This window comes from Chrysoperla carnea, chromosome 3 (assembly GCF_905475395.1).
Source record: "Chrysoperla carnea chromosome 3, inChrCarn1.1, whole genome shotgun sequence".
Classification (NCBI taxonomy): Eukaryota; Metazoa; Arthropoda; class Insecta; order Neuroptera; family Chrysopidae; genus Chrysoperla; species Chrysoperla carnea.
The window spans coordinates 21,844,032-21,916,120 of record NC_058339.1 but is presented as its reverse complement, the minus strand read 5'-3'; the positions used below and the strand labels follow the sequence as shown (position 1 = coordinate 21,916,120).

Sequence of the window (72,089 nt, the reverse complement as noted above, 5' to 3'; positions counted from 1 at the left end):
AGCTATAAATTGTTTTCAATCAAGACGGTTTGACCGTTCAAGGGCTACGATGTGACTGAGAAACTCACGGACGCACAGATAAACACTTTAAACTTATAACACTCCTTCTTGAATCAATATCAAAGTGATGGTCAAGGACATCAGATGAGATAAAAAGCATACTTAGAGAGCTATCATTTTTTGGGACAAATTTTTGGAAATATTTTTTAGCCCCGAACTAAAAAAAGGGGTGTTATAAGTTTGACCGCTATGTGTGTGTGTATGTGTGTTTGAATCCGGAAAAACTAAAAAATTGGCGATGATTTTCAAAATTGATTTAGTTTGGAATGGGCATGACATATAATTTTAACATATAAATAATTCCTATGGAAATTAATGACTCTAAAACATAAAGATATAATTTCGATTTGAATTTTCGGACCTTTAAAAAGTTTATATTTGTCTAATTCTTATATTGAGTTAGTTATTATTATCAATTTACTCTTTATCAGTGCAATAAATAAATAAAATAATCGTAACTTTAATAATATCACGAATTCATGTACCTTTTTACTATAAATGTTGACTTACGTCATCTCGCTTCACTTATTATTCTCGTATCGTACATAAATTTAACGTAAAATCATGGCAACCAATAGGCTTGTAAACAGTATTAGAGCATACACATAATAATTTCTAGCATACAACATGCATAAAAGTACACCACACATATAGCATTAAAACATGCATCCTCTATAATAATAACAACACAAAACATAAAACTATAAGTCACCAATATTAATTTTATAGCATCATTACAATTAGTACAGTTAACGATTTTACAAATAAAGGAAAATGAAAGAAATCGCTTGCATTTTGGTAAAACCACATGGAATGTGTTTCTTTGGTGTCAAATATCATTAGTAACGCATGAACTGGTGGCGCAAATGTTAAAGTTGACTTACAAAATGAATAAAATAGGCAACTTGAATTACGTATACGTTATACATGTATAATAGACATTTAACATTTACGTCATACATGTTGCCTAATTACTAAGTTTTGAAATGAAATTTAATATTGATCGTTTCATTGAATTAAATTTTATTATATATTAACAAATAGAAACATTTGCACCACTAACTAATGCGTTACTTATGATATTTTGACACCTAAGAAACACTACACATGAGGTTTTACTAAAATGCTGGCGGTTTCTTTCATTTTCCTATATAAGCCGATTTTTGGAACTTCTTTTACTTTACTAAATGTCAATATTTCATTTAGTAGACCTTAATATTACATACAAATTTAATAATGCATGTATATTTTTTTATTCTTACAGTTTGAATATTACTTTGTGGATAATATCATTGACGTAAGAAGCTTCTCATTTTAAACAAAAGTATATTACTAGAAAAGTTCAATACGATACAGAAATTTTTTCGTGAACTCTAAATTTACCTTTCCAGGACAATTAAATAAGACCTCAGAAACAGAAAAATTTATCGGGGGTCCTTAAAACATGAAATATTGAGAAAATCTCAGAAATTAATTTTACATTATTACTATATACTTAGTAAGTGGTAAAGTAAAAATATTTGTAAAAAATTTCAAAATCTTTGGTGAAATTAAGATTAGAACTCCGCATTTTCTATTCAGTATTTTGTAAACTGTTTGACGAAAGCTCTTTTATTTGGTTTTGATTTAGATTGAGAAGTTAAAGACTCGTTGCAGTCTTACTTTTAAATAAATCACTTACTACCATTTGGAGGTTTGACAATAATATATTATAACTTGTTATAAGTTATTGATATAATATGTTATTTACGAAATCAGATTATTGAATAGCTTAACATAGATTAAAATTGAATACGTTATAATGCACGATCTGTATATTTATAAATTTAATGTAGCCACGTTTTATTTTAATATATTTATTTTTAATATTTGCGATATTATTATTATTTTATTGTGGATAAAAATGTAAAAAATTATTATTATCGAAAAAAGTTGTATCATCCATGTTGAGTAAATATTATAAATGATTAATTAGAATCAGGAACTTGGATTATTATTATCATTATTTTAAAATAAATATTTTGATATTTATTGATTTAATTTTATTAAATTTTATTTATTCCAGATTTACCTAATTGAACTATTTGTAAATTTCGCCTTGTTGTAGATGTGGCTTTTATATTTGTAAGCTTCCTGTCATTTTTCATGTATTGTATGCATAACGTCTCATTTTTTAACAAATACAGCAGAAAAAACAATGATCGAAAAACACGAAAATCGTAAAAATAGATTTTCATTGACATTTTCCAACCCAATTCAACACTAGAGCCACGAGAAAGCCAATAGAAAGAAAGGAAAATAACACTTGGGGACGTTATAACCTGCAATTGCCATAGAGACTACATATCAGAAGTAGTTTTGCAAGAATAAGATAGAAAATGTTATTTAATGGCTTATATCTTTTATGTTAATCAATCAATTTTAATTTGAATTTCAGATCTTGTTGTCTATTCTCGCATATTTTAAAATTTTAACGAAAGGTGCATTGAAATTGACATGAGGATAAAAGCCTAAAAATCGATCAAAATAATCAAAATATTTTTTCTTTTCAATATTAAATTTATGATAATTTTTTTATACGTCATTAGCTCACTCAAATATCTTTAACTAACTCAACAAAATTTAGTTAGATTTTGTAATTAAAATAAAAAGTTCTCAAAACAACATAAACAAAATAAGTTATTATTTCATCATTTAAATTGAAAACAAAAATCAATGTCTATCTTATTGTTAAGTTTTACAAGTGTAACTTCTAAAAGCGACACTAAATTTATTTTTTACTGTATATTGCATAGAAAAAATTGTATAAGTATAGTGGAATGGTAGCTTATGTTTACAAAATAAAAGTTTTTAAAACTTTTTCGAAGCTTTTTCTTATAACCAAAAACTTTCTATACGACTAACATCACATATACACATGTAATTTTTTCAAGTTAACTTTATACTGCTATATATACAATTTAATATAATGGATCTATGTGTATAATGAAAATGTGGAGACTATATACATGTTTGTATCACATGCATTGTATTTCATAAGCCATATAAATATGTTTAACGAATTGATTTTCGTTTATGATATGAGATGGCGTTGGGTGTTCGTATTTAAATAAATTATACAGAAAAAAACTTAATAAAATAATATTATAATAGCATTTACAGTGAGTGTTTAAAATTTTTGTTCTAAAGGCTTATGTTCAGTTTAAAATTGTACATGTTCACATATTTAAAAAATCGAATCTCGTGTTTTTACCATTCATGAAAAACTGAAAATAAAAAAAAGTTTCGGATATTTAAACCAAGAAACATTCAAAAACATTAATAATCTTTCAATTTATTTAAAAACAATTCAAATTCACCTCAATGGCCACCTTTTGAATATATATTTACTTTTATAAAATGTCACATTTCGGCGAGAACGATAACAAACAATTGGGTGGGTTTATGGTCAACAAATCTAAAAGGAGAAATACTCTTTCTTGTTGAAACGATTTTCTTTACGTCCAATCATTAATTTAACCTGATTTTTATTCTTCTTGGATCCACTGAGTTTCATCAAATTCCAAAATAAAATTTTTGATTTTCTCGATTTTTTCAAAGGAATAAAAATTGCAAAAAAACCAAAATTTTTCAAAACCCGAAATCTCCAATTTCGAGAAAACTAAGGTAATTTTGACCCAAAAATCGGGTGCATTTGAGATAAAGATTATATTGATAGAATGAAAATATTATGAAAACTTTAAACTGTAATCATACAAAACATCACAAATATCGAATCATTTTAAAATTATCATCACCGTATACGGAATGAAAATATCCAATAATATATTTGAAAATAATAAACATTAATTACTATAATAAATTGTGGCTATACATATATTCGATGGATTTTCAGTAGTTATTATAGTTTTTTTCCATAATTTTTTATTAATAATATAATATTTATTGATATATAAATCAATAATAATATGATGTGGGATGATAGTTTTTCGTATACACGATTTTTCCGCGCAACATTCATAATTTATTAGTATTGTCATATTGTTTCCGGTTGCATCTGGATATTTTATTAAAATTCATATTCAGAATCCCTATGTTATACATACTTTATTTATGTTCTTCATTATGGGCCATTGAATCCGATATAATGTGATTTTTGTTATTATTAATATTATTTAAAAAAATGTTTTTAATAAATTCAAAACTTGCTTAAAAAATTAATATCTCCTAATGAATAAAACAAATCATTTAATATTTATCATATTTTTATAAAAATATTTTACATCCATTGATCTCAACTCAAGGCAATTTTATTCCCCCTTTCAAAAAATGTCTCAATATAATGTTATTGAAAATTAAACATGATACCTACAAATGTTAATAAAACTTCATTTGATCGCGGCGCTAACGCAACTAATCCGTAGAGGTGTACATCAATTAATATCTTGTACTTTTTAAATACTTTAGACATTACTGACTCTTTCTTGCCAGCAGAAAGTTAAGGGCGTGCAAACGAATTTTCAGATAATATTGTGAAATGCACAAAAAATTATTCCTTTTTCGTTTCAAGTAAAAATATCTGAAATCAAATAATTTTTAGTTGAAATATGGTTAAATATTCCCTTATAAAATTTCATGATTTACCTCTCCTTTTAATGCTAATTGTGCCCGCTAATGTACTAATTACTAATTAAAATCAGAAGAAGCCCCGAATTCAGTAGTTACAATTTTGACTTCTAGAAGGCAATATTTGTAGTTACCATCTTTTAAGGCCAATATAAATATCAAATTCAAATCAAATAAATCCCTCCAGCAGGCGATAAAAATTTGTACTTTTAAACAGAAAATGATTAAAATTTTCGCAAAACTCACAAATGATTGAATGTTTTCAATATTTTTACGATCCATGTCAAATGTTAAAAGTTTATTATGATATTTAAATGGGATAGTTAAAATAAAAAAGATTTATTGATTGATTATTTACGCATAGTAATTTAGTATTATAAAACAGCTAAAGAAGATATTTAAATCATATTACCCTCAAAAACAAAAATAAATAAAATAATAATAAATTAAATGAAATAATAATATTACTACTATTAAACATCCCAAAGCTATAGGTTTTATTATTAACCGACTTTCAAAGTAAGGAAGGGCATGTGTTACATATTAGGTATATAAATACTTTGCAACTTGCCCTTTTTAGTTTATAGGACTGGTAAATTTGCACTTGCTCCACCTGCTTAAAATTGATGAATATTTACTACTTAGCTTATTTTCGCTAGAAGACAATCGACACTCCAACACTTTACACTTTGATCCAATGCTCAATAAAACTAAAAAAATGTCGTTTAATAAAAGAGAAGAAAATTTCAAATTTGAAAGTGTCAGGCTACGAATACTCAATTTTAGTTGACGAGGCAAATATAAATTTTCCATGCCAATAACCTAAAAAAAACAGCGTTCTCAAGACCGTCCATGCCCAGTGTTGTAAAAAAGTTCGAAAAATGTATCTTAGCTTTATACCCATATCATGTTTGTAGGTCCGGAATTTTTTTAGAAACTGCCTGATAGATTTTCGGTTGTGTATTTTCCTGATAGAAAATACACAACCGACTGTATGGATTCCATGATTTTATAGTTCTTCTTTGAATAATTAAGTGATTTCATCTATGAACAGGTTCGCTTCTTTATAACATCGTTACTAATTGAAGTATAATGAGTTGCTAATTGGAATGATGAGTTTATCATATATAAATCTTGTCCTTATAAAATACAAAAAGAAAAAATGCTTTCAGAAAAATGTAAAATGTCTACTTCAAAAAATTGCACAAAATATATTTCAATAATTATTTTATTTTGGTATAAAATTTTCTTGCGAATAATTTAAAATCGAAGCAAAATAATTGATTTTTGTATTATCAGCTCTTTATTTGCTCTTCTTTGGAAGTTGGTTCAATTTTTTTTTTTTCAAAAAAATTGTATATAGTCGATGGATGGAATGATGTCATTTTGTAGAGAGAATATTACGTTAGTTCGTTTGTTATATGTTTTATTATCTAAAACAGTCGTAAATTATAAAACTTTTCCGATAATAATTTTATAATAAATTTCTATTTATTGGCGCAGTCAGTCGCCAGTGTATAATTAGTTTTGAACACAATGTCATGATACTGAATGATGTATGGCCGCACCCCGCACCAAATACATAACCCGCATTTGGGGTATATGTATATAAATGCTATGTATATTATAGAATATGACAAAATACAACCCATACAAAATATTATGATTATGTGAGTGTGTGTGTGTGAGTGTTCAACCCTTCTGGGGGCCATTGTTCTTCTTTTGAGATTGCGAATTGTCTCTGTCATTTTAAAATTTCATTTATGCGTATATATAAATTGTTATTATTATTACTAGTATTATAATTTAGTTTAATTTATGTTTGTTATGATTATGACGAATTTTAAATAAAAGTACATTATTTTATTTTTAATTTATTTTTTTTAATATCAGTTTATTTATTTCTTTTTTTTAAATTTATTACTCTTTGTACATGCAATAAAAATTATTTTATTTATTTCAGCAATGAACACAATTTAAAAAGAGCGAAATTTAAGGTAGTAATTGTTTTCCTTAATATTGGCAATATGACGTAAGAAATATTTTAATAGCGGAGTTTTTTCACCTAGAATTATTGTCAACTATCCATTCAACTGTTAAAAAAAATTAAAATTAAAAATGTCCACGAACTTAGACACATACCTCAATTTAAAACTGGTGTTAAAACATTGCACTGGCTTGAATTTAGATTATCGGAACCATAACGAAAACTGCCCTGTACTGTGGGTACTATAAAAGAAAGGAAAAGGTTACCTGTTAAAACAGAAATTAGTGGATGCCGTACACGTTTAAATATTCGTTTCTATATCAAATAAAGCAGAGTGAATGAAATCACCGTGTTTGCATCTTGTTGATGAAGTCATTTTAAAAGTGATAGATAGGCATATATGTCGAGGTTTATTTGCCAAAGAAATTTGGTTAATGAGTATAACAATCCGTAACCTATGCTTGTCATTTCACAATGTAGGTAGGTGCTTGAGGAGTAAAGTAATCACTTTTGAAGAATAAAAAATATTATAGCGATACTTAAATATCAAGACTTAGGATAGCACCCAGCGGTGTAGTTACAAAGCGACAAACATCTTCACTTCGTAAACGACAGAGTGCTGTTTTTTAAAAACGTAAACTATTTTTTTATATTTCGAACGTAAAATTTTAACACAAATCAAATTTAAAAATATCTTAACATATAATTCCGTTTATCTCTTTTTTTTGTACGCTCCATTGTTCGCTTTTAATACGGTGGTCATGAAACATTTTTCCGAGAAGTGGAACCTACTCAAATATATGTTTTGGTGTCTATAAGCCATATATCTCAGCAATAAAGAACGAAAATAAAGAAAAAGTTAATCAAAATGACGGTTTACTTACTGAACTACTCAACATTTTAAAGTCGAGTAAAAACTTTACAGCTATAGCCAACATTGTTTTGTAACCTTTTTTCGATCCACACTGTAAAGACAGAAGCCGGTTTACAGAATGAGGAGGTTGTCGCCTTTTTGCGCATCAGTAAACACATAACTCGTTCATCTTATTAAACTAAACCGAATGCTACAATCAACTATACCAATGTACACTATTTGAATTTATTTCTAATTGCTTTATTACTTGGAATGCTTTATATAACTATTTATCAGCGACTTAGAAATAATTATTACAATAATATTATACTTTGTTGCTTATAAATATCTTAATCATTTATTATTATTATACATACTTGTAATCGATAACTTTTAAGGAAGTAGAGCGCCAAGTTTTTCTATACCGTCCTCTTTCAAGGGCTTACTTTAATGACCATATTAACAAGTACCATTTCTTCCACGCAAAACATAATAAGATTGGCACGAAAAGTGAACTTTTAAAGATACAAAAATAAATCTTTTTGAGCCAGGCTTATACCTACCACTCTCAAGTTTTAGAGATGTGCTATCAATTATTATTTTAACAAAAAATTTTAATTCAAATGTTTAATTTTTAACAGTAGAGAAAGATCTAAGATCATTAAACAGCCTCATTTGTTTCTTTCTAATTTAATCTGTTTTGTTTCTCAAAAGTTATTAGTTTTCTTTAAATACAAAACCATCTCTTAAACAATACTTATAACTATACTTATATTCAAGTGCAAATAAATTCCACCAGTGTTAAGCTTTGACTTATCGTTGACCAAGGTAAGTAAATAAATCCTTGATTTTTCAGTTGTTACCATATATAGGACAGAATCATAATGTACCATGTAGCATATCCTAATGTATCTAGAATCATCCCCACCGATTGCTTTGAATACTCCATTGTAACATGTAATCTCTAGCGCAATATCCAAGTCAACGTGTAAAATCTAAAACACAGAAGTAAAAACACTTGTAAACAAATGAAAACAAACAATTGACTGAGTTAATTGTTGAAATACAATGCAAAGTCAGTATTGATTGGCGCCCTCACGGGTAAACAGTGATGTTTTGGAAAAAATGTTTCAAACAAAAGTTTGATAAGGAACATTTTTTACACTTAAACTTTTGTTCTATCTCTAACGGTTTACAAGATGGGTCCTACGGACGCAAGACCCAATTGACCTATGATGCTCATTTACGAACTTGACCTCACTTTTTACGTCCTGAGTACGCTGTAAAAATTTCAGCTCGATATCTTTTTTCGTTTTTGAGTTATCGTGTCCACAGACGGACGGACGGACAACCGGAAATGGTCTAGTTAGGTGATTTTATGAACACCTATCACAAAATTTTTTTCCTAGCATCATTATTTTTAAGCGTTACAAACTTCGGACTAAACTTAATATACTATGTATATTTCATATATATATGGTATAAAAATGTACAATATATTAGTCAATTTCTCAGGTGCTTGCCTTCTAGTAACTTAAATTTATCTTGGAGTAGTTGCTATATGAAAGGTAGCGATATATGTCGAAAAATATAGAGTGATTCAAGGTAAAATATATCCGTGGCACAACACCTAACCCTATTAAAACAGATTGAACAATAAACAATTTCATTTTGAATGATGCTACTATTTTGTAGAAAATCTGATGTGAATCGATACATTTATTTATTTTTATTTTCAATATTATGATAATATTATATAAAAATATATTTTGTATTTCAGTCAATTAACAGTTGGTTTACATCAATTCTTCATATTATAGCTGTATTGGTTGTAATTGCTTCCTCTTTAAGTTTGTTGAGATCAGCATTAGTCATTTGTTAATAGCTCTGAAGAAATGCATAAATATTAGTGTGTTCATAAAAATTATCGGTATGTATAAAACTATGGTAATTGAAAATGTATTTTTGTTTCCATCCTAAAATAGCACAAAACAACAAATGGATTAAGAGCCTCGCCAAAGAAAGTTCGTTGAATTTAGCTGATCATTTGAGGGTTGGTTATAGTAGTTGTGTACATACTCATACTGCGGTCAGTCAAGCGAACGATAGAACTGGGGTCAGATTTATGCTATCGAAACGGTTATGTTTTCCTGTTCTAATATGTAACTGATAGACTGTCATAGCTGCTATCAATTTGCAATACAGTCTGTATAACAATTTTCAGCTTTAATAAATTCATTGAAATACTACGGCAATCATACCTGAATCTTAGTTATTTATTGTACATTCATAAGGGCTGACTGACCAGCCCTGTTCTAACACCTAAATGACTGACAGTCATAACTGTTATTTATATGCAATATAGAATCTGCCTTACAGTTTTCACGCTGTTTTAATAAATACCCTCAATTGCCTGAAATTTTGTGAAGTGGATACGTCTTAATCTTTGAAGACCTATAGTTTCTCTCCAGATTGAACAGAAAATAGGAGAATTTCTTCAAGAGATATGGAAAAGAAAGTAAATTTATGTAAATATAAATCATTTTAAAATTTTTTAATTCTAAAACAATTCTCAGTCGAGGAAAATGAAAAAGAATAGCGTATTTGTTTCAAGAATATTTGACCATCAACGGCTAATTCATAGCAAGGCATGTAAAGGGATTTTAAGAACTGTTTAGTTTAGTATTAAAGTTAAAGAGCCCTCCATACCAATTAAGAATCAAAACGGGGTTAGAAATAATTATAGCAGCGTATAATTTTTTTAAAGTAGCAATTTAAACGATAATCTTTTTAATATTTCGAAATCTGAATATATAATTTACTCAACTATAAATAACACCAAAAGTGTTAAATGATTGATATAATAGATATATTTTATTCAATATTTTTTCTATCAAATATTGTTTACCACATATTTTACTCTACAAATGCCACATAAACTGTTGAATGTTGAATCAGATGTTTTGACGTATACGTCATATGTTGATGTTTTTACGACACTGATGAGTGACGAAACATTTACTGTGCGGCTGGTTGGATGATGTTGGTTTTGTGATGTATACTATCATATTCAATAAAATGTAACCGATTTAATTTCTTGATAAAACAATCGCTCTATCCCTCTATATTACAAAAAGCAAGATCACCGCGTTTTAGCCTCCACCTGTTTTGCTCTTACTTATCCCCCATCCATAACACTCGAAATTGGGGTATAGAATCCTTGAACACAGGTAAAATATATGTCATTTATATAGTCTTAATTCATTGAGTATTGCAAAAAAGGTGGCCATGAATTGTATCTAGAAATAAATTCGATGAATTTTTTTACAAAAATCTTTAATTATTGATTCAAAATAATGCTCAAAGATGGCGTAGTAAAATGTCATAGACTAAATTTTTATATAGTTTATTTTTTAATAGATCTTGATAGTTTTTAGCTCATGTGTTATTCTGATGTACGAGCTATATTATTTTTAATTTCATTCAAATCCAACACCAAAAATTGTAAACGAAAAGATTGCTACAAAGTTGTGAACGCAGCTAGATAGGATTGATGAATTCGATATTTCTTGACAACGTTATCTCAGTCATTTTGCAAAATTACAATACGATAAACATCAAGTGTATGGTTATTTTATTACGTTTTTTTTGTTTTTATTGCCTACGTTTGGCAGTTTGACATCAATTATTCGAATAAAAATTTGTTTTAAAGATTACTTTGTCATTGATTATTATTTCTTCGTGTCAGGAATATTGGATCGTCCAATTTTTCGAATGGATTCAAATATTTTGAACTAGAGTTGACTTTTATGAGTTCTGATTTCATTTGATGGCCTATGATGATGCATCATCATTGTAATAATCACCTACACACATAGATAGGCCAACCATTTATAAATTAATGTATCAAAATAATATTGTTTTTAATCTGAAATACAGATCTGTTTATGAAAATTTATTATAACGTGCAATGCATATACATACATGAAACCAAACGTTAGATTTCGTTAACACATAATTTATATATACAGCACATAAATATAGTATAATGCACATATTTCAATCAAAATTGAATTGTTTGTTTTTCAATTCACGATTTTTTTATTATAAATTTTGATTTCTGTTTCATCAGTGCCTGTACTGAATTTCATTAAAATTTATTGGTGTTTAAGCTGTTTAACAGCTTTATTTCAAGAAATTGTATATTTTTTTGATTATTCATTTACAAAAATAAAAGAGTATCATTGATACATAATGTACAAGTTGTTTTAAAATTAAGTTGCTATTTATAAACAATTCATAACATTCTTGCGTTTCTTTGACCTTTATTGAATAAAGAATTTTTTAACTGTGCGATCTTATGGATAAGCAACCTTAATTGATAAACTTTCCTAATTTTCAAACTATAATTCACTCATTAAATATTTTCAAAATGAAAAAAACTTATTATAAACAGCAAACTGAGATTTATATCGAGCAAACAGCTAGACATTTTATAACCAGAAGACTTAAAATTAAAATCGCTCAGATTAAAAAAAAATCTCTCCTTTTGTTAATTCTGTTAGAGACAGACATAAAGGAACAATAAGGATCAGAAAGAAAAATCGCTGAAAGCTCACGAAGATTCACAAACGTAAAAAAAGTTCTAATTTCTTGTTAACTTATAAGACAAAAACATCAGTCTCTATTCATTCGTACTACTTATTCATTTATTTTTATTCTAAGATACTTTAGTTTAATACCCTTCTAAGTTTATTTAATCTGACTTTCCATATAGTTTTCATTTTGAACTTTTACCCTCGATATAAAACAACGTTTCGTTCTATCTATATAAAATTTTATCTATATAAAAATTTTTATTTCGCAAAATGTGAAGATCATCATGTAATTTAAAGATTAGACTTGAGCAAAACCTCTGTATGAATATCTTTAATTATAGAGAAAACGTTGAGCTGCTAATAGTTTTAGAAAACCCATGTGATTTTCAATAAACTACATGATTTTATATGTACAAATTGGTAATCACAATAGTCAGAAAGAAGTTTGATTCCAATGAAAATAGTTAAATAACTATTACAGTGCTCTCTCTTTACTAGTCTGTCCACTATAATATTTTACTTACTAATACCATTCATCTTGTGTATGCTGTTTGAAAATTGTTGACAGTTTCTCTAGGTGTGTTCACGAAACTTTACCAATTTGATTCAACTATCGAGTGATTGCACATTGAAATAAACAAATGTCTAAAGCAGATGCTTAAGTTTCACATGCAATTACCAAATCTAGTCGTCAACAAGCCATTTAGTCAGCCACCCACTAACAACCTTCTAAATGTTTTAGTCTGTATTATATACATTTACTTTTGACTAGTTAAGACGAAATACAAGATATACCTGCGATATATGTGGTATTACACTAATACTTTTGTCCAACAATCACCAATCTGATGACTTTTTTCTTAAAAGACAGGGTTATTAGAAAGGTTTCATTAGTTGAAAAAGTAGAATACCTAACCGTTTTTACAAATTAGTTTTTTTAATCAATATCGGTTGTATATTTGACAGACAACTGTTTTGAATAAAAAACTGTTAGCAAAAAACCGACTTAAAAAAAAACTATTCAAAATCAAATTAATATGCACTAAAAAAAAAATAACGATAATATAAATTAGTTATTACAATTTTTTTTTTTTTTTTTTTTGGAGTCGGTGTCAGCCGAGTTAATGTAGCAAACTGTTCTATTACAGTTGTTTCCTTGGCTGACACCGACTCCAAAAATAGCAATAAATGTAACTATACATTATATTATCGCTATTTTTTTAATATTTAGTGCATATTAATTTGTTTTCGAATAGTTTTTTTTTTTTGTTAAAATTTTTTTTATTTTGTGATTTTTTAGTGAATCTGAAGAACAGTAACTAATTTGTCACAAAAAAAATCATCGGAATCGGTTGGCGTAATATAGACTTATATGGTTTTCTCAAGGATATCATGGTCAGAACTGGACCAAATAAAAATAGGATCCCACGGGAAGCACCAGCTTCCAAACAGAAAAAGAATCATCAGATTCATCGACATTCAATCCCAACCACTTGTCAACAAGTAAAAAAATGTAAATTTTTTCCTAGTTTCTTAACGGTAATACTAATTACTCTGTACAATTTTGTACAGTGAAATACCTTGTCGACAGCATTATACAACAGCTTTTTATTTTCATACTTCCGGTAATTTTATTTTATTTGTGGCCATTGCACAGTTAACGTAGTTCCAGCATGGTATTTGCAGTTTCTATGTTAAAGCAATGGTACAATTTTTTTTTCGACAGAATTTAACGAAAAATTAAATTTAAGAATTTAATAATGCTTACTATTAATTCCCAAAGTTTCAGAAATTTTGACCGTTTAAAATGGGAAATAATTATGCCAACGTCCCAATTTCGATCAATTTACGTCAAAATTAATATCTCGAAAGTGAAAATTAATTTCTAATTTTTTTTTTTAGAATTTTATTGTATAAACATTTTTTTCTACTTTTTCTTCAATATATAATAATATCATAAAAAATAGTTGGAGAGACCGGACATTTTACATGCTTTAAATGGGACATGACCCTCAAAATCGCGAACTTTGTCTTTAAATATCTCGCGATCTAAACGGCCAGAAATTATGAAATTTTAGGAATTCATAAATAAAGCTATTATAAACCCGAGAAAAAAAATTCGGCCAAATCTGTCGAAAAGTGATTTCATGCTGGTACTACCTTAATGTACAGATAAAGTACTAAATAATTGCATAAAATGATGAAGGTATCAACAATATTAATATAATAGACTAGTCATTTTGTGTCAAATGTTCACATACGAACATTTGACAATCGGTCTCAATAAAATAGGTAAAGGGCCTTTATCGGTTTTATTAACTCGATTAGTAAAGAAAAATTTAATTCCATGCACAACTCATTTAGTTCTTGGGTTTTTAAATGATTTCACTTATATGGAATCTACGTACGTCATGGGGTTATGTGATATTATTATTGATTTGATTGTATACGATAAGTTTTCAATTCTTGATTACTCTAAACCAGGGCTTCTTAAACTTTTGTAATTCACGACCCCATTTATGATTGCGAGTTTCTTGACGACCCCATACAAATATAAAAGAAAAATAAATTAATATTTTTTGATGATTTATTTATTAGGTAACAATATGCATATACATATGAAAATATATAAGTTTAGAATTCGTTTTGAAACATACAAAAATCTAAAATTAAAAATTGCACAAAAAATTCTAAAATTGTATTTATTATAGTTTCAAAAATAAAAGTGGATTCTGACCGTCTTAATTCTCTCGAATATATTCAAGTAGTTGCGTGGTAAGTATTAAATTAAAGTATAAGTTAAAAATTTAATGAGATGGATGTGCCTGTTTTTTATTGCATAACAAATCAAATCTTGGTGGAATGTTTGAAACTGCTGGATGTAAGACCTCTTCAACATTTTTTATCGCTGAACGATATTGGGATTTAATATGTGTTAAAGCTGTTTCTTCAGCATTAATACCTAGAAATTTTGTTGATAATTATTTCGGCTTTTAGAGATTGACAAAAATTAATTTATATTTTTTATTAATTCCAATAACATTTCATAATTCATAGTAAATGTTATTCAAGTTATTATAATACTCTTAATAGAAATGCAGGTACAAACAATCTTTCCGAACTAGAAGATTTTATGATATATTTATCTACGATAATTATTGTTATTTTATCTTTATAATAATAATTTTACAAGTTAAAAAACATTTTCTGTTAAATTGTATTTTTACCTCTCGCGACCCCAGAATTTTGCTACGCGACCCCAAATGGGGTCGCGACCCATAGTTTAAGAAGCCCTGCTCTAAACAATAAATTTCTATTATATTATTTTCCATATCATGGTAACAAAACAAACTCGTTTACTATCACAATATTTAAATATATGTATGCATGTTGTGTACGCGTTTATTTTAGTATTTTTGCATATATTTGTACAGGGAAACGTTGGAAAGTTTACAAGAAACTCAATATAACAAATATCAAAATTCTTTACATTATGAAAAACTACGCCAAACTGCATAATTCTAGTCAAATTTCTGAAGCAGAATGAGCTACACATTTTGGTTATTGTTCTTTAACATCCCTTAAACTGAGAAAGGTAGCTTAAGTTAGAGAGATAACGGTTGGTAGCCGAGCTTAAGTTATGTAATGTAGAAAATACTAGATGACAGATGTTACGAGCTCATTTGGATCACCGTTGAATAGATTATGGACCAGCTGCTCAGCAGATAACGACAAGACGACTAAGAGTAATGTTTTCCGTACACTGCTGGTAAGTGACGTTTATTCAATACCTGGAAAAGTACGAAAAGTACGTTAGGAGATATGCAAAGATTGAATAATACTAGAGACTTCGATAAAATTTTATGTATACATTTTTTGATTAACAAGTTTCCAAAATTCCTAGGCCATCGGGCTTTTTATTATTATTTTATCGTACAAAGTTGGCTGAAAAAATGATGACCCATGTAGGTTAGCCTTTTCAATTGGATATTTCTATATCACATAATCTATAGAGTGTGATAAAAAACTATGTTTTAGTTTATAATAATACCATAAAAATATAAGATTGTCGATGATATAAAAAGAAAATTTTAATTTAATTATGAGTTCATCGAAGATCCATCATTTGATGAACAGAAACGATTATAGTTAGAGTATTGATGATTGAAGAGAGATATTTATATTATCAAATTTATAAGCAGAAATAAAAATGCATGTAAATACACGGTTTATACCCATATGTAGGGATTACCTAGAGAATAAATTAATCGAATTTCAGGAGTTTTATTATCTAACACATCAATCTAGGATATCGAATCAAATTTACCAAATCATGCAGGTGTATATAGGTTTTATTACTGTTTATTATTTTACTCTGTCATCGATATTTTACAAATTTTGTGTAAATATAAATACACACACATGTATAACATACCAATATAATATACATTTTGTTTCAGTTATAGTAATAATAATAATATTATTAATATTGATATATCACATAATCATCAGAATATTATATTATTATGAATATTATGAATCTATTGCAAATTGGGTGGGTTTTTGAGTCAATAGTTCATATCACATATTATAATATCTGGGTACATTATTATTGATTGGAGTCGAAAACATACCTATTATAGGTACATACTATGAGTATGAGTAAAACAATTTTAAACTCTGTAAATATGTAATGTAGTGTGTAGGTAGGTAGGAAGGTAGGTAGGTATATATACCAACCAATAGTATATAATATGTAAACCATTCATTATTGTTAGTTAACTAATTATATTTGAAAATTATGTTTTACTTTATTATATTAATTATTATTTTAAAATCAACAATAATTAATAATATAATGGGTCTCGGTTATATTTATAATTATTAATAATTATACTTTTATTATTAATTTTGATACAACATATACATATACATGTACTACATTCGTCATAGCAAATGGGCTGATGGACAAAATTATCATTTTGCGCCAAATTGGGATTTTTTTTGTGTCTGTAATAAAAAAAAAAGCTATTTTTAATCCCCGAACTAAAAAAAAGGGGTATTATAAGTTTTACCCCTATGTGTGTGTGTGTCTGTTTGTCCATAGCATAATAGCGCCTAAACGGATGAACAAATTTTGATTTTTTTAGTTTTGTTTGAAAGGTAATTTACTGGAAAGTGTTCTTAGGTATGTTTTAAGTGCGAATTTATTCCAAATCAGATCAGTTTGGATTAAGCTTCAAAGCAAAAGGCAATTTAATGGAGAGTGTTCTTAGATATGTTTCGGAAAACAACCCATCTGTTTTTGAAATGGCAGTACAAATCGAAACAGTTTAAATTTTAAAAAAAATCTGACTTTTAAACATTAAGTTTCTCTTCCACTTTTTTATTCCCCTAAATATTGTGAGTGGACATACGAACTAGTTCTACATATTTCAGCTATCTTTAACCAAATTTTCAGCTGGCTGATAATTTTATCGAGGTTAGAATGTTAATAAATGCGGGCGACTGTACATTAGTACAGTATGTTATATGTATTAACACATAACATACATCGACAATATTATAATTTTATGTTATACTAGCAGATACCCGCACGCTTTTCTGGAAAATTTCTCCTTTTTTAAACAAAGACTATCACGTTATAGTTCTCACTTATCCTCCTTTTTGTTCACAATTTTATGGATTCTAATTTTTCGGTGGGATACTCTTTTGAAAATGAAGTTTTGCCCATGATACTCGCTGACATTGTAACTTTCTGTAAGTCCAAACATTAAATTAACCTGATTTTTATACTTTTTGGATCAAAATTACGCCATCCACCATGTTTCATCAAAATCCAAAATAAAATTTTTTTGCGTTTTTCTCGATTTTTTCAATGGTGTTCCAATTTCGATAAAACTTAGTATATAAGGTAATTTTGACCCGAAAAGTACAAAAATCGTGTACATTTGTTGAGTGGTCGAATAATTTTTGAAATACGGATTAAAATCGATCCAAATATTGTGATATCTCAGAAACTTTGCATCCAATCGTTAAATTTACCAGATTTTTAAACTTTTTGGATCAAAATTATCCTACAATTAATTATCTTTAAAAATTTTGCTCATACTTGTTTTCTTTTTTTAGAATTACCATTTATGAGATAAAGCGATTCTAAAACTTGAAGTCTTATTAAGAATAATATGTTCATGACCTCCCATCAGGTAGAGGAAGTAGTCCAAAATGCTGGAGCTGTAAACATAATAATGTAATGGCTTTTCGAAGAATTGTTAGTCAAATATTTGAGAAAGTTTTATTTCTAATTAAATGAATTGATTATGAACAATCTTACAGCTCGAGGTTTTGATGAATATGTTTTTATCTTGTGACGATTGTGAAGAAAGATTAACAGACACACTGCTACAGTAGTATATAATATTAAACAACGCACTCATAGACAGACTTATAGGAGAGCATTAAAACTATATAATATTCACGCAGATTTAAGATATGGCGCAATTTCAGTCATGGTCCCTAAAATATCAACGTCAGTTACCAATTATAAAATGAATACGCAAAATAAAGTAGTAATAAATTTAAATTCTACTGTATCTTTAAACCTTTTTTATATGTAAATGCAAATTACAATATACAGTCATCATTTAGTTCAGAGTTGTTTTTTTTTTTTTTTTCTTTTTTTGAAGAACAAATTGAGCATTAAATATAAATTATGTTTCACATAACTGTTATTATAAGATTGGCTTCATAGGCAGTTTTCTAACTCATTTCTATTTCAGCCAGTACCTATTTTCTTGATTTACGAATGTTGAAATTTCGTTAAATAAATAAATATTTCAAACATACATGGTGACTGCAATTTAAATTGTAAATTACAATTTACTTATTTTGTAATTTTATTAACTTCTTTTTTATGTATTTTAAATTGACAAAAAATAATTAGCAAAAATCATCATTTTTCGTTTTACAGCGTTTCAAAACCACACACTTCTCTGTCAAAGATACACTAAATTTTTCTCCTCGATACACAGACTACAGTATCAACTCTTACTGAATTGATCTCAATTCTAAGTAAATTTGTCTTTCCTAATCGTTATGAGAAATAGCTTTCGGAATTTGTAGAAAATTTTATTTTCTTCTTGTTTAAGCATCTGCTTTAAGTTGACGAAATTGTATTGAAAGCTATGACGCACGAAATTTAAGTAAAAGTACAATCTTGGTCATTGAAAATGGTTCTCTTTAAATTGTTACATCACATAAAAAATTTTCGCATTCAATTTTGAAGCATTTCATTACATGCACTTTACCATAGAGAAGACTAGTAAGATAGACTCTAAGCTCATAAAAAGTTATTGCATTTTATACAAAAAAAAAATTAAATTTAAGTATGCTAGCACTTTGTTCAAGTTATATAAAATGCAAACACAAAAAAACACAACATTTATTTGGTAAAATGTATGTTTTATTTAAACGTCTTTTCATTGAAATTCTGAAGAGAATATGATTTTCATCAACTTAAAGAACAGTAATGATATTTGTTTTCTTTTTACAATACTGTTGAATACACTTTTAAATCTACCTGTGCATATGTATACTTGTAAAATAGTGTTGTACCTTCGATCAAAATTACCATTTTTATGTTTTTATGCCAATTTTAAAGAAATAACAATGATTATTCGTTGTGTGCGTAGCCATGGCAGGGACAATAAAATCGATGCCAACGCTTCCAGTGAAAAAGTTTGGCGATAAAGGAGGCTGTTATGACATTTTCAATTCTTTACATGTTAATGTTATAGAAAAATTCAAATTAAAATTGTTGAAAAACACTAATTAATTAAACTTAACGCATTAAAAATTGTGAAAATAAGAAATCAAATTGCACAAATATTATTTTTCAAATGCAAATTATCATAATTATTTATTTAAATTTGTGAGACAATAATATTAAGTTTTCAATGTAAGTCATAAATGCAATCCATACAATTATATATGTATCCTTGCAATTCTATAATTAAAGTAGTGTAGCGTTAACATGAAAACGCTTCAAATAAAACTCACGCACGGTGCGAATACTCTATATGTTTATACCACCATTATGTCTACGCAGATGTATTGTTTTGAATATTTAAATGATAAATAGCTATCGATAAATATAGCTTTATTTCTATTTTTTGAGTAAGATCACATCACAATACACCTAAGATTACATGCAAGCCCATTGCACATGAATGCATTATCTTCAGCATCTGATTTTTACAGTTCACTCTAGTGAATAGCATCTGAAAGCGTATGTGATTGATCTATTGAAAACTCTGCAAGCATCTTCTTCTGTGGGTCTCCAGTAAAACCATCTAACGCATATCTCGATAGCCATTCTCTAAATTGATTGCCTTCAAAAAGAATTTTATGCAGTCTGTCTCATAAATATCAATTATTTAATAAATGAAGAATTTTTCAGGGCACAGCGATTCCATGGTACAACACTTTTCTCAATATAGTTTAGATATATACAGTATATCCAAAAGCAGACAATACAGAAAGAAGTTTTTAGAAAGGATATGTGCATAAACGAAGCATTAGGGATTTTTCTATGTAAATATTTTTCAAATGCATTTAAATGATGTAAAAATGAGAAGAAACTATATCAACATATCCTGATTTTATTCTCATATTTACAAAAGTACACTATTTTTGTCCCTTGATATGTTTAGGTAATATTTACAATGATTATATGTTGAAAAGATCATTTCAAACTAAACAAAACCAAACACATATATACATAATAATTTACAAAACTTATGTATTTTAAATGACTTGGATAGCCCACAAAATATATATTTGAATTGAAATTTTATGATTATTCAAAAATATAAAATTTAACCAATGATTTGTAATAGTTTATAATGGCCATGTTCAATAATGTGTTGGTGCACTCAGGTAAATTTCAACTCCAACATTATGTCTACTAACCAACACATGACCAACCAAAATTGTAATTTATTAATATATTGTAATTATGTATAGACATCACAGAATCAACAACTAATATAGTATGCTAAAATATTGCAGACCATACATAGCAGAACAAAAACAAAATGGATGAATTCCTGAGAAAATGGCACTGTTTTCATCTGTTTGGTACTCATTTTCCCCATTGTACCATTTATGTCTTTACTTTTCCGACCTTAGACTCTCAGTTTTGTTTCTGATTCTCTATGAAAAACAGCAAAGCTTTAATGTCAATGATAATATCTCAAAACTACGAGGTAATTATCATGAGTATTCATCCATTCATCGAGTATTCATCAAAAATATTAATTAATATTTTATTTTATTTTCGCATATCAAATGTCAATGCTTGGCTCGGTAATAAATTTTCTCTCACTTTAGTTACTGAAATTTTTGAGCCCCCTTAAATGCCAAAATAAGACCTCTTCACTGTTGCAGACTGACCAATAAAATAAGTGCAAACATTTCTCATTTAACAAGTTTTAGGAAAGTGAAAGCAACATTATATATTTCGGTACACTACGATGAAAAAATGATTATTAAGCTTTTCAAGTTCGTATTGTTGGTTGTTGGATGAGCAACCAAACAGTATGATTATGATTACACAACATACCTGCCGTCCTGCCGTGTTTTGTTGCTTATTATTTGTTCATAATCAGTTGCTTAGTTTATTCGTTTAGTAGTTTTTACGAGAGAGGTAACTGACGTGGTGTTAAACATGAAGGGTGTCGAATGAATAATATTTTATAATCAACTTATAAACGATGTTATTAACTGATGGTATAATTTTATTTATTTGGCATAAAATTTATAAAAATACGTGGTGTCAGAGTAAAATTATAAGTTACTCTCAAAATAAAATCTCTGTAAGTATGAGGTCCTCTTCTTTGAGTTTTTAAAGAAAAACCATCGGTATAAACTGTACCAGAATGTTGGCTGCATTAGCGATGGTAAATAAACACTAAATTGCAGAATATAACTATAAAACTTCTGGATTTAGCTAAGTGCAAGGAACGGTCAGATCATTGAAATACGATGGAATTTACAATACAAACATTGGTGAAGCAAGTCAAAAGAAATATGCTTTTATCAATAATATGCCATCATAAAGAAAATTAATTATTTAACAATAGAAGAAAAGAAAAATAAACTTGAATAAAGCATAAAAATACGCGCTCATATACTTTCTCCAATAATTTCAATACAATCGTGAATAGAAATATTATTGAGAAGCAATTTTCATGTTAGCATCCAAAAATTATTTAATCAATAATAATTACATAAATATTAATATATTTTTAAAATTATTTATTTATTTGTCATAACATACTATTAACTAATTTGTTTAAAATTTACCTATCCGTATAAATCACTACATAACCAAAATAGAAATATACTCTCAGTGTTAACGAGAATACAAAAACACCAGGAAGGATCAAAATAAAATACTCGATTTTCTACCTACTGTTTTATTTACGAAAATTATGTAGGAACCTTTCCATATATTACATACAGTGTATGATTTTTCATACTCGATCAACTTTTATTCCTATTTTACAAATTTTCTTCTAGAGAATGAAGTTATTGGTTTTATATCGATTAAATAATTATTGAAAAATTTCTTAAACTACCCTAGTATGCACAAAGTGGCTTTTGAAAATTATAAAATTAAGTTCGTTAACTAGCAAAATTGGAACATGTAGAAAGAATGCAGACAAAAGAGACTTTTTTTTTTGAAATCACCATTAATATTCAAAGACATACACTCTAATTTTGGTGTAGGTGTTCATAAAATCTAATTAGTCGGTTTTCGATTGTCCATCCGTTCATCATCGCGACAGATCAGAAACGAAAAGAGATATCTAATATAAAGATAAACAATTTTAGTTTCAAATATTATTTCTTTAGAATCTTTTTTTCCGTTAGAATTGAACTAAGGGCAAAACTTAAGGTAGTACTATCGGTAATAGACTTTGCATTCAGAATTTAATGAAACTTGGCATAGTTGTCCATTATTATATCATAATTAACCAGTTAAATAATTTAGGGGTCTTCAGAGAACTGAAAATCTGAACCAGTTTTGTGAAATAAAATAAAATCTGTGATTTCCCCTAAGGATCAATGTTAAAATATCTTTTTTTCAGTTCTCTGAAGTCCCCTAAAAATTTAACTGGTTAATTATGATATAATAATGGACAACTATGACAAGTTTCATTAAATTCTTAATGCAAAGTCTATTACCGATAGTAATACCTTAAGTTTACCTTTTCTTAAAAACAATAAAAGATAGTGAGTTGAAAATTTGAAAGTAGCATTGAATAGCAAGTCAATTAATTTCATACTAAACCCATCCGATAATATAAAAGGAATCAAAAAAGTCAATTATCGTTGAAATTTTTTTAAAAATAATTTGTTACAAAGCATTTATGTTCTAAAAAAACGAAAAACATTTCGCCAAAGCCCCCTTACGAAGAAATTTTGTTTTTGATTTTGATTTTCTTTAAATTATCTTATTTGTAAACAATTAACTCAGCTTATTTATTAGTTAACTTATTATCATTTGTTTTTGTCAATTTTATTACTTTAGTTTTACTTGCGCATTTACAATTAAATTTTACAGTTCTACATCTGAACACAACATTTTTGAAATATTATAAAATGATGTTAATTTTTCTCAAGAAAATTTGTTAAGCCTACGCAGCTTCTTGGTTACTATTCTGTTTTTTTTTTCTTAAACAGTAAAACAGTGTTAATTTATGTATGTAAATTATATTTTTTTTACATTTAAAAATGCTTTTTTTTTTTTTTTAAATTTTAGTTATTCGCTTACACAGGTATTTAATAATATTTTACTTGTGTGTTTATTATACACATATATTTTTGTTATTAATATTATAACCTCTACGAACCTTATAAAAGTAAATAAATTCATGTGGTTTTTATATATTATTTTATATTTTATTAGATTTGTATGTTAAGGTAGTTCCTCCGCGACCGTCCAGTCAAAAAGTTTTGGACTAATACTATCATTCAGTGCATTAACTGTGCTATGACTATTATACATATACCATATATTATTTTCAAAAGACTGTAGTTCCTCACTACTGATTCTAGTATACATATAAACACACACACTATGACATATGCCTTTAACATTAGTCTTCATATCTTTTCCACAAAAATCATCGCTAAAACGAGTTATTTATTTAAGTTTTTTATCGAAACTATATGGTAAATAATTTTTATTTTTATTTATATATTTTCTAAATATAGTATTCTACATTATATTAGTTTTTCATAGAGATGGTGGACGTCATTCATTGGTAAATAAATATAATATTTGTAAATTTGTGTATTTTTATACACTTCTCCCATGTACACGTACAAATTGCGTCACTTTTAATTGCTAATATCTCATGTATGGCATGGTAAATCATCTTCTAATTTTAACAGCAAGTGTATTATGAATTAAATATTTTATATTCTGAGTTTTGAGAAATTCTTGGAATATCACTTTCGTGTAGGTACTACCTTAAAGTTTATAATATTCTTTCAAATAACAAGAAGCAGTGTGTTAGCTTGACTCTGGCTCACCACATATAAGATATTTTTATTATTTAAATCAAAATGAATTTTTTTTTACTCATTTATTCCCTTATAGGTAATACACTAGCCTATATATGTGTGTCTTTCCACATGTGAATCAATACATTTTTTAAGAGGTTTTCATACATCCGAAATTAATTATAGTTTAAAATAGTCCGGGAGATATATGAGAAAAATACGAGTGAGATCATCGAATCAATATTTTAATACCAGCTAAAAATATTGTCCAATCGTTGATATAAAACCGAGGAGACTTTCTCGATATGCCAAAACAGAATCACAAAAGATTCCATGGCTTGTCATCTGATATTTAAATCATCGTCATCATAAGTCCGTTAGAAAGTATTTTGAGGGTTGCTTAACCTTTTCTTTTTACTAAAATCGCATTTAAGAATGATTTTTGTAAATTCAATTATGTTGCTGATATAGGTATCTGGGTAAAGTTCTAGAACACAATGGTCAACAACTAACAACAATCAATCAACTGAGATTCAAATATTGGAAATTTTTGTTGCCAAGATTGCCAACATAAGTGGCTCAGTTGGGCTTGTGTAGTGCATGGTATATGCGTGAAAAGGTGCTATCACAACGTTACTGAAAATTAAAGAGCTGAAAAAAACTTACATTTTAAAACTACCGTTCCTGACAGTTTGTCAACATGACTGATATATGATGTTTAACCCCCGAACTAAAAAAAGGGGTGTTATCAGTTTGATCTCTATGTGTGTGTGTCTGCCTGTTGTCTGTCTGTCTGTGGCATCGTAGCGTCTAAACGGATGAAGCGATTTTAATTTTTTTTGTTTCGTTTGAAAGGTAATTGAATGGAGAGTGTTCTTAGCTATGTTTCAAGTGTGATTTCAGGGTTTCGTACCCGATAAAACTTAAAAAAATTGGTTATGATCTTCTTATGATTTGGAAAAGGCTCTAAGGAAAAAGGTAATTTAAGGGAGAGTGTTCTTAGATATGTTTCAAGTGCGAGTTAAGGGTTCCGTTCCAAAACATAAATCTGTCGGGGGTTTTTGTAAATTTTGTAAATTTCACTTGTATTAAAAAATGGCAAATTTACATACATAGTAAGTTGGTGGCACGTCATTTTCTTACAAACGCATCGCAAATGTCCCAAGGGGATTCGTTAAAATTACCTTAACAACCCTTTACTTAACACGAAATGTGCCACCAAAGTGAAAAAAGAATGACTAAATATAAACTAAATATAAGTAATATTTTTTTATCTATTCATTTAGCGAAGTTTTACATATTGCGTTTTGGCGATCTAGACGAAAAATGACACGCTCCGATCAATCATTAGCTTCGGAATTTCTTATGTTGTTCTTAAACAGCTTCAAATGTTTCTAGAAGATAGTCATTTTACATAATGAGCTTTCTAGTTGACAAATGCCTTACCTTAACAAACAACGCAACTTAACTTAACCTAACTTGCAATAAGTGTCAAAATCACCAGCTTTTTAATTTTACAAAACAGGTAATATCTCATCCACAAGACATATTTTTTGTTAATTGAATGTAATAAATGTGGATAGTTTTCTGGGTCACACATAAAAAGGCAGGTAGTTATACAAGTTTTAGCACACCTTCAACAATAACAACAAATATGAGAAGAATATTACAACACCAAGCACACCATCAACGACAACAGCATCATCTAGTAAACAGTAGAGCCATCACCATCACCATGGAAAAGGAACTAAAATTGTACCAACTTTGAGGTTAGTTTTGTGTACCTTCACATACATATAATAAATAGAAAATTCTACCTCATTCCATTCAAGTCAAAATTGGATGATATACTGGTAGTGATAGCGAACACCATACCATATATAATACATATAACATTCATACGAAGAAGAATTATAGAGGATGAGAAGCAATGAAGCCTGTCACAAAAATGATGGACGTTCACATATAATACTGACGAGTGACTCATGGCGCCTTCACAAATGGCTCTGCGGTGCCTCGTATATCACTTTTATTACACCCATCTTCATTTTCATATTTCATATTTGCATTTTCTCTACTGTTATAAATCAGAGAGTTTATGGCTAATTAGGCCTTTGTGTGTATGTATTTGTATCCATATATATATATATATATATGTATTATATACATTATGTCTATCGTTCTAACTATACAGTGGCATAATAATACAATCCAGGCAAGTAATAAATGTCACTATGTGATATAGTTATGTCTCTACTATTCATATTGTTGTAGATTACTAAAGGGGGTTTGTTAGACAACCAAATCAGCCAACTGGTAGAGAACGTTGGAGGAGTCAACTTCATAGTGATGAAATTCTCCTAACCAGAGAGGTTCAATTGCCAGTAGTGGCAATCAATTTTGCGATGATAATTAGAAAGTTTCTAAATTGTTAAGTTTAATATCGCGATTTTGTTGTAGATAAGGAAATTAAAAAATTGTGACAATTTTCAGGAAAATCAAACTTGCAATTCCAAGTGCTATGAATCTAGCATTTTCAATGAGAAATAACATTTCTCCAAAGGCCCTTTAAGGTTCTCCTGCAGGAAGCAGTTAGCTCATACATTTGATTTTTCTCTAGTACTTTTTGACTTAGAGGGAAGAGAAAAATTATTTGATGAAGATTGTGAGTATTTAACAACTTTACTTACCATTCATTTATTTTAGCTGTACCTACTTCGTGTTAAAAACAACGTGTCGCATTGAAAAACTTTTTTGTATCGTATTATCCAGATTTACGATATGAAAATAGTCGCGAGGCGCCAAGATACAAATAGGTTGAGGATGTGGATGCAGAACAATGAAAACGCATTCATAGCAGTAAAAGCAGGAGCGAGAAAGTAAGCAAAACTTTTAAGACTTGAATATTTCGAGAGCCAATAATCAAAATGTATCAAAAATTTTTTTTCTTTTGGACTTGATTTGGACAGAAAAAAGGTTAAAAAGTTACTTTACAGCGTAATAAGATGATTTCTTATACTTTTGGTATAAATCTACTTTCTATGGATAGTAATATAAATAATAACACCTCGATCTTTTACAAGCCCTCTGTGCGTAGATGTACGGTTACTTGGGGGTTAGGTTACTATGATACCTCACCACTTTCAACCCATCAAGGATATATAAGTATACATCCACATATACATATACATTGTAGTATTTTCTTTTTCTAAAATGGTTTTAAACATGTTTTCTGTTAATAATAGAAAATGATATATAGAATAGTTATGTTGAATAAATATTATTATCATCCACGGTTTTATTACAATATTTGTTATCATCTACGTCCCCTGCTCGCTTTTTCTTAATAACTAATTTTATTTTAAAAATATGCTAAATAAGAGTTGAAGACGTAATTCACCACATTCCATTGCTACACTATATATGTATACTTACAGTGAAAGACATTTATTATGTCATCGCATCGTAACGTTAAAAATATTACTCTATTTGGATCCCAGAAAATGAACACCAAAACCCAGAGCCTGAGGACAAAAAAACTCCTAAGCCGATAATTTGGTCTGTAAGTTTATTCTATGCTATAGAATAACTCTTCGTATGTCTGGTTTAGAACTGATTCTTTCTATTGTTTGGGCTTTATTACTAGATGCCTAAAAGGGATCTACTTTCGAGGTATTAATACAGGCTGAAGTCTCCATTAAAAATTTTCAAAAGTAAAATTTGTAGATAGCTTCAAATAGTAAGTCTTTTCCTTCCAATTTCATATTAAACCTACCAGATAATATGAAGTGTGTCAAAAGGGTTCATTTTCAGCGGAACATTTTTTTGCTAAAAAATTCGTTTCTAAGATTAGATTCAGAAAATAAATAAAAAATTTCGGGACGATATTTTTTTCTCGAAGAGAGTAATCACTGGGATAAATATATAATATATGATATAATGATATATTACCTTTAGAAATGTTGAAACCATATTGGTACCGAAACCAGCTCTGAACTCGAAATGCATAGCGAGGGTGTATTTATCTTTAAAATAGAAATTGTTCAGCAATTAAGGCGGGTAAGAGATTGTTATGTATAAATTTGATTAGTGATGCGGCAACAAGCTTTACGTGTTGTTCCATTTAATTGTAGAACTGTCCTCATACCTTAGCAGTAAACGCACAATCTTTCCGGTATAAAAATTACTGTGAAATTAGTTAAAATACTTTGAAATTGCGTTTTGGGTTATTTGAAACCCCACCATGCGAATAATTAATCATAATTAAGGCACAAAAAAATTTTCAAAACTCCATTGTGGAAATTCCTACGGACTCTGGACGATTCTGTAGTTGAAAATTCAATTTAAAATTCTGTTAATATGTTTTGAATCAATAATTCTTTTCTGTGCATATAAAGTATATAAATATTTGAGGTATAAATATGCACCTCTCTTCATTCAATTAATAAAATTAAATTTTCTTTATTGCTCTTTACTCTTCCGTACCAGTCACACAAACTATTGCGTATAATATATGAATATGTTTGTTTTTCTTCATAATTAGCATGAACAATAATAAAATATGATATTTATTACCATGATTTGGTACACATTTTCATAAAAGTTTTTCCATTTCTAGAATAAATAAATAAGATAATTATTATATATAAATCAACATAACAGAAAATGACTTTTGTATAGATATACTTGTTGTTTCGAAGTAACAAGCAGCTTCATCTGCTTTGAGTATATTCGTCTAGAGAAGAGGCATTTACCTAAATAAAAAATAATACATCTGCAGAAGGTTAGCAAGTTTTAATTAACCAATAATTTTAAATTCAAATTAAGATGAGCATTTCTGTGGGCTGTAATATGCATTTTGTTAAAATATATCCCCTTAAGGACCCACAATAAAAATATTTAGCTAGATTATAAAATTAATATTAATTAGCTACATAGGCTGTACAAGTCAGAGAATGGTACTGGACCTTTGTCGCTATTCAAAGCGTTCTTTCCCATTCTGTTGATGTACAAACTTTCGTAGGCATCAAGTTTCAATGGAATGTTGACTAATTTTATCAACTTTATCTCACCGATCTGATGTCCAGTTTCCATGGCGTGTGATGCCACTGATGACTTTTCCTTCCTTTTATTGTTGAAATGCCTATAAGCTTTTTGTAGCGTACGCTAAGAGAACGGGCTGTTTGGCCAATATAACCTTTCGAAAGGTTATAACTATATATAATATAAAAATGAAAAATGAACATTTAGTTGGCATAAAAATAAGATTTTTTGTCAATTGCGTAAATTATTTACTTAAGTATTTATTTAAAACGAAGTATAGACAAAATATTATATAGGTTGGCTGATAAGTCCCCGGTCTGACACATAAATGGCGTCGCTAGTATTAAATGCATATTATTTTTATATAGTACCAACCTTCAAATGATTCGTGTCAAAATTTGACGTCTGTAAGTCAATTAGTTTGTGAGATAGAGCGTCTTTTGTGAAGCAACTTTTGTTATTGTGAAAAAAATGGAATTTCGTGTTTTGATAAAATACTGTTTTCTGAAGGGAAAAAATACAGAGTCCGGAAACTCATTATCAAGCCAAGTTTTTGCTTCCACTGTATTTTTTCCCTTCAGAAAACAGTATTTTATCAAAACACGAAATTCCATTTTTTCCATTTTTTTCACAATAACAAAAGTTGCTTCACAAAAGACGCTCTATCTCACAAACTAATTGACTTACAGACGTCAAATTTTGACACGAATCATTTGAAGGTTGGTACTATATAAAAATAATATGCATTTAATACTAGCGACGCCATTTATGTGTCAGACCGGGGACTTATCAGCCAACCTATTGGCCAAACAGCCCGTTCCCTTACCGTCAAATGTAAGAGCAAGATCTTGCAGAGTCAAAGATTTGGTATCATGATAATAGTTAATAAAGTTGGAATTTCCCTATAAAATAGACAGGTAACTGCTAGTTAATTAAAAATTGAATTAATTAAAGAATATGGCATACTATGACAGTTTTTTTACATAAATTGAAAATAAAATGTAAATATAAATACATATTGTCAAATACGAATTCCTTGATATATTGCAATCAATAAATAAAGTTATTTTAAATAATGCAACGATTTGGAACAGTAGTATAGAGATTAGTTAAATGAATGAGATTGTTTGCGATGCCAATCAAATGTGTAGTAGATACTATGTATCGTGCTAGATACCATTTAAACTGCTACACCCGTCAATACTGACTGTTATAAGGTTGATAACTATAGATTTTCCTCTATGAGATTTTCCACATATCTACAGGGCGGTTCTTAAAATTATAAGGGAATTAAAAATTTTTGGACATTGTGTTTTCTGGCATTTTCCATGCCGATGCCATTTTTCGTTGTTAAATCAAAAAAATTGCATGCTGCCGATTTTCATGGCCTTTCTTTCGCGGTGAAAGATTTAAGTGGCCTTTTTATTTAAATACAATAAAATTTGATTTTTTTTAAGCTGAAGTTTTCAATTTTATTTAAACCAAACAGGGGTAAACTTTGTTGATTTAAGTGGAACTACATATTTTTTTGTATCAGAATCTTCCTCTTTTGAAAGTTTTTTTATCTTATATGCCAGTTTTCGGTATCTGTAGACTGACGAAGAACTTTTTGCTTGTGTTTTCTTCTCTTTTTGGTGATACAATGAAACCATTAAAATTTTTTCATAGCTCACTTAGTTTTCTTCAAAATCCTAAATAGAAGTTTATTAATTTTCTCCAGATAATTGAAGCTTTAGTCGTCAGATTCTTCAGATTTTCTAAGCAATCGGTTAAATAACAAAGAGTTTTAACCTCCACTCTTTGAAACTTTATGTTATTAACTTTATTGAATTATGTTTAGTTGATACACTACTCCATGTATGTAATGAAAGATAGAGTATCTTTCTTATCACTTCGTCAGTGGATAGAGTAATAAACAAACACATACACATATAAGGTTATGTATAAATTTAAAATATTTACAATACCTTGTAGGTATACATATAATGTTTTTAACCTTATTAGCGTCCTCAAGTGTAAACAGAAATTTTTACGAAAAAGTGTTCCAAATAAAAGTTGTTTATTTTTTTATAAGGAACATTTTTTATAAATAAACTTTTGTTCTATCTCTAACGGTTTACAAGATACCCAATTGATTTATGTTGCTCATTTATGATCTCAACGTCAGTTTTTACGTCCTTAGGATGCTTATAAAATTTTCAGTTTGATATCTTTATACGTTTTTGAGTAATCTTGTTCACAGACGGACACGCAGACAAGCGAAGAGATACCCAACCGGAAATGGACTAATTAGATGATTTTATGAACACCTATACCAAAATTTTATTCGTTGTATCATAAATTTTGGGTGTTACAAACTCGGAACTGTGCCTTGATATATTTCATATATACGTGGTATTATTAAATACCTAAAGACATATACTTTGGAATCAACCTATATGATAATTATAATACGTTCCGTATGTATATTTTAGAATGTGTTGAGTGTTAGTTGACATTTTCAGAGTAAAGGACGATGGCAATCCATCTGTCACCTAGAATACTATATTCATATGTATTTATATATCTACTTGATGAAGTATATACAATATCAACTTGAATAGCCAACTCTATTATCCAATGAATTGTATTCGTATACATAAATATCGTTGCAATGTATATATTGTTACCTAACTCAATTAAATACCTCTTTTATTTTACTATAGTAATGTCTCTCTATGCCATTCATGACTATCTATATTTATCAATCATATCAAGCAAGACATGAGTATCATTTCATTTGGACATACTCCATGCTACATTGTTGTTATAAAATTTTAAGATCTGTCTAATTTACATTTGAACCCAATTTGTTTCAATATTTAAAAATAGTATTTATGGATAGCTTATTTTATCTACCTTGTATATATATGTCAAGGTATACTAAGTATAGGTCCAAGTTAGTAATGCTTAAAAATATTCACGTTACCAAGAAAATTTAATATAAATAATAAAATCACCTAAAAAGTTCGTTTCCGGGTGTTTGTCGGTTCATCTGTCCATCTGTGGATACCATAACTCAAAAACGAAAAAAAATTTCAAAATGAAATTTTTATAGTAAAAAGTGAAGCTGAGTTTGTAAAGGAGTTTCATTGATCAATTGAGTCTTGGATTTCTAGGACCCATCTTGTAACATCAAGATGGATGATATAGTAGAACGAAAGTTAAAATGTAGTTAATTTATTAGGAAATTAAGACAAAATTTGGGTGTCCATTTTCTACAAAACCATTAAAGACAGAGAGTTGAAAATTTGCAGGTAGCTTCAACTAGTGATCTTGTAATACGTTCTTGAAAAAAAATTCTACAAAAGCCTTACGAAAATTTTCAAAATTTTCGAAAACCAATTTTCAAAACTCTTTTAATTCATAAATGAACTAGCCCGCCCTGGCTTCGCACGTGTGTAATGGTAACACTAAATATATTACAGAATGTGTTTATTTACGAATATGTAAAAGAAAAAAACTATGTTAAACCATTTGATTCCGTTCTTTTTTATTTATCTCGTTTTTGAGTTCTCGTAAATAAAGACGGGCAACCGAAAATGGACTAATTAGGTGATTTTATGAACACCTATATCAAACTTTTGTACACAGCATCAATATTTTTCAGCGTTACAAACTTGGGACTAAACTTAGTATACCTTGATATATATTACATATATACATGGTATAAACAATTATTTTGAAACTTTTTCTTAAGTTCTGCATATTTTCACATACAGTGGTGTAATTTTTCTTTAACCACACACATACATGGATTGTTAATAAATTTGGTTAATAATATATTATTTGATGATAGGAGAAGAAGAAACCGATAAAACAAGAACAGTCATTCTTTTTTTGATGTTTCATGTTTAGGTAACTAAAAAGTAATAAATAAATCAATTTCATTAAGTTATAGATTACCGATATTAAACTTATTGTATTTGGGATAATATATTACATTGATAGGAAGTTAATGAACAATTATACTAAATAAACTGATTTCACTGTATATTTTACATCATTAGAATAGAAACTTAAATTGAAGCCATATGATATGTGAAACTTGATAGACATGTCATTCAGTACATTCAGTATATATAGGAGGATATATTGGTGACAAGTGACAGACGCCCATCAATTAGTCGATGTTCGTTTCAAACTACTTTATATAATATATTATATTATATAATGTATAAAGGTACATACCTATAGCAGCTAACAATGACTTTATCAGGTGTCTATAGCTGGTGACATACTAAATCAACTAGAAGTACTAAATAATCACGTCCTATAATAGACAATCGTATACATTAATTATATAATGCCTTCGTTTTGGAGTAATATCAGTGTGGTTTATAAATACGATATTTATATATACGTTCTGACTCACGTTAGATTATCAATTTATTTCGAATGAATAGGTAAATGTACTCACGTATACCTGGGTCCTAGATAGATAGGTACATTGTAATATTATAACATGTATGTGTAAATTTATGATGAAGCTTTCAATTTATTTTTTAAATTTTTATCGACATTAGTTTTGAAAACAAAATTGTCTATTTATTATCTCATGTACAATTAGAGCGAGTCAACGAGTCTGTCGTTCGTACATGACGTCGATCAAAAAGTTATTCTTTTGATCCCAAGTCTAATTTATTCCCCAATGTATTTCTCACAAAAGCAATTAATGCTTTTGCATTTCTTACTCAGTCTAGTTTTTGGTTTCAGTCTAAGGGTATTTGACTGATTTCCTGAAACCGTCTCAGATTAAAAGATGGTATTTTTAGAACTGATAGAGTTGATAGAGAGTGTGTACTTAATTATTTTAGAAATTTACCAAAAAATATATAACAAAAATAACCCTCGATTTAAATCAAGTCATCAAAGGGTACTTGTAATACAAATGCCATTGCACTAAAATACTGCCATTTAAAGCCAAATAGGATTGTTTTCTATGGTAGTATAAAAGCTGTAGCCAATCGTTGACATCTATCACAATGATATATCTATTACGACATATCTATCAAGATGTGTAGGGCCGAACCATAAATTAATTTTTTCATTTTATTATTTCGTCACTACGACAGCCAGTGGCGAAGCTAGATGGACAAGGGCCACGATGCAAAAATAAAAGGGAGTTGATACAATTGTTTCAACTGCTTCGGCAATATTTTTCTTTTTCTTTTAAAGAAAATAATAATTTGAAAAATTTGCTTAATTGACGAGATATTTAGAATTTCTACCCCGCAATTTAATTAACTCCGCGGTTTTGTCCTTCTTTTTGTAACCCGTTGAACGATTAGTGCACTAAAAACCCGCGAATGTGTTAGTTCCTCTTTGTCCTGTTTTTTAATAGAAAGCCTACTAACAAACTAACTATAAAATGATATTTGTCTGAATAAAACGAACAAACAAGTGATGATGACAACGACAACATTAACAGTTATACAAACATTGATTCATTCAATGTAGAATAAGAACGGAGTATATGAAGTTGACAAAACAAACTTTTCATAGAATGACGGCACAGGATATTGAAGCAATCTACATTTATGTCATCGTGATGGCGATGGTGTCGTCTTGTAGGTGAATTGTTGTTGATGATAATAACAAGAAAATATAACCTTTGCAGTAGCACCAATATTATTATATACAACAAAAGTCATCATCAAAAGTAGTAGACAACACCAAAATATAGTACTTGAAATTTGGTTAAGATGTAAATCAACTTTTGTAGATAGGTATATGGGAAGGTCATCAAGGTCACCCATTTTTTAATCTTTGTCAAAACCTCCTTTCCTCCAAACCTCGTCCTAAAACAGCCTCCTGTTAACCTTTGTTTTAAAATGATTTTAAGAAATGCAAGAACATTGAGGACTGAAAAAAAGAAGTAATGCTTTCTCAATACCAAATTCATTTCGTAAAATATGAAAGTTCTTGAATAAACAAAATTAAAAATAAGTTTATAAATCACGTTTCTATCTAAGTTGGTCGGAACAAAAAGATGACAACATCTACTACTAGCTTCCCCGTCGCGCTTTTGTCAGTGAAAATTTTAAAGCATGGTTTTTGATTACCCCGAAACACTTTCGAATGTGGAAAATATTTGCCACTAACAACAAATTTAACAATTTCTTAGTGGTTAAATTTTTTTAATTACTTTCTTAGTGACTTTAGAATCTAAATTACAAATATATTTTTATGGTGCAAATTTTTTATTCTTAAATATCATCTCATATTTAAAAAAGAAGCCCTTCTTTAACCCGGAAGGAACCCTTAGAATACATTTTTCAGTATCATTTAAAACAATATAAGAAAATAATTTAAATACCTATTGCATGAAATTTAACTATAGATAATAGAAAAACTAAAAAAATTCCAGCGAACCAGACAGGAAGCCTATCAAGACAACTTTCTCTTATGTAAGCTGAAAACGTCTTTTAAATGAAAGAAAATTCATTATAAATTATTTTTGATTACTAGATGTATTTCCATTTTATAACGATATGGAAATATTTCTATTTTCAAATTTAAACTTTGTTTTTCTGTTAGCTACGTACCTACCTTTTTTATTTATAGAACAGACAATAGAGATTTTAAATTCGAAAATAACGTGAAAAGGTTGAATACTTTAAAATACATCTGAAATATTACATACTTATGTAACTAGCCCTGTATCACGAAGGGTGCGGAATATTTGGAAAATGAACAAAAAGAAACCAGTATCTTGTGGTAGGAGATCAGGTAGGAACTATGTACCTTTCGTTATAAATTATATATAAAAAATTATTTATAAAGTATCTATGACCTCCAAAATATTTTAATTAAAATAAAACTTTTTTAATGGTACAAATATATTAAATTTTACAAATTCATATATTTATTAAGTTTTTTCTCAGTACAATAAATAGCAATTAATAATACTATGACCTTGATGTTAAAAGCGACCTTAAATTAAATAAATAAAATAAATAAATAACATTATTGGTATCTGGACTTGACTTTACAAAAGATTTTCAAAAGCAATTACTTTAAGTCAAATAATTCTTAATAATGATTTCATTAGCGAAAAAGACCGTTTGCCTAACGCCGCATCGGAGTCAATTTTAGCAATTTTATAACCATGAAAAACGATAATAGCCACAATGAATATTATGGAAAATTTCATTATTTACCTTAGCTTTATTTCCTTACGTTTGCCTCTCTGACCATTAAATTACAGGTACAATTGATAGTTATGAAATTTAATCACATTTCTGAACAAGACGTGGTGCCAATGTTATTTGAAATAAAAAAACTTGAAATAACAACTTTTTTTTTCAACTACCGGCGTATTTTATTTTTCAAAATTTCTTATAAAAATTGTAGAATCTAATAATTTTATTTTACTAGCATCTAATACTTGTTGCTTTTCTTTACCACTACGTAAATCAAAAACATAAGTATCATCGTCTTGTAGTGTAACACTTACAGCTTCAGTGTTATTTAGTTCTAATTTTTCCCATAATATAAAATTAATGAATTGTATATAATTTTTTTGTGATGGCTGTACAATTGGCAAATTGCCACCCATTAATAATGCATGTTTGTAAGTTGAAACATTGTGGAGTGGCTTCGAAGTTGTGGTTGGAATCGTTGGAATAGGACCAAGTGATACTACACCTTCTGGTTGATCTGCTGATGGTAACAGTCGAACATTATTATTGTCGACATTAAAATTTGGATTTACTAATTTATGTAAACGGACTAATTCACTTTGAGATATCACTAGAGACTCCAGTATATTTGATTGAATTTTCATACAAGCCTCTAATGATTTAACTTGATCTTTACAATCAGCGATGGCAGTATTGTATACAACTGTACAGCTTGATTCATCTGTGTAATCTAGAGCAAAAAAATTTCAATTTAATTTGGGTTATTTTTGTAGTGTTTTTATGATTTAATTGTAAATTTGTAATTATTTTCTTAAACAGGTCCGGATTTTTAATTTTTTTTCGAATTTATTTACACAAATCCTTTTCAATTTATTTAAACAAAACAATATGGATGGATGTGGCTAACAATTACAATTGGAAATAATGTTGTCGCATTAGTTACTACTCTTCATTTCATTATTTTATGGATCTAATCTCGCCTGGTTACGTTTCGTTTCTTGAAAACTTTTAAATTATTATGAAAAAAGTAAAAATAAAAACGGGTTTATTTTAAAACTCTTAAAGGTCTTTTCATTTTTGAACAAAATAAATTTCATCGTAGCAGTGAATGCTTTGACGATATTGTCATGTGACGTCTAGATTAATGTTAACCAGCTTTTTGACTAGATGTTGCTCTAATGAGTCTATTATTTTGATTTTATTTGTGGTTTATCTCAAAACAAAAATATAAAAAACACATTAAAAATAAATACTTGCCTTCAACTGTATATTGTTTATCTAGCAATTGATAACCTAATCCATTTTTTATAACATATAACCAATAATTAATGACATCACCACGTTTTAATTTTAAATCTGAATTCTCATATGTCCAACGATTATTTTCTTTTTTGGTAATATCAACGGAGAATTGACCAGCTTCTAAATTGCGCAATGGACGATTTACATTACCATGAAATGCAAATAATGATAAACCATCTTCATCAGGTACGGATACTTTAAAACCTCCATTTTTGAATACTTCAATTCTCGGACTTGGGAAATCGTATAAACCTGCTGGAAGACTGACAGCGAATGTAATTAAAATTGAAAGAATGATTGAAGCAGACGACGTTAGAAATACCGTTGAGTGTGTTGAATACATTTTGGTACGTGTATAAAATCTAAAAGAAAAATTCAGTAAATAAAAATAGTAAACATGTATTAAACTTTCCTTACAAGTAAATGGGAGATCCTATATTTACATTTTATAAAATTTTTTTAAAAGTTTTTATTGCTTTACGAATTAAATTTCGAAAATAGTTGTAACGACCGAAAAATTAAGGAATGAGAGAAACTAGTGCCTTCTTCCTTTGCATGATATCCTACAAAATTCTAGCTCAAAATATTTGATAACAGTTAAAAACGCAAAAACACATATCGACTAATTGTATTTTAATTTGTTACTTTATTGACTAATTGTACTTGTACTTTACGAAACAGTTTTCTCAAATTTTATTTATAGATAGAGCGACTGTAACAGAAAAATTGCTCAAAATAAAAATGGGAACAGGTTACGAACAGGTGTTCCAGTCAGGAACAGAAGCCTCTTTTTGGAGCCCTGAGTAATGCGTCAACCACAATCACATAAAATTTCACATTTAAAATTAGAATCAATCTTTGTTTGGAGTGTTCAAAAGGGTAAACTGTACTCATTAATTCCATTTTTCTGTTAAAATCACTCAGTTTTTTGGTATAAAAACCTGCCGTTAAATAAGATAAAACTGTTTCACTAGTAAGATATTATAAAACACAATTTAAACAGTCAAAACAACAATATAACCAATCAAATTAAACAGAAAATGTTATTTGTTGTTAGAAATCACTATTTTTTCTCATTTAGGCTAAAGCTTAAATCGAGTTACAAATCGTAACAACTACACTTTTTATGTTTATTAAAAAATTGAATGTTTTGTTTTAATTAACAATGAAGGTTTTGATTAAAAATATTTATTTTATAAAAATAATTAGATATGGGCATACCTTAAGCTCATAAATAACACATTAACATTGATAATAAACTTGAATGTTTCACACTAATAGTTTTGATAATTTTATACTCTTTTTATTTAAATGAAAATCTCATTGAAGTCAGACGCTATGTACTATGTAATAATTCCAAACCAGTTTGCTTGGGATATTTAATAATATTTAAATAATAATAGAATTGAACAAAAAAATCTTTTATAAAATTTATACAGAATGTTCATATAATAATATGGAAGATATTTTCAATACTTCGTTTTTCCTGTTGCTACAATATAAGCTAATCCGTTTTAACATTGAAAGGTTTTCTGGCTAAATGAATGTCTAATAATTTTTTTCAATGGAAACCGATAATTTTTTCGTTTGAAACAATTTCAATGCTTTAATTTTTGTATATTCGAGAAAACTTCGATCAAGATATCTGGCTTTTCAATGAGTAAGTATTCTTGAAATATATATCATGAAACGTGTATACCCAAGAGTTTGATTCTTTACAGGGAATCAAACTTACAAAAAAATTGTGTGCTTATATTTATATTGGGTGATTATTGACAACTGAGAGTTGCAAGTCGCCAACTGGCGATAATAATTCGTACTTATTAAATTCAGAAGAAGACCCAAATTCATTAAATACAATTTCGACTACCAGGCGGCAATACTTGTATACTTACCATTTTTTAAGGCCAATAAAATTATTCAAATTCCAATCGGATAAATCCCGCCATCTGGCGATAAAAATTTGTACTGTTAAAGAGGAAGTGGACCGTTTTTCAGTAGTTCATTAAGACCACTTGATTATTTACCATTTATCAATATTGATAAAAAAATATAACTAAAATTCATAATTAAACATACTGTATATTTATTTACTATAATAGACATTCAAATTTAATGATGTATGTATGAGCTCACATGCTAAGCGTATTTCCCTACAAATTGTATAGAATAATTCTTTGATAAATAATTATCAAAAAACAGGGTGCTGTATACAAAACAAAAACATCTTCTTTGAAACGTTGCGTTGTAAATCACGTATTTTGCAATTAAAATTAATATGAAATAAATTTAGTAAATTATTCTTAAAATAAATTGATGATTTAAACTTTGTTTCAAAAATTAAAGTAGATATTTTCCCCAAACAATTACCTTATTGATCCTACACGGATTTGTATATCCTACTTACTGACTGAATACAAGTGTAATTACAATAATTCTTGAGTCAATGAAAATACCTTATGTAATAACTTTTGAATAATTTATAAAACAGCGTAATACCATAAAATCTCTCATTAAATCCAAAAAGAGGTTATTGATTTATCGAATAATCATTACAAATATATATGATTATTAGTACATTCAAACTTCAAAACTCTTACAACTTTTCCAATTTTAAAAATAATGACTTTTCTTCTCAGATAATCAAACCATTCGGTACGAAGCTTCAAAAGTTCTGCTATCCCCTCATTTGATTTTAAAATTGGGTGATTTAGAAATATGAAAAATGTCAATAACTTTTTTCGAGCATGTGAGGTAATTAGGTAATTAGCTTACATCACTAGGAGAAATATATTAAAAAATTTTTCATATTAATTTACATTTTTAAAGGCTTATTCAGGGGTATATAATTAACATGATGTTACATCCGACAGCACAGTTTTTCTTCGTCAACGAACGAAAGAAAATTGCCTACCTTTGTTAACTAAGGTAGACAACGAAGCCTTAAGTTTATGCGTGTGCGACACACACACGGCCCACTTTCTAAAAACTATTGATTTAAAAAAAATAAAAATTGGAAATTACTTAAATAATTAAAAATTTGAGAAATAAAATTTGTCATTAAAAAATCCATATTAATTTTATTATCCCGTTAAATATCATGTTAGTAATCCCAACGGGTAAAAAATCCATAAAATTCAAAAGTGGTAAATTCACAGCAATTCTTTTAAATGACGTAGGTAGGTAATTGTCAGTTATAAAATTGATAAAGGTAAAAACTACTAGATAAAAGTTTTTGTAGGATGATTCTGTGAAGGGAAAACATTTTGAAATAAATAAATACTTTCCTTAATAAACTGATAATGATGAAAAATTTTTATGAAGAAATCCCAGGCAATGTGGCAAATAATTAGTTTCAATTATCTTTTGGAACGAAATTGCTGCTTTCAATTTCGATACAACAAATTCAAAAATCGGGTTCATTTAAAGCTTAGACGGATAGTTTTCGAAATAACTTCAAAAATCGATCCGAGGTATCGTTTTTCTCAAAAATGATTCGCCCAATAGTCAAATGAACCCGATTTTTGAATATTTTGGGTCAAACTAACCTTATAAACTGAGCTTTATCAAATTCCGCAAAACAAAATTTTTCTCGATTTATCGATTTTTTTAAAGGGGTACCCCTTAAGAAAATTGAAGAAAATTGAAAAATTTTTATTGTTTCCAATTTCGATGAAACTCAGTATAGAAGGTAACTTTAGCCCAACAAATTCAAAAATCGGGTTCATTTAACGCTTAGACGAATAGTTTTCGAAATAACTTCAAAAATCGATCCGAGTATGTAAGTTTAATTTTTATGTAAGTTTAGTGTTGTAAGTTTAATGTTGTAAGTTTAATTTTCTGAAGACCCTGCAAAAACCCGTAAGTCAATAGACTCAGCAAACAATTTTTTCGTAAGAATCAAAAAAATTTTGATTTCGTTTATTGTACTATTATGCAACATTTTGAATCGTTATATAATGTTTTGTTTCTGTTTTTACATTGCAACTATATTTTCCAATTTATGATTGATAATCATAAAACTTTCAAAATTAAAACTAATATTCGACGTTATTTTTATTTTAGTGCAATAAATTAGTTTTTGTTTTACATTAAAAAATATTTTTAAAAGAGTGACATTTTGGATGATATTGTTACTCGGTTCAATTGTTCGCAACACTTGTTGGTATGTATATTTCGTTTTATGAAAATGGACACAATATTTCGTTTATGAATATACCGATTGTCATTGATTAATATTACGTACAAATTTTGTGGCCTAAATAAATTTTGAAAGTTATTATCTAAATTTTGAATTTTTTTTTCATTTTTGAATCTAGATATAAAGAAAAGTTCCTCTAACTAAGAAAATATCCCTCATGATTCTCTCAACTTGCATGGAGTACCGTTATACTGCCCACATGGTACAATTGCACTAAAGTATATTGTTCAAACCTCGCAGAGCTGCAAATGCGAACAAGAGGCTCTAGGTATTGTTTACATATTAAACTTGAGCATATAAAATGGCAAAAATTTAGAAATACAAATCAAATAAATATTTCTTAGTAAAACATTTTCTTTATTCATGGAATTGAGAGTATTTGGTCTTTTGTCTTCCATTATAATCCGTTCTCCTTTAACTTAGTTTTATTGATGGTTTTCTAATTAATTTATTTTCAAAAACTTCCAAATAATTCCTTTACATTATTTCTTCATTTAGAAACGCGTTTCTAAATGCAGATGTGAGGTCTTTGCTGTCATTAAAAACAGCCATATTTCTCTGGTATGGCTAGTTGTCTTAAATATATTTAATATAGTTTTTCTTGTTTACGTAAGACCTAGCAATAATTCTTTCTGCCTATAAATATTATAATTGCCGAGGTAGTCACAATACACTAGTGATCTTATGCCTCACTTCTATGGTGTTGGCGAAAATAGGCAGTACATTATCAATGCTCATATTTCAAATAAAAATATTGTTCCGGTGATAATTTCCTAGAACTTTATCTAGACTTTTGGCCACTAAAAATATGCCACTAACTCTTGCAACGTAGGCAGTCCGAAACTGGTATAAATATATAAATGAAAAAAAAACCAAGTGAAAACAAACAATTGACTGGGTTAATTGTTAAAATACCATGTATAGTTCATACATGTCACACATACATAACTGATATTCCCATAAAAACATACTATACAATTTACGCTTAATTTGCGCCCTCACCGTTAAACAGACATGTTTACGAAGAAAAGGTTCAAACAAAAGTTGGTTATTTTTTTTATAAAGAATATTTTTAACATTTAAACTTTTGTTCTATCTCTAACGGCTTAGAAGATTGGTCCTACGGACCCAAGACCCAATTGACCTATATTGCTCATTTACGAACTCGACCTCACTTTTTACGTCCTGAGTACGCTATAAAAATGTCATATTGATATCTCTTTTCGTTTTTGAGTTATCGTGTTGACAGACAGACGGACAGAATATCGGAAATGGACTAATTAGGTGATTCTATGAACACCTATACCAAAATGTTGTGCGTAGCATCAATATTTCTAAGCGTTACAAACTTAGGACTAAATTTAGTGTACCTTGCATATTACACATATGCATGGTATAAAAACGAACCTTTTCTCGTTTTAAACTTATTGAAATGTGTTCATGAAACACTTTCAAGAATAAATCAAATATTTTTAATAAATAATTTGGTACAACAAACATTAATTATTTAAAACATCCAACGACTCTACATACATGTACTAAATTCTATTTTATTTTTTAATGTCAGCATCGCGATAATTTTGTCATTTCACGGATTTCCAACAGCGGTAGTAGATTTAACAATTGTGTATAGATGTGTGTATGTATGTATCTGGGGTGACTGCTATATAACACCAGACAATTTTAGTCAGTCAGTCAGTCAGTCAGTCAGTCATTCATTGAGGACTCACAAACTAAAGCCTATATAACAAACCCTTTGTATAATTCATCAAACATGAACACGTGAATACGCTGCTCGCTGATTTGGTTGTCGATTTGCGATCGTGTGCGGTTTTTGTGGAAATAAACATGTAGTTTACGAGTGTATTTTTTTTATTTCGACTGGTTTACATATCAATTGTATGTGTAATGTTTTTACTCACTGTATGAACATGATAAATAACCATCCAATCTTTATGTAATTTTCTACATATTTTTTTTTCAGGGTGGGTTTATTATAAAATAGTAAAATTGTTTTTGATAAATTAGTTGAGGTTTAACGTTAATCAGATGACTTTTTATAATGTCAACATGTATTTCGTTAATAGCATCATTATTTGGTAGCTATCTGTACCGGAAGGACTTCAAAAGGACCAAAAGGACCGCCAAATTTTCGTGCGAAGAAAAACTTCCTCGAGGACGATTAATCATATCGCACGCACAAAACGCAAACTTCACATATCTGATTTCCTTGTGGATGGTCGAATATTTATTGGCTTCTAGGTATACATATGAAACTACCTGTTAATATAATACCTTATCTGTTAAATGAAATCCGTGTTGTACTTTATGTTTTATCATTTAAAAAACAGTATTTGATTTCTAAAATGAATACCATAAATTTTCAGAAAAATATCTTGTAAAAAAAAAGTAAGCGCTACATGTATAATGTTCCAAGGTACGAAAGAAATATAGTTCCTACCGGGTGGCCAACAACATCTCTCGGTCTTTTTTAATGCATGGGTATGGTTGACCAAGAGCTACTGTTGTCAATACCCATACTGTGGTCTAACCCGTTTAATGCAGTGATAAATATGCAAACTTTACTCATGCTTGTCTGAACTAAAAACAAGCGGTATGGCAGTTTCTGTTTCGTAAGTCGATATAAACTGCTTAATCTTCAAATTTGAGCTTTATGAAGATAAATAAGAATATTATTTTTTTTCATTTTCAAAAATGCATCAGCGTTTACTCCTCTGCTACTTTTTAGAAATATAACAATCAATCCCTAATTTGAACATCCTTAACTGAATACTTTGCATATCTTTAGCTCTATTCAAATGGATATTTTGATGGCCTTAATTGCTCTGCTGCTATATAATTTTTTATCAGTGTAATAATAACTGAAAACCAAAACCACTGATATTTGAATTTTGTAATTTTGCTAATACATTATATACATATATCATCGAAAGGAATGCTCGAATTCCATTGTTGGTTAAAAAAAATAATCATGTGGTAACATGAAGTTTTGTGCTATTATTGAAAATAATAATTTATTGGCATTAAATACATGCGATATGTGTAGTTTCATCAAATTTATGAATTAACATCAAATACCTACTCTTTATAACGGACAATGTATTATCGAATCTGATATATTTATTCATTTGTTCAGAATGATGATGGTGTTCGCTTGGTTGATCCAAGTGCCTATAATATTGGTACGAATTGTAACTATTATAGTAAATACCAATTTCAAAATATACAGGGTACATTGTAAATTCCAATAGAAAACTTGCATTAATTTTTCTTTTTGGTCAAAAATTCATATATAAATCAAAGAATAATTCTTAAATAACTTTTTTTAAATTAATAATTCAATTTATGATTAATTATTAATAAAAAATGGTTATATTGTTGAAAACGGTAGTGACGTATTAACTCCCGTTGTGGCAGTGAACCAATCGGAATCACCCTAAATTCTCATTTTTCAGCTTGTTTCCATGAAAAATTAAGTTTTAATATATTGAAAGTAAGTTTGTAAATTTTTATATTATTCAAAAAGTAATTCAATTTTTGTTTAAACTAATTACATTTGTATTTATTTTTTATCGTTTTTTTTTTTTATGAACTCGCTTTCGTATGTCCGGGCGGAATTTTATAATTGATTGTAAAGTAAATATCCGATGAGGGGTAATCAAAGAGGGTACGTCTATAACAGCACAAAACATAAATATAAGTTAATAAAAAACTTAATTAATTAGCCTTAGCCAAGTCAAGAGAAAGGTTTTGCAAGGCAGGGCTTACTCATACGCTAAGTATTTATTTGATCGCAGATTAAACACTTTGTATTAAACATCCGGTATAAGAGTTAACCTGCCTGGTATTGGGTTGCTAACTGTTCCCTATAGCCATGAAAACCGAATCTATGGTAAATAAAATAGGCACATTTCTATATTAGTTAGGTACCTACAATTTGGTGTATTATGTATGTGAAAGTTGACATTGTGAATGTTTCCATCCAATGTTTTATGTGGTGGTACCTGTACGTTATTGCTCTAATATTCCAATTCGCGTATTGTTTCAAGTACTTATATGGGTTGGTTGCTCTACACAACTAAAATTTATTCACTATAAAATTATGGTTTCTAGTAAATTTGAAAATGTTTCTAATCTGAACAGTTATACCTGTTATCTTTACATGTTACAGTAAAACTTCAAGAATGACTAGAAATATAGAAACATTTAAGTATAAGTGTGAAAAAATTGATTCACAACAGCAAGAGTTTGAAAAATGTTGTTGTTAACTTTGGTTTACGCATGAGAATCAAAGAGCGAACGATGTAATCGGAAGACGTACTCCGTGCATGTACTAATCTAGCCTTAACTAATCACTACACCAAGACTAGATCGAGACTGTATTATTCGAGGCGAGTTTGTTAATAGTTAAAAACTGAGACAAAATATTAAATACCTAAATAAGTAAAATTTAGGTTTAAATTTTTCTCCCGAGACTACACAAGAAGAGATCCAGACGAAAAGACAGACAGAAGATAAGACAGAAAATTCGTTCGTATTGTTTCTTCTCATATTTTTTGATTTTTTTGTAAGCCTACTTGACTAAATTCAAGATCCAGGCTTAGGTTTGGCCATTGGCTAATATGGTAGTTTAGGCCAATCTTCCAAACAAATTAATGGCAAATCTTCCAAACATGGCAATAACGGTCTGTGTAGAAATTTTCACAACTTCAAATAAAGCTAAAATACTAATAATGTGTTCAAAGGAAATGGAATTTTCAAGTATTGTGCTATTTCATTATAATGAACCTTTTTTTAGTGTTCATATTCAGCAAAATCTTGACATTTAAAAAGTTGACATTTATATATAATTAAAAAATACATGTATTCACCGTGAGAAATTCGAATTTTTAACACCCTGAGCGTAAGCATCCTTTGTTCTATTTAAAAAGAATTCTTGCACCAACGAATAGCACCATACTAATCTTATGTGTTGACTTTTCGTGACAACCGGATCGAATGGCTTTGTGATAGTACCCGAAAAAACGTTCCGAGGGGTTTTTGGGATATGACTCTTACCTGTACTATTAGGAATAGATTTCTTCAAATTAACAACTGAAAAAGAGGAAATTTTTGTTGTGTACTGAATTCAGTATATCAACATTGCTTATTTACTGGATTGTTGCGAACCCCAACAATTCTTCTTATTCCTAAGTGATGCGTAGATATTATGTTTCGATCAATGAACAATATAGTTAGGTACAAACAAAATGAAAGCATCAAAGTGGAGAAGAGTAATATAAAATGTATAAATGTACCATAAATATATTTTTATTCACTATAGGCAATGTTGTATTTTATTGTAAATAAATATAGTTTTGCATCTATCTATCCTGCTATTTATCTATGTGTGTGCATTGTGTGTTGTTTATTCTACAACTACTACAAATACTAGTAGTGGGTTCCCCATACAGATGGAAAACATTTGGGTTTGGGTACTATTATATACCAGATACCTAGTTGTAGTAAACGTGGAGCGGCGTGGGATGTAAATTGTTAGTTATTATATGGATCTGTGCCTGTCACTATTTAATGTCAGTTTATGAGTATATAGGTACATGGATTATATCGAGAGTGAGTAGACATTGCTCAAACCAAACGAACAAAATAAACAACTAACCAAATAATTGTTGGCAGTAACAAAATAAATAAATGAATTTGAAAAAAATATATATATGAGCATCACATACATACATACATAGATATATTATGTACAAATATTATTGTTGGTTATATTTTTTATTTTTTATGTTTTTCTGATTTTAATTGTTGTTATTTTGTTGACTTTTGTTGCATAGACAGGATGTCCTGATCTAGACAGTATTATTTTTAAGCCCGCTAGGCACCAGATCATAGTTTTGAAGGTTTTGTAAAAGAGCACAATGTAGAAAGCGAACACAGATAAAGACATTACAAAGAGACGTACCATACCTCTTTCTGTGGGTTTCTATCAAAATTCTTGCAGAAGGACTTTAAATTTTGGAATATGAAATAATGGAGAAAGTATGTTTTTAGATTTAGATATGATAAGAGTAAAGCCTATATAAAATATCTTAAAAATCACCCCAGTTTTTTTAAGATATAATGATTATTTTGAATTTAAAGAAATTATTACACTTTTTAGTTCAGCTAGTTACATAAACGTGTTTTTTAGTTTTTTTAAAACTATTATTTATTTTGTATTTTTTAATTTTTTAGACTATTATTTATTTATCAATAATTCATTATAAATATGGTGGGAGCGCAAATAAATCTATATTTTTCGGATATGGAAATCGTTATTCCTGAAAATGCTGATCAGGATAATCAAATAAAGATAATAACTTATTGTATTGTCATCGGTTCTTGATAAGTATGCCAAATTTCGAGTTAATACGACGTTTTGAAGGGGGTCTAAATAATGTTCAAAATTTCCGTTACATACTAACATATTAACATACAAAAATACGTATGAAGCTACTCAAAAGCGTGTTAAAAAAAACAAAACTACGGACCATTTCATGAGTGGCGTATAATAACTCCTAGTTAATTTATTTATTGTTGAACAGAAATCACTATAGTAAGAGTATTTCTGGTTCAAGCGAGATGTACAATATTCATTATGACAAATCGTCGCAGTATATTAGAGTTAAAATTAACACATTATTTGACTAAAAGCGTCTACTTTATTACCGTACATATTGTCCGAAACTTGACGAAGTGTGCCTAAGACTAAGTGATAATATTAAATGGTAAAAGGATATTTATAAAATGCATCGAAATTATCCAATAGAGCATTTAGTTATGAATTAGAAAAGAGCACTGGCGGTAAAGTTTAACAACAAGGTTTAAAAACAACCGAATGAGAATCCAAAAACGATATTATACCATGCATATATGTAATATGCAAGGTATACTAAGTTTAGTCCCAAGTTTGTAACACTTAAAAATATTGATGCTACGCACAAAATTTTGCTATAGGTGTTCATAGAATCACCTAATTAGTCCCTAGTTAGTATTTCCGGTTAGAATCACCTAGTTAGAATCACCTAGTTAGTATTTCCGGTTGTCCGTCCGTCCGTCTGTGGACACGACAACTCAAAAACGAAAAAAGATATCGAGCTGAAATTTTTACAGCGTACTCAGGACGTAAAAAGTGTCGAGTTTGTAAATGAGCATCATAGGTCAATTGGGTCTCTCAATCTTGAAAACCGTTAGTGATAGAACAAAAGTTCAAATGTAAAAAATATTCCTTATAAAAAAATAAACAACTTTTGTTTGAAACATTTTTTCGTAAACATCACTGTTTACCCGTGAGGGTGCCAATTGGGCGGACATTTTCTAGTATGTACTATACTTGAATATCAGTTATGTATGTGTCACATGTATGTGATAATGTGTTATGTGATAAAGAAATCAACACTGACTATGCATGGTATTTCAACAATTAACTCAGTCAATTGTTTGTTTTCACTTGTTTTTAATCTAAAGAGACCATGAAACACGAAAAAAAAAATTACAGATGAGTAAAGAAATTAATTACTTTTTTTATTTTCTTTTTACTTTCCTAATCTGGTATCTTAATAAAAGTCACCTTCTATTCTTTTGCCTTAAAATTCTAAAACCAGTGTTAAAGTGAATAATAGGTACAGTCAGTAAAATAAATTTATTTATTTGCCTTGTTTTATGCATGTGTGTGTATTTAAATTATTACATTATTGTTGACTTTTTAATTGCAATGACAGATGGTAATACTCACAATTGTATTTAAAGTACTGAATGAATTTTACTTCAGTTTTTTTTTTAGATATATTTTAAACATCACCCCATACATAACATAATAGTGTAATGTATGATATTTTATACGTTAAATCTATGTGAGTTTTGTATACACGATTAAAGTACTATTAGAGGTTATATTATACAAATTACATATGGTTGCAATGAGAATCTATGTACAGAAAATAAATAAAACAATATAGGCATTAAATGACTGATTGATTAATTTTATTAGTATTAAAATAAGCAAATGATAACGGTTCATTGAAGAATAATTCATTTAGTACACAACAGAGCATGTAAATCTATAATTGGATAATTAGGGAAAGTGAATTTTCGATATGTAAACATCTTCTAAAACACACCAGCCACAAAAACAAGCACAGATAAAAGTACGGAGGAGAAATATCATATTCTGTCCATGAATTTCACCTTGTCCTTCAAGGTTAAACAGCCAATTCAGATTTCTTACTGATAAAAAATAACGTTTTGAAATATTTTATCGAAAGTCAAATACATTCGGAGGAAATGTAGCAAAGAAAATTTATCAAGGGCAATGAAGGCCATCTTTGCTAAAAACTCCAGGTCAATTTTCAAACCCATTTGAAACTAAGCATAAGCGTAAGTTAAGATGAAAAGCGATTAATTTCTTAAAAGCTGTTTTTTAACTAGCAATGTATGTAAGCATGTTTGTCCGCGTGGAATCTTGCAACTCAATTTTGAAGAAGTTATCCTCAAACGATTGAGCTGAAATTTTGACATATAAAAATTTATATAATTACTGTGGAAATGAATGGTCAAATAAACCTGGTTCAATTCATTTCGAAAAATGAATTGGTAAAATAATTAGGTAATTCAAAACAATAATTCAAAAGAACAAAGTCAACTCAAATCTTTCGATTTCAATTAAAATATTTCAAAAAATTTGTCCCAAAAAATGTAAGCTCTCTAAGTATCCTTTACATCTCATCTGATGTCCTTAACCATCACTTTGATATAGATTAAAGAAGGAGTGTTATAAGTGTAAAATGTTTAACTGTGCATCCGTGTGTTTCTCAGTGACATAGTAACACCTAAACGGTCGAACTGACTTGATTGAGAAAATTTTTAACCCCCAAACTTAGAAAAAGGGGTGTTATAAGTTTGATCGCTATGTACGTTTGTCTGTCTGTGGCATCGTAGTGCCTAAACGGATCAACTGATTTTAATTTTTTTGGTTTCCTCTGAAAGGTTATTTAACGGAGAGTGTTCTTAGTTATGTTTCAAGTGCGAGCTTAGGTTTTCGTACCCGAAAAATATAACAAATTTTCCATGATCTTCAAAATCCATTCAGCTTGGAAAAGGCATGACATATAACTTTAACATATAAATAATTACTGTGGAAATGTATAGTGAAATAAACCAGGCTCAATTCATTTCGAAAAGTGAAATGGTAAAATAATTAAGTAATTCAAAAGAACAAAGTCAACTCAAATATTTCAATTTCAAATAAATTACCTTCGAGTTTAGGATTCCGTATCTGAAAAAAAAAAATTGGCGACTATCTTTAAATGCTTTAAGGAAATAGGTAATTTAACGAAGAGTGTTCTTATTTATGTTTCAAATGCAAATTTAGGGTTCCGTACCCCAGAAACTGTCGAGGGTTTTCTAAATTTTGTAAATTTCACATTTATCAATTTAAAATCACCTATATATTTGCTTTAATACATTTTTTTTATCCACATATTTTTATGTGTTTTAATAAAATCATCATCATATGTTTGCTCATATAAAATATATATAATAGAGGAGACAAAATAATATACACTACTTATATATACCTAAAACATACGTATGGCCACATAACTTTAACCAGTATGATGATCGCGTCATTATAGTTTTACATATAAATTGTTTGTTTAATAATTTGTTTTACATTTTTTTTTTTTGTTCATTCGTTCTGATTTTTGTTATTTAGTAACATATATTATACACATAGGACAGGACTATTATTTTATTATCTATGCTTTAACCAATTCTGTTGACAAATTGTTATATTATTTTAACATTATTTTTTCCTGTTTGACACTAAGCTAGTCTGCTTTCGAACAATCAGTTTAGCAAGAAACGTAAGCATCAGCAATAGTGCCTAAGACGCTAGACCCTTGACCGGATTTACTGGATTGGGGTTAGATTCCTTAGAGTCCTTGACTGGATTGGGGTTAGATTCCTGGTGTTCAACTTGTACCTTTCTTATATTTTAATATCCTAGATCTTGGTTTAATACAAAACCCAATAGTTCAGGAGATTCGGTTAAATATATTATATAAGGAGATAGGCAAGGATTGAATAAAACTAGGGATTTCAAAAAAACTTTATAAATACATTTTTTAATTAACAAGGTTTTCAAAAATCACAAAAATTCCTAGGTCATCGTGTTTTTCATTATTATTTATCGTTCAAAGTTGGCTGAAAAAATGATGAATCATATAGGTTGTCCTTTTCAATTGGATATTTTTATATTAAAAAATCTAGAGAATGTGATAAAAAACTATCTAAAATATTTAGACAATCTTGTAGTTTATAAAAATATAATGTTACCGATGATATAAAAACTAAATTTTAATTTAATTATGAGTTCATCACGAATATCCATCATTTGAGAGGCGACTATAGCTTGATGATTGAATAGTGATATCTATATTATCAAATTTATAAGCATCACTAGCACACAATATATTATATATTTTTGTAGTTGGTATTGTAAAGCTAAAAATGACTCATTACTTGACTACAAAGCATGTATTTGGTTTATTATGTTTATATGGTTTGGTATATAAAAATTTTAATATGGCTCATAACTATTATTCTTAAAGGTAATTAAAAAAAGTTTTAGATCATCAAATACTATTTTTCCAACAAATCTAATGTGTAAATGGCGTAGATAATAAATTTAAATAAAATATAATAAAAAATTAACATTAATTTGCTATTTTTAATAGCAAATAATTTTATATTTAAAGTTAATTTAAATACTAAATAATAAACTTAAAATAATAATAATAAAAAATAAATATAATCTATATCAATAAAAAACAGTATTATTTGATAATCCTGTTTAATTTGTTTTTAAAATTTTTGTATAAATAATACAATTTTTTTTTATTATTATTTTATTTTAAATAATAATATTTATAATAATATTAAATATCACACACAACCATCAATTATTATTATAATTTTAAATTTATTGATTTTGACCTATTACATAATAACAAATATAACTATTTTATATTTGAAAAAAACAAAAAATTAATGAATAATTTTTTGTTTGTAAATAAAATTGTAAATAAATTTGTGTTTGTATATCAAGTGATTTTCTATTATAACTATTAAAAAGTAGTGTATTATGATTTCATCATAAATATTTTAAACCTTCGCATTTACATTATTATTTCATAGCTTCAACCCCTCGTGGGTCACATGAAAATCGGGACTAATCAATTGGCTTGGGTCGTACAGAATGGGAGTATTTAAAAACTGTAATTTTGATGTAAAATGCATTTTTATATAATAAAGTCTTTTTATTTTATATTTCTGAAATTTAGTCTCAAAATTCTAACGCTTATAAATATTGATGCTACAAACAAAATTTAGTATAGGTGTCCATAAAATCACCTAATTAGTTTAGTGATGTTTACTAAAAATTGTTTAAACAAAAATTGTTTATTCATTTATAAGGAACATTTTTTATATTTAAACTATTGTTCTATCTCGAATGGTTTACAAGATGGGTCCTACGGACCCAAGACCTTGACCTATATTGCTCATTTAAGAACTCAACCTTAATTTTACTTCCTGAGCACGCTATATATTTCAGCTCGATATCTCTTTTCGTCTTCGAATTATTGTGTTAACGGACGAACGGACGGTTAAATAAGTAGGTTATTTTATGAACACCTAATCCAAAATTTTTTTCGTAGCCTCAATATTTTTAAGCGTTACAAACTCGATACGTAACTTAGTATACCTTGATATATTTCATATATACGTTGTATTAAAAGAGTTATCGAGCTGATATAGGTCGTAAAATGTGACCTTCAGTTCGTAAACGAGTCATATAGTCAATTGGGTTAATGTTTAAAATTACACCGGTATCTTTAAAAGATTATTCAAATAAAAAGCTTTATTCAACAACTTAATTAGCAACCCTGGTTAAGAAAGAATGTTTAAAAATTTTCAATGGTTTTCCTATGAAAGCATAACAATATTTAACCAAATTACATTCAATTGCATTATAAATTGTAAATATTTTCACATATTCAAACAATATTTGATATTTTATTTAAAATCAAACATCATATACATATAATATATAAACATATATAATATAAACATAAATCTAAATATAATCAGCTACCTACACAAAATATAATAATAATACATATTAAAAAATATATATTAAAATATAACATAACCTATAATGTAACATATATACAAACATAACATATTTATATAATATGAATGTTAGATAAAATAACAATAATAATAATAATAATATTACAAAATTTAAAATACGTTCGTTTCATTCATAATAACACAACACCAATAATATTGCCTAAACATAAAATAATCAAATTTATAAAAATTATCAGTATGCTGCCGTCCGCGTTTTGGTACAAAACTTGTATTTATAAAATAACATTTATATATATATATATATATACACTATATTTATGTAATGCACAAGTACATATAAATATATATATACAGTCATAAATATGTTCCAATATAAAATTTATAACTATTGAACAGATATCAAATTGGAATTGTATAATATTTATAATGAATTATGTGATATGTTTAAAGAATACCTATGTTCCAAAGTGTTCCTATGTTCCAATAATTAGTTCAAACTTAATTTTATACAATCATATATCAATGGTCACTGTAATAATGTAATGTTAAAGTATTTATATTTCCTAAGTTCATAATAAAAAAATTCAAAGCGCAGGAGCTGCGTTAGCTAAACGAATTTCCTCGAAGACTTTTCTTAAAATGACAGCCCCATCCCCTTTTATATATCGATTTTTCTCATTAACAAACTTGACCTCATTTCTCATTAACAAACTTAACTTCAAGAGAGGGTGCGGAATAAGTTTTGGTTTGATATTTTCTGTTGGTAATGAAATATTCCGATTCTGAAAATTATATAAAAAAACAAGTGAAATTTACAAAATTAAAAAACCCCCGACAAACTATTTGGGTACGGAACCCTAATATCGTACGTGAAACATAGCTAAGAACACTCTCTAATGAATAACCTTTCAAACGAACAAAAAAATCAAAATCGATTCATCTGTTTAGGCGCTACGATGCAACAGACAGACACACATACATAGCAATCAAACTTTTTTTTTAGTTAACACTTCTTTTTTTTTTTTTAGTTCGGGAGTTAATGAGCGATTTATAACGAATTGCCGAAGGAAATGGAGCTATTGCTTTTGTATTGATGATGGAATTTTGAAAAAATTTCTTCAAACGTTCATCGGTCTTACCTATTAGATTTGTATATGTAATTTCTTAATGAGTGAAAAAAACCGCTATAGCCGAAAATCATACTTCCAGCCTACATTCATATAGTGATCCAAGAAAATGAAAAATAAACGAAAATAGCTATCAGAAAAATTTTTCCTATCATTTGTGTAGGTAGTTAGTAAATAAAATGTCCCAACGGCCGCAATATTCAAAAGCACTTTATGTATAAAGTCTTAAAGTATAAAAAATCAATTAAAAAAGCTAAAAAGTAGGAAATAAATATGCCACAGGCAATATAATGATTATATTGATGCGGTTATATGTCTCTAGTATTCCTCAACGTTAATCGTTATCTACATATAATTTTTGGCTCATTCAGTACATTTCATATTATGTTCTAATAATGACAATGCTTTTATTTTGAACTGAGTATAAAGGTATACATACCTACTTACCACTCTAGTTATCCTGTTAAAACCGTATATAACACCATCATGTCACCATTTACTACTACGACGATATAAAATTCTACAAAGTTGTCTAATACATCACTCAACATGTCTCATAGTGGGATTATAGGCGTAAATTGGAATGGCAAATGGCATTGCAAACAGAGTCTCATTGATAGGTGGGTAGTAGTTATAGAATGTGGACGACAACCTGTGACAGTACAGGTGATTTGCGATCATCGAGTTTTTACACAAAACTTTATCTTTCTATTTTATTGTTTTACTTCTTCTTTGTACAAAGTATATTGAAAATATTGTAAGCAGAATAATCATAATAACTTAAATTTCACTATTATTTCCACAAAAATTGTCTATAAATTGATTCATCATAATTGTTACTAATGTTCCGTTCTTTATGATCCTAATATTTCAATTTATTGTGCCCAGTAAACACGAGACCAGTATTTCAAGCTATCAAGCGAATAAAATTTGCTTCGTGTCAACAATTGACTTGGTTTTTATCTAGTGATCCAATAGAAAACCATCAAATCTGCAATCCAAACCTAGCCAATACATATGTAACTGTATCTGACATCTAACCTTGGCCTTGTGAGTGTGGGACGTAATCCAAGATTTTAAATTATGTTTTTTGACACAGATTTGATGGTTCCTCAATTCATCTTATAGTCCTCAACCTGGGATAGTTCAAAATGTTTAGTAAATTTCGAATTCTCAATTAATTGTTAACTTTTCCAGCAAATAATTTAAACTGATGCAATTTTGGCTAGAATCAAAATGACTAATAGTAATAAACTTTCTTCAAACCCAAGACGAGTATTGTCGTAAACCAACTAATTGTACTTAGTAAATTAGTTAAGCTAAGAAATGTCATTAAATAATGATAAACTTACCGAATAGAAATAAATATGTTCGAACAGAAAAAAAAAGTACACCGTAATAAAATGTATGAAAATATAATAATTCTTCGTGTAAAATGTTTTGAACACGAAGCAGAAATGAAGTTCACATGTCAATGTAATTTACTTGAAATGGGAGTAACGAATGACGATTTGCGATCACGTAAGGTTAACATAAGACTCTCTGAAGAATTAGTTGTACAAACTGACGGCTCCATTGAGAATGGTTTCCCATCGACTACAAAATATTACAACATATTCGATGGATATTATTACATTGCATATTGTCAGCGGTTTCTTCTTTTACTCTACATTATGTTTTCACTATATTTTCAAGGGGTAATAAAACTTATAGAATTATCTTTTGTACATACAAATAAAAATCATTATTTGTATGAGTATGTATGTGTATAAAATATGTTACCGATAAAGTATTTAATACAGGAGTACCTTGTTCGTTCTCCAGGAGTACCTTGTTCGTATAAAAATCGAACCTTTCGAGGTAAAGTACAAAACTTTGTCTTTATGCAAGACTAGCAATTGTCCACCACACCCTGAACAAAAATGTTTAAATCGGTCAACATGAATCCTTGTCATGATCCAAGAAGTCCGGGTTCGACTCCTGGTTCGAGTGTATATTTTTCAATTCTCTTTATTTAAGATTACTAGACAAGATACTTGTCAATATTTAGTTTACGTTTTATGTGTCATATTAACATCAAATATAATCGAATAGAGCATGATGTAAATAAATATCGCATGCATGATTAAAAGTAAACAAAATAAAAAATTAATATTAATCCGTCTTTAATTAAACATTTTGAAGTAAAGTTGAGCTAAATGAATCTTTGTATAGCTCTTTTAATATGGTCAGCCCAACTTGAAAAATATTGAGTTGATACGGATTGAACAAGTTTTAGTTGGTCTTTAATTGATTCTAGGATTTGGTATTAAAAGACTAGGACTTAAAAATTAAAAAAATTATCCACTCTTAAATAATACACATTTGCCGACTTTGCGTTTTGCATACATTTTCCAGGTAATATGTACGACGTGTATGATAAACTTTATAAATAATCTGAATAGTTAAGGTATTCTATAGAATACCCAGATATTCCATAAAATACCTCATTAAATACATTGGCAGAAACATATAGATAGATACATTTGTGTATTAGATATTTGGTCCATAAATATATCTTTTCTTATATATTTCGTGAAATAAAATCAATAACTTTCTACAAATTATCGTACACAATAGTTACCTGCTTATCTACCTAAATTATTGGAATTAAATGAAAAATTTATGGTAGAAATTTTCACAAATATCATACAAGTTTTATAGAGTAATGGTTTTATGAAGCCACTTCATTTATCGGTCAAAAAAATATTCTGGTATACGGATGGTTCCAAAATCGATACTAGAGTATGATCGAAGTTACACTGTGAGCGAAGTTTTTTTTTTGGAACAGGAGCTGATTCTCACAAGTAGATATTCATTTAACATAAGCACAAAAAAAGTTTCTCAATATTTTTTTTAATAATTAATTAAAGCTGAATTGCATAAACAAATTTTGGTTGGTTTAATTTATATTCGTTTTTTAACTTCTTAAAAATTAAACAAGTTTTTTTTCAGTTTCCTAAATGTACAAAAGGTCAAAATATTCACGATATTCTTACATTTCTTATTTTATCAAGGTTATCAAGTTTATGGCAGGTACTTACATTTCCAAACAAAATAGTACCGAATCAAAGTAATTAATTTCTAATATTATTTTTGTGTCTATGACTTTGTTAATTTTGAACTGAGGAAAACCATCAATTTGGATTTTCCTTAAAAACAGAAAATAACAAATTGCTAATAATACTTTACCGCAGACTTAGAATGTAATATATAAAGAATTTTCTGCCGACTTAGCATCTAATATATAAAGATAAAATCTCTGAAATCAATATTTATTATTGATGTACATTGCTTATCATTTATTATCGATGGGAAAACCAAAGAGAAATATGTACAATACAGGTATTATTTGAATATATTTTCAAGAACTCAATGTTAAGATTGGGAGCGATGATTAAACTTTTGGATTATAAACGTTCTGTATTTTACACTTGAATATTTTGGATAATAATGATAATCATTTGTATATAGCTTAAAATCAAAAATTATTAAATCAAGTATCGTTCACAAGAAAGTGTCATAAAATTTCTGAACTTTCACAAACGAAATTTAAAACAAGTTTGCTCTATCCTACCATATCATATTCTTTAAAAAATATTTCTCTACTAAGTATATTCAGTAACTAACACAAATGAAATTTACAAAATTTAAAAAACCCACGACCGTTTAAGGGCTACGATGTCACCGAGAAACACACGGACGCAAAGGTAAACACTTTAAACTTATAACACTCTTTCTTTAATCAATATCAAAGTGATGGATAAGGACATCAGCTGAGATGATAAGGATACTTAGAGAGCTAACATTTTTAGGACAAATTTTTTGAAATATTTGAGTTGACTTTGTTCTTTTGAATTATTGTTTTGAATTACTATTTCACTTTTCGAAATGAATTGGGCCATGTTTATTTGACCATTCATTTCCATAGTAACTACTTATATATTAAAATTATATGTCATGCCTTTTCCAAACTGAATCGATTTTGAAGATCATCGCCAATTTTTTTTTTCCGCCTACAAAGCTCTAAGCTCGCACATCAAACATAGCTAAGAACACTCTCCGTTAAATTACCTTTCAAATTAAACCAGAAAAATTAAAATCACAGACAGACAAACACACAGACACACACACATAGCGGTCAAACTTATAACACCTCTTTTTTTAGTTCGGAGGTTAAAAAATTATAATTGTTGTAATACATAAGAGATGTCATTTTTTATATGCATTAAATAAGACATAATAATTTAGATAAGTATATATTTTTCAAATATGTCCAAGGAATTACCTGTTTTATTTGACACCACACTATTTTCAAATTAGAAGTTGTCAAATTTGGTGAACAGTAAAAGCAAACATTATTAGAAAACAATGATGAATTTAAAATTGAAGACAATAAATTTTTCCAAAAAATTAATTGACGTTAAAATTTGAATAAATATATATATTTTTTATTCAGTATGATGCATACGAATTTAAGATGAAAATTTATATGACGACACACAAACATGGTTTTTTGGATCAGTATAGTTAGAATGTGTGTAGAATATTTATATTGTTCGCACACAATATATACATGCATACATACATTTTGGAATGGTCCGTAATAAATTAACAAAACTGTTACTACTTTTTTTTTTTTTGTATGTAGGATATATTATAGAAAAGCAGATCAGTTTATTTTTAGTTCAGACCATTGTATTGTGAGAAGAGAAGCACAACGCATCTCACTTGTAAAAAAAAGTGGGAGGTTTTTTTTTGGGTGCTGTGCTATGAATCTGCCAGCAATTCAACTTTGGTGTTTGAAGAATCTACCAACAATTTTATGTGTAAGGATTTGAAAAAAATGTTGTAAATGTATGCTAAACAAAACGAAGTTTTTGATGGCAGGCAATTTATAAATTTTTTCTCTTATATCATCTACTTTGACTTAACTTCTGGGTTACATATCTGAAACTTACTTATTTTGCGGATTTAAAATTTCCAATATCAAACTTTTTCGATTCATGAAGTCAAAATTCTGAACTGGAAGCTATTAAAAAAATTTAGTCATCATTATTATTTTCAAGACTTCCCTGTACCAACACCAACATTACATATTATTTCTACAAAGTCCTCTTCAAAATCCTTTTCTCCCCTCCGGACGAAAAGTGTCAACTTTCATCCCGCTGTGCAAAATGAAGTTGCCGTTTTGGGCCTCCATCGTGCAGAAAAATAGTGTATACACCACGAGGAGCAGGTAGACATTGTCTCAGATCTCCCCTTTGTCACCTTACAAACCTTTTGCTCCCTAGATGTGTAATTGACTATTATAAATAAATTAATATCATTTATAACTCGAAACTTGGTTTTCAAAATCCAATTTTTCCGATTCATAAAGTCAAAATTCTGAACTAGAAGTTATTAAATAAATTTATTCATCATCCTTATTTTCATGACTTCCCTGCACCAACACCAACATTACACATCATTTCTACAAACACCTCTACAAAATCCTTTCCTCCCCTCAAGATGGAAAGTGTCAACAAGCGTGATAATTTTATCTAATATTTCGTTTCTAATTTCAGATTAGTCAAATTGATTTTAGCCATTAATTGATTTCTTGAATATACCTAAGCCGCGTAAACCGATTTATATGCATGTAACCATTGATATTACTGCGAGATACGCAAATACGAAGCAGAACCGTTATAATATCACTTAGGTATATTTTGGTATGAAATTCGAAACGAATTTTTGACGGCATGACCATCTAATGGCGTCCCAAATTTTCCGTCAATGAAACTAGTTTTCTCACATCTTTCAGTAGATTTGGAGGCATAGTAAAGACCATTGTAATATATCAGTCCGTACTTTGAAAATAATTAAAGTTGCATCCACATCTATTCATTTTAAGTTGAGAATACCTAAACGCTATTTAGTGAAAATAAAACACGCAAATATAAGATAGTGCAGTATATTACCAGTAAAGCCCAGCATACTAGCATTCGTTATATATCGTATAGTAACGCGTCCGTCTTTTAGTTGCCTGCTTGTCGTTTTTAGTTGTCTCTCCTGCAAAATTTATGTTTCCTTCTTGGTGGATTGATCCCATTTTATTCATGTTGTTAGTTATAAGATGGACCAACAACAGTTAACTTATACCCATCTTTCTATATCATCATCATCATCACCAACTAGTTATATCTGACTAAACTTTTAACTTAGCACACAAACAGCATTCACATCGACTTCTACTTTTATATATGTGTATAATAAAATCATGAGTGAGACAAGACTATGATACAAACAAGGTATTTAATAGCTGCTATTCGCGTTCTTCACTAGTCAACAGATTCATTAAACAATAACAGAAACATCGTGTCAGCTATTTTTCTATTTGCAATAAATTATATGACAAGTTTATTTGTCAGTTATTGACACAACAAAATATATATATCTTTTACTTTTTTGAGTTTTTAAGGATTATGTACCACGATAAAACAGAATTGAACAAGTCGAGGTCGATAGGACTTTCAAATGACAAACCAACAACTTCGTACAAGAAGAGGGGAGAGCCAATATACAGGGTTTTTCAATAAGATATTAGCACTTAAATATTAGAGACACATTGCCAAAAAGATGTTATCACTTAAAAGAACGAGTCGTGTAATCTAAATTAGATAAATATAATATGTTTAATTAAATGTAACTTATTATATACAATGAACTATTACTTTTATATAATGCTCTTAAAATAAGACGTCTCCATTTAAGGTTTTTCCGTTTTTCCTTAAGATCTAGGAGGAATTTTTTTAACATCGCATCGGATTCGTGTTCAGCACCAAACTCCCGAGTAACGATTTTCGAGGGAAACTATCTCCCAACAATCAGCAATCTTCACAAAGTTTCTTCTAGACCCTAAACGCATCTCGAACCATATTACTTTAGAAATTTTCACGGTTTTGATGTTTTTTTGTGTTAAATTTCCTCGTCTAGTAATAAGAAACAAATAAACACGAAATTACCAAATAAAAAAATTTTAGTTTTTCAAGATTTTTTAAATAAGAATAGTAATCTGAGAGATTGCTTCGTGCATTATTTAGAATAAAACACTTGATTCTTGAGTAAAAACCTTTTGTATCTACAAATATCTCAGTCAAACTATAATTTGAAAGATTTATATTTAAAATACATCATTTTATTTTTCGTCGGTTTTCTCTGTTTTCGTTATGTCTTATGTTACTCTGGTTCGCCCATTCAGTTGTAAAACGTATTTTTTAATTTGAAACAAAACTTAGTTTATATAAATTATCATCACCTAAAACAATATTCTTAAAAGAAATGAAAAAAATATTCTGCCACTAATAAATCATTCACTAAAAATGCGTTGCGTTTCTGTTTTGTTTTTATTCCACGTCAAACATAAAGCTTTCTACACAAGCTAAATTTAGGTTAACATCAAAATATAATAACACCCTACAATATAAGCCAGTGGGTGTTTATTATTATTTATTTTAAGCTTATAATATTATGCGTGAAGTTGTTAGATGTAGTTATATTATTATTGTATATGTTATGAAATTGTCGTCATGAATCACTCAACTGTAGACATTTAGCTTAGAAGACAACAACATCTAGTCAGCGACTGGAATATATGATATACTAACAGATACCCGCCCGCTTTGCTGGGCAATTTTTCCTTTTGAAAACAAAAACTATCACGTTATAGCCTTCACTTATCCTCCCTTTTGTTCACGATTTTATGGATTTTAATTTTTCGGTGGAAACTTTAACTTTTTTGAAAATGGAGTTTTGCCCATGTTACTCGCTGACATTGTAATTTTCGATAAGTCCAAACATGAAATTAACCTGATTTTTATACATTTTGGATGAAAATTACCCCTTCCACCGAGTTTTATCAAATTCCAAAGCCAAATTTTTTTTGCTCATTTCTCGATTTTTTCACAGGGGTACCCCTTAAAAAAATTCCAAAAAATCGACAAATTTTTTTTATCTCCAATTTCGATAAAAACCAGTATATAAGGTAATTTTGACCCAAAAAGTACAAAAATCGGGTGTATTTGTTGACTTGTCGAATAGTTTTTGAGATACGGACAAAAATCGATCCAAATTTTGCGATATCTCAGAAACTCTGCATCCAATCATTAAATTAATCTGATTTTTATACTTTTTGGATCAAAATTACCCCATCTACCGAGTTTCATCAAATTCCAAAACAAAAACTTTTTTGCCGATTTTCTCGTTTTTTTCAAAGGGGTACCCCTTAAAAAAATTCCAAAAAATCGACAAATTTTTTTATCTCCAATTTCGATAAAACTCAGTATATAAGGTAATTTTGACCCAAAAAGTACAAAAATCGGGTGTATTTGTTGACTGGTCGAATAATTTTTGAGATACGGGCAAAAATCGATCCAAAATTTGCGATATCTCTGAAACTCTACCTACCCGCTTCGCTGGGCAATTGCAATTTTAAATATAAAGATTTTTTTTGTAATAATTTTGCATTTAGAGACGCCTTCCACTATAACAAAATACATATTCATTTTAAGTAGTGTTTTATTGGATGAATTTGATTTTGAGGAATGTATTTTTTATTAATTGATTATAATAAGACTACGATAATTATCTCGTTAATAAGGCCTCTTATCAAAATTTGGAAAAGTATATTTTGTTCTTTTTTTTTTCAGTTTTTTTCAGGAGGCAGTCAAGAAGAGAACACATTGTATACAACCAAAAGTATAAACGTTTTGTAATAACGAAAAAGCAGCATTCTCTTTATTTTATAATTTATATAAATATGAGTATCGTTTGTGTTATTATTATGTTGATTATTATCATAATACGAGTACAACAAAAACTGATATTAGATTGATGTTTTGCCAAGGTTGTGCCAACTAATATAACAGACATTTGTACCATAATGCAGTTCTTCTGGCTGAAGATGTGGAAATGAACAAAAGAACCACGATTGTTATGTGAAATGTCTATCTTGCTGTATGTTACATGTCTGTCTGTTTATCCATCACTCATTCATATCAGCATTACTGCAGTACTGTGTATTGCAAAAATGAATAATCGTTAAATTCGAGTGCATATTATGCACCTACGTCAACCCTAGTAGCTCAGTTGGTTAAACCATAACCAATTCCGTTCGCGGTATGCATAGGGAAACGAGCTCGATTCCCGCCGTAGCAAAAAAATTAATTTAATTAATAGTTGTGACAGACTGGTATAGTGTATGGTATATGCATGAAAGAGGTCACTCAGCCTCTGAAAGTAATTGGGGAGCTGATAAATGAAATTATCAACAGAAAAGGTGGTAAAACACATATATGGTATTATAATGGACTCTATAGCCTAAATGTGTCCTTGGACAGCCAATATAACCTTACCTATATGCATCTATAGTGAGATATAGAAATTTGAATTTTCCCAATTTGTTACCTAAAGATTCTTTTGACAGTGTCGGAATTATACCGAAGTATAGAAAATATTTTGCTGTTATAAGTAGAGAAAATATTTTGCTGTTTTAAGTAGAGAAAATATTTATAGAGAAAAACCCGTAGTTTGAGGGGTATTTTTCCATAATTATCGGTTAATAATTCTTAATATTATCAAGTGGTCATAGTGTCCGACAACTATGTGTCGTCCCTGCTGCTTTTTAGCAGACCCATAGACCCATTAAGCATTCATATAAAAGCTGCCACTTGACTAATATTATCTTATAAGTGATTGAAAATTATTCTCCCGCTTGAAATAAAAAAAAAATCTTTAGATGGTTATTATCAAACATGCAAAATCTCGTAGAATGGAATCTAAAATATTCATTTTATTTACTCGGCATTTCATTCCAGTAAGGTATCTTGTCGTTTGTGATATTCATTAACATAAAATTTAAATTATTATACACATGGTATTAAGCTTTATATTTATTACATGTTTGGTATATATTTTAATAATTATAACAGCTTTCAGTCGCCTTCTTGAATGATGTGACATTTGAGTGACATTTGATGGACATGTGAAGAATATATAACAAGCAGTATAATAATAATAATATTTAATGCTTTACTGTACTATGTTGGGTAAGGTGTAGCACTTAGATCTCAATATATTTTAAACAATTCTCTATGGTTTCTCGGTAAATATACTGAAAACATTTGTACTGAAAACAGGGAGGTTGGAACTTTATTTTTCAACTTTTTTTTATTGAATTACAATGAAAAAGCTTAATGCCCTTTGAACGCAATACATGGTGTATAGATAATTAAACTTGAACATAACAAAAACAAAATGAAATACAAAAGGACCTCGCACGCTTAGATAGGAAAATGAGAAAAATTTTCTGGGAAAAACTTTCAAATTGAATCCAAAATTTTTTCGGTTTGTTTCGATCAAAAGCTCTCACGACCACATTTTTTAACAGATAGCTTTCTAAGTAATATATTACAGCTTTAGTAGAGTTATAGTAGAGCTATTCCGATTATATGTTAAAGAGAACACTTTCCTGTGCCATCGCTGGGAGTGATCTTAGGTTCCTCCAGGTAGAATCGGAGGGGGTGATTCTAAGTATATTATTGTTGACCTCTGATTAGTGGCTCGATAAACCGACGTAATTTCCATTGTAATATTCTAATACATGAGTTTACAAAAACAAATGTAAGCAAATTTAAATTCTAGGTACTACACCTTCCCCTATATGTGGTAACGTATAGGTACCTACCAATGTATATTAAAACTAAAACCATCACACTCTACTACCTACGTTTTAGTACCTTGTTTTAGTGCATTTGATTTCATTCCAACAGTGTATCCGTATATATTACATACGAGTAGGTAGGTAGGTGTATATAATGTATGTTATAATATTTAATATACACCTTTAAAATAACAACCGTATAAAGTTGAAATCTTTTTTAATATTGTTTGTTCGAGCAAATATTTGGTTGCTTTTTATAACATGCATGGTTGAAATTAGAAAAATATGTTTATCGAAGAAAAACACGAAAAACGTTAGGTTCAAACGAGCTCATCATACGCTGGAATTAATTTCGGTCTAAACTTATAACTCAATTCTTTCTTTCTTTTAATAATACAAACACGGTACAGAGCATGTCATATAAAGTTAAAGAAAAAATGCAAGGAAGGGGAGGTATGCAGCTTTGGCTGACTTACTTAGGAACTATCCCGGATTTAGTCTCGTCTAGTCAATTCTTCTTTGACGTTCATACGATCTAATAATAAAAGGGAAAGAATCTAAAAATGCAGAAAGCAGCCTAAATTCGGATTCGGATCGATTCTCCGAAAAAATAAAATACTACTATTTCAAAGCGAGTTGAATGATGAACTCATTGTACATTTTTGGCATGGGTGGGGTACTTTTGATCCAAAAAGTATAAAAATCAGATTAATTTAATGATTGGACCTATAGGAAGTTGCAATGTCATCAAGTATCAAGGGCAAAACTTCATTTTCAAAAAAGTTAGAGTACCCCACCAAATAATTAAAATCCATAAAATTGTGAAAAAATGGAGGATAAGTGAGGGCTATAACATGATAGTCTTTGATTTTAAAGCAGAAATTTCCCCGCAAATCAGGCGGGTATCTGCTAATTCTACATAAAGTGTAAAAAGAAACTACTCGAAAAAACCACATTTTCACTTGCAGATTTGAAATGTTGCAAATTTAGTAATAATAATATATTTATGTATAACGTTGCTGTACATCAATCAAAAAATATGCATTTTATATCTTATATATTCGTCGTTATATTATAAAGTTGCATTTTAGACAGATAAACAGATTTAATTATTTATTTGTTCGTTGGCAAAGTTTCTATTATCATTTTATTATTAATAATATTTTATACATTTGATTCATACATGCATGTTATTTTAAAAGTGATTTCTAATAGCCGTCAGCTGTTTTAATCATATCATACAAATATTATTAAAGTGTAACGTAAATAGGTACATACATCAGAAAGGAAATTTCATTTTGTAAAACGTCTATTTAAAATAGTTAACTGAAAGTGAAAGATTGGTAGTTTTGATGTTATTTATTTGTCTGAAAAAACTACGAAATAAATTATATCCTGAGAAAAAATATTAAAAAATTTCACAAGTTCTCAATGATCACAATTGCCTACTGAATTTAACTTCTTGTTTAGAATTAATGAAGCGAAATTTTTGTCATGTGGCATTATTAAGAAATATTTGTAGATCGTCTAGGTATAAGCAAACCTTTAATTTTTGATAAGAACAGTTTTTTTAACATGATTATGTTTCTCATTTACGAACTCAAAGTGACTTCACGTCCTGACATTTTTAAAAATTCAGCTCGATATCTCTTTCCGTTTTTATACCATGCATATATGTAATATGAAAGGTATATTAAATTTTATACCACGCATATATGTAATATGAAAGGTATATTAAGTTTAGTCCTAAGTTTGTTATACCATGCATATATGTTATATGCAAGGTATATTAAGTTTAGTCCCAAGTTTGTAACGCTTAAAAATATTGATGGTAAGCAAAAAATTGTGTGTATAGGTGTTCAAAAAATCACTTATTAGTCCATTTCCGGTTGTCTGTCTGTCGTCTGTCGTCTGTCGTCTGTCTGTCCGTCTGTCCGTGTGTCCGTCTGTCATCACGATTACTGAGGACGTAAAAAGTGAAGTCAAGTTTGTATATGAGCAACATAGGTCAATTTGGTCCTTGGATCCGTAGGATTCATTTTGTAAACCGTTAGAGATAGAACAAAAGTATACATGTAAAAAATATTTCTTATAAAAAAATAACCAACTTTTGTTCTAAAAATTTTTTCGTTAATATCACTGGTTACCCGTTAGGGCGCAAATTATTCGGAAATTGTATAGTATGTAATTATGGGAATATCAGTTATGTATGTGTGACATGTATGTATGTGTAATGTGATAGACTAATCAACACACTCTATGCGTGGTATTTCAACAATTAACTCAGTCAATTGTTAATTAGGTGATTCTATGAACAACTTTAATAAAATTTTGTTTTTAGGATGAATATTTCTTGAAGAGTTGAAGAGTTACAAACGTTTGACTAGACTTATTATACTCTAATATATTTACTATGGTAATCGGAAAAAATTGACCCGAAAAAAATATACCAAAACATAGACAGAAAATTTTATAGACCAGAAGTATTGTTGTTATAACGAGTTTGTAGGGTTTAGTTTGTCGACTTTAAAGAAGTTGGTTGGGTTCTGAAGTTTTTAGCTCTTCCGTTCAAAAATAAGACACTATTACAGAAACTTTTTTAGGTCTATTTTTTCGGAGTCTATGTTTTACTAAATCCCTTTGCATGTTTAGGGCTTACAAATTATTTTAGATAGACTTTGAGAGATCATATCAATCTTTTTCCAAAAAAATGTCTTGTTAAACTATAACAGTGACTTTTCATTACCAAATACTACGTTGTTGTTCGTATATAGAATGAAATAATGAAGTTTGCGTAGTTTTGTATTCAGTATTCGGTGTAAAAGAATAAACAATACACACATACTAAATACAACACATTCATACATTGTTTTTGTTAAGCGAACCTTGTCAGTTGTTTATCAGTATAATAGTATTTACGGACCGTGGTGAGTTACTGTTTGTGTACCAAGACAAGCGATACCTGATAAGCGATTTAATTAAAATGCTGTCTTACTCAGGATTGATGTCAAAACAACACTATTTCTATATGGTGATAATAAAACGAAATCTTCTCTGCGCTATATTTTCTTATGCTTTTAACTTACAAAGAAGAGTATATACATTTTAGAAAACGACAATGGTATTGCTCTGTGTGTCTGCTTTGAACAAGGTGTTCCATTTTAAGCGAGCCAGATATGTAACTTGTGACCCAAGAGATTCACGGGAATTAATGAGTGTTCTCGGTGTGGAAATTTTATTATCAGTGAAATACTTTGTCTGTCTGCCTTTTTTCACTAAGTATTTATCTCGTAAATCACTCAAGGGGGAAATAGAGTTCCACAAATTGAAATTTTGTTCTTCAGGAAGACTTTTTCAATATGATTGCATTGTGAAACATGGATTGACCTGTGCATCCATCAACCATTTGGAATAAATTTACTTTAGTCATGAATTCCATGATTTTTTGGATCATAACGATGCAATCCATACTTTTGATCCAACTCTTCAAACTTCGGTGGCGTAAATCTTCTATTTGAATGTAGAGGGGAGGTGATTTTGGACGAAAATGCATTGCATTTATACTCTCGCGAAGAAGCACAAATTCGAGCAAGGAACGTCTCGTCGCTACGCATCCGTAAACCGTGTTATTTTTCGAAGTAAATGAGAATGAGATTTATTAGAATTGGTTAAAAATATGTTTTCAATCAATCTTAACAAGTTATGTGAGTTGAATCAGCTATGGAACGCCTGGTATATGAATGTATATTTTAAACCTTATATTTATTCAAAGGTAATACTACCTATCAAGTAAGAATTAGATATGAATTTTGTTAAGAAGTTATCCGAATATGTTTTCGCAATTTAACAGTTGCGTAAATATGTCAAGAGAAAAATTATAATGTTAATTTTCTATGTTTGTTTTTTGTAATTTAAATTTGTGAAAAAGGAAATTGATTGTTGTTAGAATTTTCTATTTAAAATTCATTGTTTGTATTCGGTAAGAAAATACAAAATTATTGCAAAAACATTTTGTAGTAATGGAAGTGTTTTTGGATTGAACAACATTCAACCTTTTGAGTAGGCAACTTGTAATGCGGTATTGTGATAAGAAAAGTATATACAAGACTACAAAAAATAAAAAATTTAATGTAATCATATAAATTATTTAAAAAAATAAAAAAATTATAATAAATAAATTATGAAACAATCAACATAAATATTGACGTTCTCAATTTTTTTTTACAGCTACTCACTTGCGTGTTATTTAAAGTAGAAGAATAAAAAATTTTCGTAAATTTTTTATTTAATGTTATATGTGACAGTTGTGTCCAGAGACGTATTAGGAGATTTATTTAGCGACAAATATATCACATAAATAACAACCAGTAGCGATCTTTAACAATATAAATATCAAGAAACCAAGAGTAAGTAGAGTCGTTATTTGAATGGTATATAGTGTCACCAAACAGGACCATAAAAATACTATAGCATAAGTTAAAAGAACTAAACTCTAAAAAAAAGTATTCACAATGACTCTGCTTATGAGACAAGAGACAACCAAAAGATGTAAACAACTGATCAAAAAGAATAGAGAAGGTACTATATACGTTTTATATCTCGATAATGTACACACCATAAACAGTGACGGTTTATTGGAAACAATTATTTATGGACTCGTTATTTTGAGCTTGCAATAACAATGTTGTTCGAAAAATATATTTGGAAAAAAAAATAAAAGTCATCGGTTACAAGGGCGTATAGCGGCCTTCAAGTCAAATCACGTGATTATTAAAAGAAAATTGTACATTCACGATTTTCAGCTAACTTTTTTCTAACAGTCATTAAGGAAAATTTCCATCACACACTTTTTTGTCGTTTCCAAAGAATCGCCATGTTTGGTGAGAAACAAAACTAAATCAATATTAATTTAACTATTCTTATCTTAGGCACATAGACTTATACTCTTTCTCTAACATATTGGCCTGATACTTTGGCCTGATATTTTGCTCTTACACATACGTTTGTAAGAACAAACAAGACTTAAACCAAGACTTAAAAGACCAAGAACAATAAGTACTGTCTTAAGAAAAGATAGTCTTGTCAAATACAATGAAAAAGTAAAATACAGTCTTAATTTTGATTTTAGTCTTTACTTTGTTCAAATAGCCAGGATAACTTCGATAAGGTATGAGCATACAAGAGACAAAGATTATGGTAAAGAAAAAATTGAGTTAACCAGAATGAATCAAATTTTTAACCAGTATCGAATCAAGGTCGCCGGATTATACTACTAAGCTACTTGAAAAATAGTATGATATAAATCGCTTTTAGACTGTTTTTAAAAATAGGCATATCTATTGAATACAAAAGTTATAGCATACTTTACTTTACTTATTTTTATACTTTATAAAAATGTTATACATAAAAAAAAATGATTTGCCATACCCGATGTAGACAAGTTTTTTTTTAAATTGCGTCCATACGATGAAAGGGCGGCAGGTAGATTTTCGAAGGCTAAAATACTAGTCCATAATGTGATAATTTTGAGACATTTCAGAATATTTAGATACTTTTCTGCCCACATCACAATAATCTC

The 72,089-nt window shown here is 28.7% G+C and overlaps 1 protein-coding gene across 1 annotated transcript; it reads right to left on the bottom strand.

The window, feature by feature from the left end:
• Nucleotides 1–36,667: 36,667 nt before the first annotated feature.
• Nucleotides 36,668–39,582, bottom strand: LOC123295512. Its single transcript, XM_044876891.1, has 3 exons — nt 39,448–39,582; nt 38,182–38,588; nt 36,668–37,654 (listed from the first exon to the last, which is right to left on the bottom strand). Exons 1-3 carry the CDS (start codon nt 39,456–39,458, stop codon nt 37,104–37,106), a joined length of 969 nt encoding a protein of 322 aa, XP_044732826.1. The 5' UTR covers nt 39,459–39,582; the 3' UTR covers nt 36,668–37,103.
• Between the last annotated feature and the right edge of the window lie 32,507 nt (nt 39,583–72,089).

Coding starts and splice junctions, on each gene's coding strand:
- LOC123295512 (XM_044876891.1), bottom strand. Junction 37,655..38,181: donor TAAACAATATACAGTTGAAG/GCAAGTATTTAT, acceptor TTTTTGCTCTAG/ATTACACAGATGAATCAAGC.